The sequence below is a fragment of the Ranitomeya imitator genome, chromosome 6, assembly GCF_032444005.1.
Source record: "Ranitomeya imitator isolate aRanImi1 chromosome 6, aRanImi1.pri, whole genome shotgun sequence".
Taxonomy (NCBI): Eukaryota; Metazoa; Chordata; class Amphibia; order Anura; family Dendrobatidae; genus Ranitomeya; species Ranitomeya imitator.
Genome location: NC_091287.1, coordinates 405,331,070 through 405,403,158, shown reverse-complemented (window position 1 = coordinate 405,403,158; position 72,089 = coordinate 405,331,070).

The window sequence follows — 72,089 nt, the reverse complement described above, 5'->3', positions numbered from 1 at the left end:
AAGCACGAACCAAATCGGTGGCATGGACATCGGAGGCAACAACCCAAGAATTATCCTCCTGGCCATAACCCTTCCACTTGACAAGATACTGAAGCCTCTGCCTCGAAAAACGAGAATCCAAAATCTTCTCAACCTCATATTCCAACTCTCCCTCAACCAACACCGGGGCAGGAGGGTCAACCGAGGGAACAACGGGCACCACATATCTCCGCAACAAAGATCTATGGAAAACATTATGAATGGCAAAAGAGGCTGGAAGAGCCAAACGAAAAGACACCTGATTAATAATTTCAGAAATTTTATAAGGACCAATAAACCGAGGCTTAAACTTAGGGGAAGAAACCTTCATAGGAACATGACGAGAAGACAACCAAACCAAATCCCCCACACGAAGCCGGGGGCCAACACACCGACGGCGGTTAGCAAAATGTTGAGCCCTTTCCTGAGACAACGTCAAATTGTCCACCACATGAGTCCAAATCTGCTGCAGCCTGTCCACCACAGAATCAACACCAGGACAATCAGAAGGCTCAACCTGCCCAGAAGAAAAACAAGGATGAAAACCAAAATTATAAAAAAAAGGTGAAACCAAAGTAGCCGAACTAGCCCGATTATTAAGGGCAAACTAGGCCAACGGCAAGAAAGACACCCAATCATCCTGATCAGCAGACACAAAGCATCTCAAATAGGTCTCCAAAGTCTGATTAGTTCGCTCAGTTTGGCCATTAGTCTGAGGATGAAACGCCGAAGAAAAAGACAAATCAATGCCCATCCTAGCACAAAAGTCCCGCCAAAACCTAGAGACAAACTGAGAACCTCTGTCAGACACAATATTCTCTGGAATGCCATGCAAACGAACCACATGCTGAAAAAACAATGGAACCAGATCTGAGGAGGAAGGCAACTTAGGCAAAGGTACCAGATGGTTCATTTTAGAGAACCGGTCACAAACAACCCAGATAACAGACATCATCTGGGAAACAGGAAGATCCGAAATAAAATCCATGGAAATATGCGTCCAGGGCCTTTCAGGGGCCGGCAAAGGCAAAAGCAACCCACTAGCGCGGGAACAGCAAGGCTTGGCTCGGGCGCAAGTCCCACAGGACTGCACAAAAGCACGGACATCGCACGACAAGGAAGGCCACCAAAAGGACCTAGCAACCAAATCTCGGGTACCAAAATCTCAGGATGACCAGCCAACACTGAACAATGAACCTCAGAAATCACCTTACTTGTCCATCCATCAGGAACAAACAGCTTCCCCACAGGACAGCGGTCAGGCCTATCAGCCTGAAATTCCTGAAGCACCCGCCGCAAATCAGGGGAGATGGCAGAAAGAATCACCCCTTCCTTAAGCATGCCAACCGGCTCAAGGACTCCAGGAGAATCAGGCGAAAAACTCCTAGAGAGGGCATCAGCCTTAACATTCTTAGATCCTGGAAGATACGAGACCACAAAATCAAAACGGGAGAAAAACAGGGACCATCGAGCCTGTCTGGGATTCAGACGCTTGGCCGACTCGAGGTAAATCAGATTCTTATGATCAGTCAGGACCACAACACGGTGCTTAGCTCCCTCAAGCCAATGTCGCCACTCCTCAAACGCCCACTTAATAGCCAACAACTCCCGATTGCCGACATCATAATTGCGTTCCGCAGGCGAAAACTTTCTGGAAAAAAATGCACACGGTTTCATCAAAGAACCATCAGATTCCCTCTGAGACAAAACGGCCACTGCCCCAATCTCAGAAGCGTCGACCTCCACCTGAAAAGGAAGAGAAACATCCGGCTGACGCAACACAGGGGCAGAAGTAAATCGGCGTTTAAGCTCCTGAAAGGCCTTAACAGCCGCAGAGGACCAATTCGTCATATCAGCGCCTTTCTTCGTCAAATCAGTAAGGGGCTTAACCACACTGGAAAAGTTGGCAATGAAACGGCGATAGAAATTAGCAAAGCCCAAAAATTTTTGAAGGCCCTTCACAGATCTGGGTTGAATCCAGTCATGAATAGCTTGGACCTTAACAGGATCCATTTCTATAGACGAGGGACAAAAAATAAAACCCAAAAAAGAGACCTTCTAAACTCCGAATAGGCACTTAGACCCCTTCACAAACAAAGCATTATCACGAATGATCTGGAACACCATCCTGACCTGCTTCACATGAGACTCCCAATCATCGGAAAAAATCAAAATATCATCCAAATATACAACCATGAATTTATCAAGATAATTGCGGAAAACATCATGCATGAAGGACTGGAACACAGATGGAGCATTAGAGAGCCCAAATGGCATCACAAGGTATTCAAAATGGCCTTTGGGCGTATTAAATGCAGTTTTCCATTCGTCACCCTGTTTAATACGAACAAGATTATATGCCCCTCGGAGGTCAATCTTAGTAAACCAACTAGCCCCCTTAATCTGAGCAAACAAATCAGTAAGCAAAGGCAAGGGGTATTGGAATTTGACCGTGATCTTATTAAGAAGACGATAACCTATACAGGGTCTCAAGGAGCCATCCTTCTTAGCAACAAAAAAGAAACCCGCTCCCAATGGTGACGAAGACGGCCGAATATGCCCTTTTTCCAAAGATTCCTTAACATAGCTCCACATGGCGGCATGCTCTGGCACAGACAGATTGAAAAGTCGGCCTTTAGGGAACTTACAACCTGGAATCAAGTTAATAGCACAATCACAGTCCCTATGTGGAGGAAGGGAACTGGACTTTTGCTCATCAAATACATCCTGGAAATCCGACAAAAACTCAGGAACCTCAGAAGAGGGGGAAGAGGAAATTGACATCAAAGGAACGTCACTATGTACCCCTTGACAACCCCAACTAGTCACAGACATAGTCTTCCAATCCAGCACCGGATTATGTTCCTGCAACCATGGAAAACCCAGTACAACATCATGCAGGTTATGCAACACCAGAAAATGGCAATTTTCCTGATGTGCAGGAGCCATGTACATGGTCATCTGCGTCCAGTACTGAGGTTTATCCTTGGCCAATGGAGTAGCATCAATGCCCCTCAAAGGAATAGGGCTCTGTAAAGGCTGCAAGGAAAAACCACAGCGCTTGGCGAATTCTAAGTCCATTAGGTTCAGAGCAGCGCCTGAATCCACAAATGCCATGACAGAAAAGGACGACAACGAGCAAATCAGGGTCACAGATAAAAGAAATTTAGGCTGTACAGTACTAATGGTAACAGACCTAGCGACCCTCCTAGTATGTTTAGGGCAATCAGAAATAACATGAGCAGAATCACCACAGTAAAAACACAGCCTATTCTGACGTCTGAATTCCTGCCGTCCTGTTTTAGTCAAAATCCTATCACATTGCATAGATTCAGGACTCTGCTCAGAGGACACTGCCATATGGTGCACAGCCTTGCGCTCGCGCAAACGCCGATCAATCTGAATGGCTAGAGACATAGACTCGCTCAAACCAGTAGGCGTAGGGAAGCCCACCATAACATCTTTAAGGGCTTCAGAAAGACCCTTTCTGAAAATAGCAGCCAGAGCATCCTCATTCCATTTAGTGAGCACTAGTGTTGAGCATTCCGATACCGCAAGTATCGGGTATCGGCCGATACTTGCGGTATCGGAATTCCGATACCGAGATCCGATATTTTTGTGATATCGGGTATCGGTATCGGAAGTGTAAAATAAAGAATTAAAATAAAAAATATTGTTATATTCACCTCTCCGGCGGCCCCTGGACATCAGCGGGAGGATCCGGCGTCCGGCACGGCTTCTTTCTTCAAAATGCGCGCCTTTAGGACCTGTGGTATGACGTCCCGGCTTCTGATTGGTCGCGTGCCGCCCATGTGACCGCCACGCGACCAATCAGAAGCCGCGACGTCATTCCTCAGCTAAAGTCCTAGAATGAGCGCCTTCTAGGACCTGAGGAATGACGTCGCGGCTTCTGATTGGTCGCGTGGCGGTCACATGGGCGGCACGCGACCAATCAGAAGCCGGGACGTCATTCCACAGGTCCTGAAGGCGCGCATTTTGAAGAAAGAAGCCGTGCCGGACGCCGGATCCTCCCGCTGATGTCCAGGGGCCGCCGGAGAGGTGAATATAACAATATTTTTTATTTTAATTCTTTATTTTACACTTTAATATGGATCCCAGGGCCTGAAGGAGAGTTTCCTCTCCTTCAGACCCTGGGATCCATGAGGATACATTCCGATACTTGATGTCCCATTGACTTGTATTGGTATCGGATATCGGTATCGGCGATATCCGATATTTTTCGGGTATCGGCCGATACTATCCGATACCGATACTTTCAAGTATCGGACGGTATCGCTCAACACTAGTGAGCACAGACTATTTCCTAAATTTCTGGCAGTATAATTCTGCCGCTTCCTGACCTTGACACAAGGCCAACAGGGTTTTTTCTGCATGATCCACAGAGTTAGGTTCATCATACAATAATCCGAGCGCTTGAAAAAATGCGTCTACATTCAGCAATGCCGGATCCCCTGATTCAAGGGAGAATGCCCAGTCCTGAGGGTCACCACGCAGCAAGGATATGATGATTTTTACTTGCTGAATGGGATCGCCAGAAGAACGGGGTTTCAAAGCAAAAAACAATTTGCAGTTATTTTTAAAGTTAAAAAACTTGGATCTGTCTCCAAAAAACAAATCAGGAGTAGGAATTTTAGGCTCCAAAGCCGGAGTCTGGACAACATAATCTTGGATACTCTGTACTCTTGCAGCAAGTTGATCCACACGAGAAAACAAACCCTGAACATCCATGCCAGAGCACAAATCCTGCACCACCCAAAGGTCAAGAGGAAAAAAAAAAGACAAAAAGAGATCACAGAAAAAAAATGGCTCAGAATTGTTTCCTTCTTTTTGAGATGCATTTAATTCATTTAAGGCCACTTGTACTGTTATGATCTGGTGGTTTAGGAGCAACATGGAACGAGCTCTGAAGGAAGTGGTATCTGTACTGACCGCAGTCCCTAAGCTCAACACAACACTAGAAGTAGCCGTGGGATGCTCCTATCTCTCCCTAGGCATCTCGTCACAGCCTAAGAGCTAACTACCCCTAAAGATAGAAGCAGGAAAACTATCTTGCCTCAGAGAAAATCCCCAAAGGATAGATTAGCCCCCCACAAATAATGACTGTGAGTGGAGAGGGAAAAGACATACACAGAATGAAACCAGGATGAGCACAGGAGGCCAGTCTAGCTAGATAGATAGGACAGGATGGAATACTGTGCGGTCAGTATAAAACACTACAAAAATCCACGCAGAGATCACAAAAATCTCCACACCTGACTAAAGGTACCTTCACACTAAACGATATCGCTAGCGATTCGTGACGTTGCAGCATCCTCGCTAGCGATATCGTTTAGTTTGACACGCAGCAGCGATCAGAATCCTGCTGTGATGTCGTTGGTCGGGGCTAGAGGGCCAGACCTTTCTTTGGTCGCTGGCTCTCCTGCTGACATCACTGAATCGGCGTGTGTGACTCCGATTCAGCGATGTCTTCGCTGGTAACCAGGGTAAACATCGGGTTACTAAGCGCAGGGCCGCGCTTAGTAACCCGACGTTTACCCTGGTTACCATCCTAAAAGTAAAAAAAACAAACGCTACATACTTACCTACCACTGTCTGTCCCCAGCGCTCAGCTTCTCTGCACTCCTCCTGTACTGGCTGTGAGCACAGCGGCCGGAAAGCAGAGCGGTGACGTCACCGCTCTGCTTTACGGCTGCCTGGCGCTCACAGCCAGAGCAGAGAAGCAGAGCGCCGGGGACAGAGAGCGGTAGGTAAGTATGTAGAGTTTGTTTTTTTACTTTTAGGATGGTAACCAGGGTAAAACATCGGGTTACTAAGCGCGGCCCTGCGCTTAGTAACCCGATGTTTACCCTGGTTACCGGCATCGTTGGTCGCTGGAGAGCGGTCTGTGTGACAGCTATCCAGCGACCAAACAGCGACGCTGCAGCGATCCGGATCGTTGTCTGGATCGCTGCAGCGTCGTTTAGTGTGAAGGTACCTTAAAGGTGTGGAGGGTAAATCTGCTTCCCAGAGCTTCCAGCAACACAGAGATAATTCACACTGATAAGCTGGACAAACATAGAAAGCACAGAACGGATAAGTCCACAATCTGTGGACAGAAAAGAGCAAGCAAGAACTTAGCTTTGCTGAACTGGTCAGGATAACAGGGAAATCCAAAGAGATGTGAATCCAACCAGGAACCATTTACAAGTAGCACTGGCTGAAGGAAAGAGCCAGGCATAAATAGCCGAGCAGAAAAGACAATCAGTAGAAGCAGCTGCTGACAGCTAAATCCAAGGAGCAGCCATACCACTTGAAACCACAAGAGGGAGCCCAAGAGCAGAACTCACAAAAGTGCCACTTACAACCACCGGAGGGAGCCCAAGAGCGGAATTCACAACACCCTCCCCTGCCGACCTCCCGGTATATGACTCGAATATAAGCCGAGAGGGGGACTTTCAGCCCAAAAAAATGGGCTGAAAATCTCGGCTTATACTCAAGTATATACGGTAAATATGCAAATAGCTTCTTTGGAGAACAACTGGACTTGAACTCCAGTGTCACCTATTAGCAATCCTAAATGTCAATATTGATCATTTAAAGAGTTTTCCTACATTGCTTAGGATAAAAAGCCAAAACAATTTCCATTTGCAGACATGTGCTTGATTCATGACATTTGCTCTTGATCCCTGCAAAGCAGGAAGCCTGATTTGGCTGGGTGAGTAGGCTCTGACAGTGGGTCTAAGGGATAAAGCATCTCCTTTTCTAGAGTGACAAGGCAGCTTTAGGAGACTCATAGGCCATGTAATGCTCTTCTGAGAATTTAAATATGTAAATAGCCTCAGGACAAATACACCAATACATGTGTCTGCAAATGGAGTGTCTGTCTCTGATTCTGATCCTAAGTCATGTGGAAATGTTCATTAAAATTAATATATTGACTTTTAGGGTTCCTGAATGCAATAGATGGCACTAGAATTCAAATCCTCTCCTCGATGAAGATGCAATTTGCAAATATAATAATGAAATCTTGAAACATTCAGTCCCATGCAGCATTTCTCTGCACTGCTAAATTCTGTTACATTTGCTATTTTTAAATCAATTAATGTCACATTTGATTATAGAATCATAGAATTATAGAATGATAGAGTTGAAAGGGACCTCAAGGGTCATTGTGGCCAACCCCTGATCAATGCAGTGCAGGATTCACTAAACCATCTCAGACAGATGTCTGTCCAGCCTCTGTTTGAAGACTTCTCTTGAAATAGAACTCAGTCACCACCTCTCGTGGCAACCTGTTACACTCATTGATCATCCTCACTATCAAAAAGTTTTTTCTAATATCTAATCTGTATATTCCCTCTTTCAGTTTCATTCTATTGCTTCTCGTGTTTCCATGTGCAAATGAGAATAAGGATGATCTGTCTACACTGTGACATCCCTTCAGAATATTTGCAGACAGCTATTAAGTCTACTCTTAACCTTCTTTTTGGCAAGCTAAACTTTCCTAGATCTTTTAATTGCTCCTCATAGGACATACTCTCTGAACTTGCTCCACTTTTTCAATGATTTTTTTAAAATGTGATGCCCAGAAATATACACAGTATTCCAGATGCGGCCTGACCAAGGAGGAATAGATGGAGATAATTACTTCATGTGATCTAGACTTTATGCTTCTTTTAATACATCCTGGAACTGTGTTTTCTTTTTTTTGCTGCTGCATCGCATTGTTGACTCATGTGCAATCTGTGATCTCTTTGTATACCCAAGTCTCTTTCACACGTGCTGTTGCTTAGTTCTATTCCTCCATTTCTGCAGATATAATTTTAGTTTTTCTTGCCCTGATGTAGAATCTTGCATTTCTCTTGGTTGCTCCCCATTGTATTAGTTACTCCCCATTGTTGAATATTATCCTTACCCTTCTGAATCCTTTCTCTGCAATTTAACTTCAGTTCCCTTTTCAAGATCATTTATAAAAATGTTGAACAGCATCGGGCCAGGACAGAGTTCTGTGTTCCCCCATTGAAACATTCTTCCAATTGGATGTGCAACCATTTATTATCACTCTTTGAGTACGATCATTGAGCCAGTTATGAATCCACCTAACAATTGCCTTTTCAATCACACATTTGGTCATGTTTTTAATAAGTATGTGACACCCCAGAATCCTGGTTGCCACAGTGGCATTGCTTTCCTCACGGGGAGAGTGATGTCACACTTGGAAGCAAAGGAAGATCTCTTCTGTCAGGTAAACACAAAGCACACAACATGTTCACACTCCAGGCTAGATAGGGGAGCTCTGAACCTGGTTTTCAGGGAAACTCCTCTATTGTTATATTCTGGCTTGGAGGGAAAAGGAGTTAGTTGGTCCAGGGAGACCAAGAAAGAAGGAAGTCTGTCAAAGGGACAGAGAAGAGAGAAGGCCAGACGGCAGACTGGAGCAGTCTGAGGCTGAAAGGAGAGCTGGAGAAAGCCAGAGAGGAGCTTGTCACGGAATCTTAGCTGAGGCGGAGCTGGTACGATAAGAGAATAGCTAAGCAGATGTGGGGGTCTGCAGCTCCTGGCGGAAAGAGGAAAGAAGAGAGACTTGTGAGGGGCTGTGCAGCCTGAGGTGCTGCAGCTCCTGGACAGGGAAACAGAGAAGGAAGGACAGCGTATAGTGAGCGTGCAGGAGAGCGAAGCACAGGAGAGTGACACCAGGGGAGGACAGCAGCGTATGGGATATTTCCCTGTGGAGCGCAGATTCCCGATAGCCGGAAGACCGAGGTTGTGTCAGACTCTAGGAGACACAGCAGAAACTGGCAGGATAGCTGGATTATTACACGTAACCTGTCCGCCCTAATACCCAGGAGACACAGTGACACATAGAGCCCGGGTCGTGATAGAGCCCCTGTGAAAAGGCTCGAGTCACCTGTCATACGGGTTTGTGTCCCACCTTTATGGAGGACAGAGAGAACCGTAAGGACCTTGACTAAGCCACAGGCAGAAAGGGACTACAACAAAGCGCTGGTAGGAAGGCTTCTAACTCCACCTGGTAAAGGGGCCTCTGAACAAGCTGGCTGGATCCTGCCTGTACCTGTGATCTGGTGCCCTGGACTGCGGTTGCCTGAAGATTACAGTAAACCAGGTAAAGAGACTGCACACCTGTGTCCTCCATTTCTTTAGACACTACCCACCATCACCAGCTACACACCAGGAGCCCTGGGGACCCAACTTCACCTGTGGGAAGATATACCATCTAGCTGCCATAACATCATCCCAGAGGACCCCTTTAAGCAGTGTCGGTCCCCATTGACCAAATAACACAGGTGGCATCACGAACATAAACTTTATTCTAAACCCTTAAAAGACCTTTCCCTTTATTTGTGCGCCCAAGGGCATGGGCCGAGTTGCAGCCACCGTGACATCCCCTTTAAATACCGGACCCAGTACCGAGTACCCCATGGCCCTGGCAAGCGACTCAAGAAATACCATAGCTACTGCATGTCCCTCATCCACCATCAGTGATTCCATCACAGAAGGAAATTAGATTAGTCTGACATGACTTATTTGCTACAAACCCATGCTGGCTCTGGTTAATTACTGTATTCTTATCCAAGAACTTACATACATGCTGTTTAATAATTTGTTCAAATTTCCTGGTATAGAATAGATAATTTCCTGGCTCCATCTTCTTTCCTTTTTTGAAGATAGGCACAACCTTTTCCATTCTCCAATCTTCTAGGACTTCTCCTGATCCCCAGAATTTTTAAAAGATCCTGGCTAATGGGTTTGCAATTTCCTATGCTATCTCCCTCATTACCCTAGGATGTAATTCATCTGGACAAGGAGATTTAAATTCATTTAAATTAGCGAAGTGTTCCCTTACCATCTCTCTGTGCAGATTCTTTTATTTCTTTGTTGACACTGCGAAGATCTGTTGAAGTTACAATTGATTTCTTATAGAACAGAGATGCAAAATAGGAATTTAAAATTTCGGCCTATAGCATCTTTGACTTCTCTTTTGCTTTTGACATATCCTCAAAAATCCTTTTTTACTGCTTTTGGTCTCTCTAATAAACCTCACTTCATTACTGTCTTTAGCTCTTCCTAAAGGAAACCTATCAGCAGGATTGTGTTCAGTAACCTAAATACAGTGTCAGGTTGGCGCCGTTATACTGATTAAAATGATACCTTGGTTGATGAAATCCGTCTTGTGGTTGTTGTATAATCTTTATTTTCAGTTTTGAGTTAATTATATGGTCGTGCTCTGGGGGCAGGCCTATTGGGGGTCCTTCATGTGGTGCTCTGATTAGATATTCCATCGGTATTGTTTTTGACAGTTCACTGATCCATCAGTGACCTGCCCCCTAGTTTACATAATGAATATTATAAATTAAAAAAAAAATATATATATATATAAAAAATCACCTTCTGCCTACAGGCACCAGCGTTGCAGCATGATCGCATCTATAATGTGTATTTAATTATTGTTTTTGATGTAATACATACATTTAAAAAAATAAATAAGTCTGAAAATGGCGCCGGCCGCGGTGCCATCTTGCTAAATAAAAAAAATTGCCTCCTCCAAGATGGCATCGCCGACGCCTGCGTAGTAGCAGCTATCAGATCGCCAATCGCTGCTACTGTGCAGACGCGGCCAGCGCCATTTTCAGATTTTTTTTTTGTTTAAGTATTACATTAAAAAAGAATAATTAAATACACATTATAGATGCGATCATGCTGCAGCAGAGGCGCCACCGCTGCAGAAGGTGATTTTTTTTTAATATATATATTTTTTAAAACATATTGATTTTTTTTAATTTATGTATGCCATCAAAAACAACAATTGAATACATATTATAGGTTTCGATCAGGTGATTTTTTTCTATATATATATATATATATATATAATGTTCATTAGGTAAACTGGGGGGCAGGTCACTGAGGGCTCAGCGACCTGTCAGAAGCCATACAGGTGAATACCTAATCAGAGCAAGCACCACATGAAGACCCCCCCCAGGCTGCCCCAGAGCATGAGCATATCATTAACTCAAAACTGAAAATAAAGATTAAACAACCACAAGACGGATTTCATCATTTTAATCAGCATAACGGCGCCAACCTGGCACTGTCTGTATGTTACTGAGCCCAATCCTGCTGACAAGTTGCCTTTACTGCTTGCCCTGCATTCCCTGCAAACAGCATTATATTCTTCTTCAGATATGCCCACCCTCTTTCCATTTAATATACATTTCTTTTTTCACAAATGATTAAGTTCTGTGTTCATCCATTCTGGTCTCTTTAAAGGGAACCTGTCACCTGAATTAGGCGGGACTGGTTTTGGGTCATATGGGCGGAGTTTTAGGGTGTTTGATTCTCCCTTTCCTTACCCGCTGGCTGCATGCTGGCTGCAATATTGGATTGAAGTTCATTCTCTGTCCTCCATAGTAGATGCCTGCACAAGGCAAGATTGCAGCCAGCGGGTAAGGAAAGGGTGAATCAAACACCCAAAAACTCCGCCCATATGACCCAAAACCAGTCCCGCCAAATTCAGGTGACAGAGTCCCTTTAAATGCTTCCAATTCTGCCTTCTTTTGGGGATTGTTACAGATTTTCATTTAGCAAAATCTCACTTCACATCATTCTTGGACATTTCTGTTATTATGTTACCGCTCAGGATTTTCAACCTTAGAATAATGAAATCTGTGGTATTGTATATACACTACAGTTCATGTGTAGCAGCTTCTTTTGTACTGGCACAATGAAATAATCTGCACAATAATCACATTGCTGCAATATTCAGACATTATGAATATTTTTGCTAAACTGGGTGAAATGTTGCAGTTAGAGCATCTTACTGAGAATTAAATTACTTGTAATGAGTCGTGAAATGGTAATTTTGCAATTCAGCAATAATGGTCCATCTGGATAACTGAATGAATACAGAAAAGTAATGTTTGCAGATTTTTTACGGCTAGGTTGATATACATACTGTATAATATATATATATATATATATACGAGTATATATATATATATATATATATATATACAGTACACACATTATTACAAAATGTATTATATTTTTCTACATTAATACTGCTGCCAACTATAATGCCTGGGATCTGTATTTTGGGCAAATAAATCCCAATGTTTTGGTTGGTACAATTATGTTATGTGTTTTATTAAACTCTTTGGATCACAAGCTGTTAACTGAAAAATGACAGTCAGAATGACTAGTGCATACAGCATCTAAAGAAATAGCACATACATTGTACAGATAAACAATGTCTTTTACACTTGGATATACGAGTATACACCATCCAGATGTACTGTTGTACAGTGTGACAACACAGCATTTCTTCTTAATTATGCCAGACGTAAATTGTGTAGGCCCAGAATCATAAACTGTTGTCTGAATTATTGACTCTTGTAGGATGAATATTCACTTCTAATATACCGTAATCGTCTACTGTTTATTTTCTGTTATCTTTGCGAAACAGTAATGCATGGCCAGTGAACAATGATGTTTGCTTATATGTTGATTACATACATTGCCCATGCTAGACAGTTTGTTTGACATTCCCAAACAGAGGAGGAAAAACTATGCAAATAGATTACATAATTAAACAATGCAGGTTGGCCTCATTCACATCTCTCTATCTGACCTCTAGATGCTGGTTGAAGGCCAGTTGTGAACTATATAAAGAGACTTTTTCTTGTGGTCCATGTGACTATTCAGGATCTCAGCTTAGGGGACTATGGCCCAAGCTGGAAGAACACAGGACTGCATCATTGACCATCACTGAAACCCCAGAGACGTCTTAAAGGATCCAGGTTGGGGCAATTGGGCCACCTGGCCACATACCCCACTGCTCTCGGTTAGATTCCTAAGCTTGACATAACCTCCTCGCTGTGGGGGCTCGCCAAAAGCAGGGAGCCACTGGTGGGGTTATGCAGTACTGGAAGCAGCTCTAATCCCAGAGAGTCAGCGGAAGGGTGAGACTCTGTAATTTGCTCCCTCTTGGGTATTTGCTGAGACTGTTCTGTATTCTAACGAGTGTTGTTGGTGGTTCAATAAATTATTGCCACACTGTTTTACCTTCACCCTATGTTGTCTGAGTAGTGTTCTGCACACGGGGAGAGAGAGCGGGTGTTCAGTGGTATGAGCCCTGGTCCATGCAGTCTTTCTAAAGACAGCTGGGACAGTGGACAAGAGCACCCACTGACCCCCGTGTCTCCAAATACAGATTTAAGACAAAATGCACATAGTATCTAGATAAATTATGCATGCAGTGAATAGAAAAATATTAGATACAGCAGCTACACAACATTAAAATAAATTGCACATCCTGCAAAAAAGAGCATTGTGCTACTTTGTCCATAATGTTTACACTTTATATAAAAATAGCTCATATGACCATGAATATTAGTGTATATACAGAACACAAATGATGAGAAAATACTAATCAGATAAAATCATACAATGCAAAGAACAATAATGCACATAGTACCTAGCTAAAAAAAATATTCAAAGTGCACAGATAAATAGGGCATACAAAAACCAGATAAATTGAGTTAAAGGAGAAGTCTCAAGTTTGAAAGTTATCTCTTATCCATGGTACAGGGGCAGGACCAGACTGGCCAAAAGACCATTCTGGCAAATGTCAGATGGCCCTTAAGTGGGGCGTTTCGCCCTAGAAAAATGATTACTATTATTAGTATCGAAGTCCATGGACTTCTTGCTCCACCAGTTGATCCGCTAGGATTCAGCTCCGCTTGTCAGTTGCAGCAGCTATGACATGATCACAAATATGGGATTTGCACACTTGCAGTCACATGCTGATTAGAATAGAGCATTGAGTGAAATGGCTGAGACTCTCATAGGCACGTGACCAGAAGTATGCAAATTGCATACTTGCTATCACGTAACAACTGCTATAACAAGCAAGTAGACCCAGAGCATAAGCTGCGTACACGAAATTGAGGAGGCACATGATTGGAACGGAGGACTGTACCTTGTGCGCTCTGGACCTTATCATAAGCCATTCACACATAGCATGTGGTTTTGCAATAAATGCAATGAAGAAAGAGTAGGACACCTACAAGCTTAGTAGTCTAAAGTTTTGCTTATCAATTTATGATTTTTGTATCACTCTTGATGAACCTTTTTGAGGAAGGGGAAACACGTAGAGTGTTTTGGAAATAGAGCATGGAATGTTATGATTATAAAGCATTATTATAAGAAAACTCTCAGTATCATTTATTTTTATGAAATATTATTGGTGGATAATGTTGACTGATTATAGTCCTGACTAGGCACATTTTTGCCACATCACCCTATCCTGACTAGACACTGTCTTGTTCGAATTGGGCACATTACTGTCAGCTTACCCTATTCTGACGAAAAGCTGCATTTGGCACTTTATTCGTTGTTGTGATATCTTCATGTCACAATTTGGTTTGACAATTGTAATATCATATTAATTTTCAATTGTGCTATTTGCCACACTACTTAGGGCTGAACAGGGCCAAAAGGGTCAGCCATCGAGGAGCAGGGGCGCCATTTGAGCATTGTAGAGTTTCAATCTCTGCAATAAGGTAGAGACTTTTAAGTGTTTTATGAGGGTGAGACATTGTTCTAACTCTAACTTGAGTGTTATTGTGTCTAAGGGTGGTAACAATGAGCTCGAAGCATCCATTTGCTTCCATAATAACTTGTATTGTCTTTTAAAACAATCTGTATTCGATGATAATTTTCCCTTATACAAGACCAGGCTAACTTTGGCTGGATAATTGTTGGGTGATTCTGGTATATCTTTTTTTTTGTTATAATTGTGGTTCCAGTCACCTTAACAAGGGTTGAACAGGGCCAGGAGGGTCAGCCGTCAGTGAGCAGGGAAGCCATTTGAACAGATATAGGGAGCCAACCTCTGTTGTAAGGCAGGGATAGGATAGCAACCTTGTAGGGTAAAGCACTAGCCCCTACTTGGTGCTCATTTGTTGTCATCCCCCTAGCATTTTTTTGGTGATGGTGGTTCTGTGATTGAGCTCCAGGTCCGTAGTCATGGCTGAGAGTATGTGCTTTAACACGCCCTGATCTCTCGTCACATGAATATAATGTCCCTTCTGCAGCATACCTTCTGCTTTACCTTCTGCATCGTCAGAGTCACATTGGGCTTGCTGAAGTTCAGCTGCCTCATTGCCGCATATACAGGGACAGAGTCCATTTCAAACTTATAAGGTACAACTTTACTTTCCTTTGTTCGCAGTACATCCTCTTCAGTTATAGCATCAGCATATAGTTTCAAACAGTCCAACTTCTCGACTTTCCCTGCACTTCTTTCTACGTCCCTCAGTACGGGTCAGCGTCGTACCGCCTCTTGCGGTAACACAGCGTCCTCCCTGTCCAGACTCACTACGCTTGGGAGTCCCCTTGTCCATACTGGATATGAGGGCATCAGCCCATGGAATGATCTGCCACATGATGAGCGACCTGCGTCCCCATACTGTTTGGGACCTCTTCCCTCGCGTCTGCTTCACACTGCTGTAACACGGCTGCTTCAGCTGAACTTCTGTTTATCCAGACTCTGGATGGCTGGGCACCCTGCTTAACATTGCAGAGCTATCCGCCCTACACGGGCACCCAGGCCCCTACTGACTTACAACTGGAAGACTTCTCTTAACCATGGCTAGCTCCTCCTAAATAACTATTTATCACTATTCTGCCCCATCTAGTGTCTGATTCTGGGTACTACACTTACCCTATCTCTACTTACATACATAATAATAATCTTTATATAGCGCTAACATATTCGGCAGCGCTTTACAGGTTGCACACATTATCATCACTGTCCCCGATGGGGCTCACAATCTAAATTCCCTATCAGTATGTCTTTGGAATGTGGGAGGAAACTGGAGAACCCAGAGGAAACCCACGCAAACATGGAGAGAACATACAAACTCTTTACAGATGTTGTCCTTGCTGGGGTTTGAACCCAGGACTCCAGTGCTGCAAGGCTGCAGTGCTATCCACTAAGCCACCATGCTGCCCGTAATGACCTATACACAGCAGTAAACATAATACCCTACTTTAAGAGGGAAGGGAGTGGAACAGTTTCTGTACCCCTTACAGTTTTACTTTTGCTCACATATGTGGTATTTTTAATTAATTATTACAGGTTATATTTCAATATAATATATCTTATAAGTACAAAGCGGTGAAACAATTGTCTCATATACCGTATGTACTAATTGTTCCCTTTGTACTATGAACTTGTATATTGCAGCTCTGCACAGAAAACTGGAACAGAGCAGTGTGCGTAAGTTATCTACTTCTTCTCCATGAATAATGCCAACCCTTCATAAGCGGACAGCATCCGCTATTACATTCTGTATCCTGTTCAACATGAAAAATGTGGCAGAAGGTCCTGTTTAAAGAGTCATTCTAAAGTGTGAAAGTTATGACATATACAGTATATGGAGATGGAATGATTTCCCAATTGCTGTGGGTACAGCCGCTGGGACCCCTGATGTTCTCAAGAAATGGGCTCCAAGGAGCCCCCGTGTGAAGGGAATGATGGTCAAACATGCCCACTGCTTTTCCAGTCATCCTTAATGGGACCTCCACAGATAGTTGAGCGTTGCGCTCGTCTGGTCTCTCTCATGAAATTGAATGGACCCACAGCCGACCATAGCTCGATTCACACGGGGCTCTAGTTCTAAGGATCGGTGAGGGTTCCAGCAGTAATACCCTCAGGGATAAGGAAGGTGTTCCCTATCTGAAAGATAGGGGATAACTTCCAGATCTGAGAATATACCAATAGGGAGAATTCTCTTGACAGGTTCACTTCAAACACACGGATCGGCAGCTGACCATAGTCAAAGTATGGCAGCATTATAAACTACTCAATATACTACATCCATATTAAAAAAGCAAAATGCTGATCTCATTCAGTTCTAATGAACTACACTTAAATCACCACAAGATCCTATGATCTCAGTCCAGGTGGACAGGGGGTCCAGGAGAGGTCTTTCACTAGTGTATTAGCAGAGGGTGAAATGTCTGCCCCATTTCTTTGTTAGCTCAAAAACAAACAAACATCGCAAGGTTAAACTAAGCAGGCAGACAATGAAGTCGATAAATTTATGCATACAATTCAGATCTTTAAGCAGGAAAATCTGCTCATAATATTAATTAAGTATTGAAAGAGGAAACATCCAACATTTTAATGTGTTTCTTTTTAAAATCCATCAGGTCGAGGCTAATGAAAGTTTTATGAGAGCGGCTGATGAGGTATTTATTAGACGCATTTGCTCAATGGTGTTTATTTGTCACTGTGATGTCTATAAGATTTACCACATAGTGTTGTAGTTCTCATATGGTCTTTTACTTCAGCACTGAAAGGGTAGCAGAGCAAGTCTGAGCTCCCCCTGGGGCCAAAACAGAAGAATGAAAACAGCGAAACATTTGCATCTATTTAAGAATCCCGGTTCTAAGAGATCTATCAGAGAAAGAAAAAATATATGTATCTCCAGGTTAAACAGAGCTGTTCAGAAACTTTGAAGGCAGCAAAACTCTTAAGGCGGATATTTATTGTCAGAAATGACCCAGGAATTCATGCCTTACTGATTAAAAAGACAAAGTCTAGGATGGTTATAATATTTTTGCATTTTTCCTTTTTTTGCCATTTAACATTGAACATCAGCTTAGGTGGCTGAAGAACCAATTTCATGTGTCTACTGTAAGAGGAAATGAACTGAGCCGAGGGCAAAAATAAAATTATACAAATGTTATTATAGACTAGCCTGCTCCTGTCCTAGTTTAATTCACAATTTGTTGCTTTGGGCTGTGCTTCTGGCATTCGCCTTCCTGAATAAATCAACATTTGCTTACATCTAAATTATGGGGGGTACATGTGACTTTGTTTATTGTATAAATTATACTCAAGTTTGATGTATTAACTGTTCACAAGGCTACTGGATACAAAGCAAATGGCATACAACTGCTTACTCAGGAAAAGCAACTATTCTAGTACTAGTAAACCAATCATTTGAAAATGTTATATAAAAAAAAATGTCAGTTTGTTTTCTAGCTAAATCTTTAATTATTATGTGCAAAAAAGTATATTACAAATGCTGCTTAATGGGCTTCTCCAAAAATTATATAAATTGAAGTCGCTGATATACAGTGGGAGAAATAAGTATTTGATCCCTTGGTGATTTTGTAAGTTTGCCCACTGACAAAGACATGAACAGTTTATAATTTTAAGGGTAGGTTATTTTTAACATTGAGAGATAGAAAATAAAAAATAACATCCAGAAAATCACATTGTATAAATTCTATACGTTTATTTGCATTTTGCACTGAGAAATTAGTATTTGATTCTGCTGAAATTTGATTCTGCTGAAAAAGCTGTTTACATATCCAAGTGAGGATGCACCAACTTTGGAAACATGTAGAAGGGACCTAAGAGCAAATTTCAGTCAACACATGTGGATTGCCCCCAGGGGGCCGTTGGGTACTCGGTACCGGGTCCTTCGGTTCACAGGAGGATGTCACGGTGGCTAACACGGTCCGTGGCCCTGGGACATCCGTATAAATACTTCGTATTAATGACATGGATAATAGCCTGCGACACACAAAAAGTCTTTATGTACTTTTCTATCTTGCTGACGCACAGTTGGAGCACTTAGGTAACCAATATTTGTTGTTTTCCTAAAAGTGAATCTAGAATAATTTGGTAACAGGTCCCCTATGGTTTTATCTTCACATAATATGTGCCAGTGTTTAGAGACTATCTTCCCTAATATTCTGGAATTACTGCTGTATTGTATAATTATTGGAATATCTACCTCCCGGGATTTCCCTCCTTGCTGCAAATTTTTTTCTCCCAATAGGTCAGCTGTAGTGAGGTTTTTAATATCTGTCTAGACTTGATATAAATATCCTGGTTCACACCCCTTATCCTTAAATTTTTCTGTAAGTGTATGGGCCTCTTTATTGTAGTCCATAATATTGCGGCAATTCCTAAAAAGTTCCATATACTGGCTCTTTGGTATATTAAGATAGCCTGCTAGGCAGATGGCAACTGAACATGGAGATAAAACAATTGCTATCGGTTGACTTTGTATAGGCACGAGTGTGAAAACGACTGTCCTCAATAAATATAGTTAGATCCAGAATGTGTATCTCCTGTTTTACTATATATATGTGTAAAATTTAGATAAAACTAATTTTGATTTATTTCATAAATATTTAAAAGGGAAAATTCACTTCCTGACCATATAAAGATCACTTAGGCTAGGTTCACATTTGCGGTTGAGTCCGCAGCGTCTTGTCCGCAACCACAACCGCATTGCAAAATGCATGCAAATGCATGATAACGCTGCATTTTTTATCCGCATGACAGATAAAAAATGCAACATTTGCATGTGTTTGCATGCGTTTTTGCATGTGTTAGTGTTTTTTATCGCATTCGTTTGATAGGAAAAAAAATTTTCAATGAAAATTTCCTTGAAACAAGCCACGCCAAATGGGCGTGGCTCATGGGATTTCTGTATATAAACCCTTGTACGGATGACATCCTCACATTTTGCTCCTGTATCCTGTGTCAAGATGGATCTTCGCATGGAGAGTTTCTATCGGAATCTGGATTTGGATGTCAACTTGTTTCGCTCCTTTGCTTTTGCTTGTGAGCAAGAACAGAAAAGAGAAAAACAGAAAAACAGAGAAGACAGCGTCGGAGCTTTTGGCAGTACCCAATTCTTGAACTCCGACAGAGCCGTGGAGCCTACCACTCCTTATTCAGCAAGCTCTGTGAAAACCCAGAGAAATATTTTGAGTACACGAGGATGTGTAAAAACAGCTTTATGGAATTGCTGGACTGTGTACAAGAAGCCATCAGCAGGCAGGACACCCAGCTCCGTATAGCGACTCCTGCTGAGGAACGTCTGCTGGTGACACTAAAGTACGTAATATTTAAACATTAACGCCTGTCATAGTTATTATTGTTCTGCAATGTACTTAATATTTTTGGAAAAACAAAATCCAGCTCACCATACCGACATTCCCAGGAGCTCGGAGCACGGAACCGCTGTGTCAGGGCGTGGACGAACAGGAAAGAGAAGGAGATCCAGCTCAACGAAATAGTGAAAAATCCATAATTTATTTCACTCAAAATACAATGGAAGGACAAAACATCAGCATACAGAAAAAATTATAAAAACAAGGTCAACGCGTTTCCGGTGACTAAGCACCCTTAATCATGAATTGAATGAATTAATGATTAAGGGTGCTTAGTCACCGGAAACGCGTTGACCTTGTTTTTATAATTTTTTTCTGTATGCTGATGTTTTGTCCTTCCATTGTATTTTGAGTGAAATAAATTATGGATTTTTCACTATTTCGTTGAGCTGGATCTCCTTCTCTTTCCACTTAATATTTTTCCCTTTTTTTGTTTTGCTAAAAAACTGTCCTTAATATTATTGTTGTAAAAGCCATTTTCTTTCTTTTTTTTCTTTCTTTCTCTGTTTTGCAAAACCCCAGTCATAACAATTATTGTTCTGATTTATTTTTTTCTTTCTCTTTTCAGCAGATTCCTGGCTACCGGAGAGAGCCTATCATCGCTCCATATCCAATTCCGGATAGGAATTTCCACACTCTCTGGGATTATTGCAGACACCTGCCAAGCTTTGTGGGATGTTCTCCGTGCGGAATTTATCCCCCTACCCACCACAGAAATCTGGCAGCAAACTGCAGACCAATTTTATGAAGTTTGTAATTTCCCCAACTGTTTGGGAGCATTTGATGTAAAACATATCAGGATCCGAATACTTTAATTATAAAAAATATTTTTCCACAGTGCTCATGGTGATTGCAGCTGTGGACTGTAGGTTTGTTGCCGTGGACATTGGATCTTTTAGCCATGGTAATGACTCCCAGACATTTAAAAACTTGGACATGGGCCAACGGTTGTATGGGAATCATTTTAATTTCATCCTGCCCCAACCTCTTCCCGACACTCAAGGCCCGCCAATGCTATTTGTTGTGGTTGGGGATGAGGCCTTTCAGATGTGTGGAAACCTCCTGAAACCATACTCCAGTCGAGACTTGAACCACACAAAAAGGATTTTTAATTACAGACTGACCAGGAAACAAAGAACTGTTGAGTGTGCCTTTGGTATCCTTGTCTCAAAATGGCACATTTTAGGGACAGCCATTAATCTGAAAATTGAGACAGTCGATGAGGTGGTCAAGGTGTGTGTGGTTCTGCACAACTGTATAATGGCTAAAGAGCGACCCAACATTGAACTTGATGATCCTGTTTGTAACCCATTGCCAGATTACCATCATAACCTTCTCAGGACAACAGTCGAAGTTGCCCAAATGAGAGATATATTTGCGTCATACTTTGTTTCTGAGAGTGCACGTCTGTCCTGGCAAGATGACATGGTTTAGTGTTCTTGTAATCTTGTGTATTTTGTAACAACACAAATTTTTTTTTTTTTTAAATTAACTTTTAAGTAGCGATGAAGGGGAAATGTTAGGGGCCTGGGGGGTGTGAATCTGGGAGGATTGGCTATGGGTGGAAAATGAAGGGGTTCGAGGGGAAGGGGTAATTAAACTTGAGGGGTCTGGGAGGTCAAGGATGGAAGTAGACACATTAGGAGTGGAAGCATAGGATGGGAGAGACACATTGGAAAGGAAAGAAAAACTGGACAACGCGGACACATTGGGAGGTGAGGGTGGAGTAGTACAACACTTCTGCTGCCTTTAGTCCTTTTTGTTTCTGTCCAGTTTTACGTGACAGCCTTCATTTTTTGTGTCTTCTTGGGAGGGTGGGAGTGGTGGGGTCAGCAGGGTGTGTATGATCTGGACCCGGACTGGTGGTGGCGGTGGACAGCCGTGCAGGTTCTTCTGGTGGCCTAGTGGTGGTGGTGGACAGCCATGCAGGTTCTTCAGGTGGCCTACTGGTGGTGGCAGTGGTCAGCCGTGCAGGAGCAGGACTCAGCATGGGGGTGGTGGTGGAGTGGATTACAGCAGCACCCGGCATGGTGGTGGCAGTGTAGATGTGTGCGGCAGGACTGGGCATGGTGGTGGCCGTATAGTGGTATGCAGCAGAACTCGGTATTGATGTTAGGTGTGTAATTGGTGGCACAGGTGGAAATACCACCTGTGCCTGGTGGAAGTACTGAGTCTGCTGCATAGCCTGAACGTAAGCAGCATTGCAGGCCTGCATCATGTTGAGCTGGAGTTCAGGCGTAAGGTGTTCCGACATGCTCTATCTTGTTAAAAAAAATGGTGTGCTGGTCTCTGGAGGTCGGCTTCCAGATGGTTAATGCATTGGTTGACATCCCGGAAAAGTGTGTTAATATGGGTCAGACCACTTTCCAGTCTATCTCCCAGCTCCTTTAAGCCATTCTGGAAGACTGAGCTCAAGTGAATAAACTTGGGCATGAGTGACCTGTCTGAGACCTTCTGCCGCTGGTGGGAAGAGCCCCCCAAAAAAGAGGTAGAGGACTGGGACAGGGGAACACCTGAAGGACCAGCTGCCTGTTCTCCAGCCTGTGATGCCGGCCCAATTGCTTCTTCGCTGGTGGATGGCTGGGACTGGCCCGTGGCAGTTCGATGAGGGCCCGCTCCAGAGGACGATCCAGGTTCAAGGATGCTGCTACAGGTTCTGTGAAAAGAAAAGTAAAACATTACTACCAAAAATTAACAATTGTAAAAGCGCCAACTCCTGTGGAACTGAAAAATTCAGATTAGTGAATACAACACAATGGAATACAACACAAAAATACTTACGGTCTCTGAGCAAGGACAGGCCTCAGGAAAAGCCAGCAGTACTTGTATTTCCCTAACCTTACTGCAGCACCACTGCAAACTTGGATCTCCTGTCTCAGGTCCTTGTTGAAGCAATCCTTCATCGAACGCCAACGGGTTTTGACTTTGATCACTGTGAATAGGGAAAAAAATTGTTAAACAATGAACTTTAGGCTGGGATCACACAATCGTGTGTGATGCAAGAAACTTGTACGAGTTTCTCGCATCACCCACAGTTGTGTGATCCCAGCCTTCAGGTTCACTGCCGCATCAGACCACACTGCAATACTTATGAAAAGCCTTTCTGACTCGTGACGTGGCGCTGTCCCAGTCATCCATCAGCACTTGGGCCACCTCATTCCACAGCCGCCGAATCACCACAGCGTACGAGTGCTGCTGCTCCCGGGTTGACCCACAACGGAACTCGTTCCTGCACTAAGGTGATGAGAAGGTTGTTGTCTATAAAATCCTCCTCCTGTTGTGGGACCTAGAAATGAAAAAAAGACATTAATGTTGAAAAGATAAAACACTTAAAACAAAAACAGTCAAAAATAAAAATAAAAGGCATGAGTCCTAAAAACAGTCAAGAATAAATAAAAACAGTCAAGAGTGCCAGCAACAGTCAAGAATAAATAAAAAGAGTCAAGAATACTTAAACGCCGTCTTGCCATCGGAGCTTGGACCTGAGTCTGCTGCTCCTGCTCATCTGCACTGGAAGGGTTCTGTAAAAATAAAAATAAATATTTTGCCACATGTGTAATAGTGACAGTGAATACTTACCAATCAGCAGCAAATGTACTCACTTCAGTCTCCTGTCCACTGTGTGAGCTCTGATCTTCAGTGGAGGACATGATGAGGAATGCTGCAAGAGAGACATACACGGTTACAGACTGCAGGGAGAAAAACAGACAGGCAGACATATAGCTTTTATACTTACATTTTGATAGAGTCTTCCAAACTTAATGCTGCAATGCTTGTATTGCTTCCAGAGTCTTGAGAGTAATGTACTCCCACTACCCCTCTTTTATAAGGTTTGTTTGGGGGTGGCTTAAAACAGGTTCCTAGACATGTTTACTCATAAGAACACATGCGTACGAAAACATAAGCGAATGCAAGTCCTTGCGTACGCATGCGTTCCCATAGACTGAAATGCGTTTATTTGATGCACTCCTTCCGCAAGCGTCCGCATGCGTATGGAGGCAGAAATTTGGCGCCACCAAAATTCTAACATGGTGCATCAGCCGCGCCCAGCAGCACACCGTAAAAATACGCATTCATAAGCAAACGCGGGCTAACGCATGCAAACGCATGCACCTGCGTCTACAATGTAAAAGATAGGACATCAAGACACATGCGGATGTATGCGTCCAAAATGCTGCGGACACAACCACAAATGTGAAACCAGCCTTAGAGAATTGTTAAGGCAGCTGGAAACTGTTCACACTAGTTGGGCTGTGCTGGTCAGTTTTTCTGTTTGTAGCAAACTCCTGTGACATGTGCACTCCTACACCCACTCCCATCAGCCTCAGGTGGTTTTAAATAGCTGGTTCCTTCCTGCCCCACAAATTGTAGGCTTATTAGAACAAGAAAGATGGCTTATCTGGACATGGATCCAACTATAAGGCATGCCTTGACGGTGGTAGTTGGGCTCATATACAGTACAGACCAAAAGTTTGGACACACCTTCTTATTTAAAGATTTTTCTGTATTTTCATGACTATGAAAATTGTACATTCACACTGAAGGCATCAAAACTATGAATTAACACATGTGGAGTTATATACTTAACAAAAACCTGGGGACACGTGTGAAGTGACAACCATTTCCAGTGACTACCTCTTGAAGCTCATCAAGAGAATGCCAAGAGTGTGCAAAGCAGTCATCAAAGCAAAAGGTGGCTACTTTGAAGAACCTAGAATATAAGACATATTTTCAGTTGTTTCACACTTTTTTGTTAAGTTTATAATTCCACATGTGTTAATTCATAGTTTTGATGCCTTCAGTGTGAATTTACAATTTTCATAGTCATGAAAATACAGATAAATCTTTAAATGAGGTGTGTCCAAACTTTTGGTCTGTACTGTAGATTGGCCAATTTATGTGATAAGTACCTTCTTTTAAATGTAAATTTTCCTATAGCAATATTGCCGTTCAATTTTCCAAAATTCCATATGTACATAAAGTAGCACTTGCCTATTTTCTAAGACAGCAATGCAGTTCCAATTTTCTAGAGTTACCATTCTAAAGAGTCCAGACTGCAGCTTTGTATTTTCTTAGAATTATTATGACATCTGTTCACACTAGTTCAGATATGCTGGTTTTTCTGTTCATATAAAAATCATGAACCGTTGCCATAAAATCAGGTTCTTACAGAGCACACCCCCTGAGTAGATGACAGCTTCCTCCCATCTTCCCATGCATAGGCTGGCGTAGCTCAGTGCAAACCTGGTTCCCATGGCGGTACCCTATTGCTGTATGTAATAGTATACCCAATGTTTAAAATAATTGAGACTTAGTATAAAATGCATACATTTTTTTAATTGGGGTACCTTCCAGTTTTAGTTAAAAATATTCTGACATGTCACACCCTTATTCATGATTAATTACAGCATTGAAGACTGTAACATCCAGAGACCGCAATATGTACCCTTCTTTCCACTTGCATTAATTCAGTAGGTGTAGAGTGTGCTTCATATCTTTTAGATACGCTGGTAGAAGCGGAACACACTGTGGTAATTGTAAATCCATATATCTACATGGGTTAGCTGTAAGGCATTCAATTCCCGATAGGGTGGCCAGTAGTGTTGAGCATTCCGATACTGCAAATATCGGGTATTGGCCGATATTCGCTGTATCGGAATTCTGATACTGAGTTCGGATATTTTTGCGATATTGGATACCGGAATCGGAAGTTTCCATAGTGCAATGATGCACTATAATGGAGTGTGGGAGGTGCGTGGGCGGAGACTACATGTGTGTGTGCGGGCGGGGTCTGTGCATGACCGTGGGTGGTCTGTGTGTGCCTGCCGGGGTTATGTGCGGACTGCCGGGGCTCTGTGCAAGATGCTGGGGGTCTGTGCGGGCCTGCCGGGGCTCTGTGCGTGCCTGCCGGGGATCTGTGCGGCCTGCAGGGGCTCTGTGCGGCCTGCCGGGGCCCTGTTCATGCCTGCCACGGATCTGCGCGGCCTGCCGGGGCTCTGTGCGTGCCTGCCGGGGCTCTGTGCGGCCTGCCGGGGCTCTGTGCATGCCTGCCGGGGCTCTGTGTGGCCTGCTGGTGCTCTGTGCGGGCTTGCCTGGGCTCTGTGTGGCCTGCTGGGGCTCTGTGCGGCCTGCCAGGGCTCTGTGCGGGCTTGCCAGGGCTCTGTGCGGCCTGCTGGGGCTCTGTGCGGGCTGCCGGGGGTCTGTGCAGGCATCGTCCGATGGGACTATAAGCCCAACGGACGATGCCTGCAACAGTGACAGTGATTGACACATTAGCCAATGATGGGACAGTAGTATTCATCCGTCGTGCAACGGATCCGTCGTGTTTTAGCAGACCGTCGGCACAAAAAAACATTCAAGTGAACGTTTTTTGTCCGTCGCGTCTGCCATTTCCTACCATGCATGCGCGGCCGAAACTCCACCACCCTCTCCCCAAACTTCAGAATGGGCAGCAGATGCATTGAAAAACTGCATCCGCTGCCCACGTCATGCACAAATTTCACAACGTGCGTCAGTACGTAGGCCCGACGCATAGCGACGGACCCGTACCGACGCAAGTGCGATAGAGGCCTTAATGAGCTTTGAATTTAAAAAAAAGGGGAAAAGCCGATGGCCGGGGGCCAATATTTGTAGCCTGCTATGAATATCAGCCCGCAACTGTCTGCGTAGCCTTTACTAGCTATTAGAATAGGGGGACCCGCCAAAAAAATGACGTGGGGTCCCCCTATATTTTATAGCCAGAAAGGCTACGCAGACAGCTGCGGGCTGATATTCATAGCCTAGAGAGGGGCCATGGATATTGGCCCCCCGGCTACAAATACCAGTCCGCAGACGCCCCAGAAATCTTACAGATGCGCCAATTCCGGCACTTAGCCCCTCTCTTCCCACTCCCGTGTAGCGGTCGGATATGGGGTAATAAGGGGCTAATGTCACCTGGCTATTGTAAGGTGACATTAACCCGGGTTAATAACGGAGAGGCGTCAATAAGTCGTCTATCCATTATTAATCCAATAGTAATAAAGGGTTAATAAAACACACACAGATTAGGAAAAAAGTATTTTAATATTCTTTATTTAACCATACTTACCATACTTCAGCGCCTGCAAAAAACGTAAAATAATAAACCGTATACTAGCTGTCTGCCGTAGTCCAATTAATAAAGAGTGTCCCACGACGATCTCCCCTATAGAACAGTGACATCGGGTGATGTCACTGCTCTATAGGACCCTCAGTGACACACTGACAGGAAACAATGGCTCCTGCAGTGCATCACTGAGAGGTTGCCTTAGGACAAAGTCTCACTTTATGGCACTTGCTGCATGGGAAACTTTCTCACACAGCAATGCCAAAAGTGAGACTAGGGACTATTTTTTACAGCGGCGGAGGAATACAGTGCGGAAGGATACCTTCCTCACGTCATTGTGTTCCTGGAGCCCCTGGAGAGCGGTCGCATCAGCTGATGCTGCCGTTCTCCACGTGAGATTGTCGTGGGACACTCGTGGATTTCTGCGGACAGGGAGGATATTGGTTGTTTGTTATTTTAATATTTTTTACAGGTGACACTGGCTTCGGGGATCATAATGACAAGTAATGTACTCTCTGTTATATGTATGTATGTATGTATTGTATGTAATGTACGAATGTAATGTATGTAGTATGTATGGTTTTTTTTGTTTGTTTTTTTACATTCAACACATTAGCTGGATGATGGGACTACTACTGTCCCATCATTGGCTAATTTGTCAATCACTGTCACAGGCATCGTCCGATGGGACTTGTAGTCCCATCGGACGATGCCTGCACAGACCCCCGGCAGCCTGCACAGAGCCCCGGCAGCCCGCACAGAGCCCCGGCAGGCCGCACAGAGCCCCGGCAAGCCCGCACAGAGCCCCGGCTGCCCACACAGAGCCCCGCCAGGCCGCACAGAGCCCCGGCATTCACGCACAGAGCTCCGGCAGGCCACACAGACCCCTGGCAGGCCTCACAGAGCCCTGGCAGGCCGCACAGAGCCCCGGCATTCACGCACAGAGCTCTGGCAGGCCGCACAGACCCCTTGCAGGCCGCACAGAGCCCCGGCAGGCCGCACAGAGCCCCGGCAGGCCGCATAGAGCCCCGGTAGGCTGCACAGAGCCCCGGCAAGCACGCACAGAGCCCCAGCAGGCCGCACAGAGCCCCGGCAGCCCGCACAGAGCCCCGGCAAGCCGCACAGGGCCCCGGCAGGCCACATAGAGCCCCGGCAGGCACGCACAGAGCCCCAGAAGGCACGCACAGAGCCCCGGCAGGCATGCACAGACCCCCGGCAGCCCACACAGACCCCCGAGACGCCCATGCAGATCCCCGGCAGGCCCGCACAGATCCCGCCCACACAGACACACACAGTGTCCGCCCATGCACCGCCCACACTCTTCCCCCCTCCGGAACAGGATGTAGAAGGACAGAAAGAGCTTATTTACATTCCGATATTTGTGTCCCATTGACTTGCATTGGTATCGGTTATCGGTATCGGCGATATGCGATATTTTTTGGATATCGGTCGATCCAATCCGATACCGATACTTCTGGATATCGGAAGGTATCGCTCAACACTAGTGGCCAGGCAAGTCAACCATTGATTTTTGTACTTTTGGAATATGATAGAACACTTGTATTCCTGGGTAGGCAGTATTGATATAGCGGGCTTCTTTCTTATTTAATATTCCTGCATTCAAACCATCCATTATTAGAGAGTTCAATTCTCTTTTATAGACTTGGGTGGGATTGTTTTTAATTTTAAGATATGTTTTCATGTCACTTAATAGCCTCAAGGACTCAGTGTGGTATTTTTCAAAGTCCATGAGTATGATCCATTTGCCTTGATCAGCTGGTCGAATAGCTATTTGTTCATTATCTTGAACACAAAAAAGGCACAATAAAACCAAAAAATACTCTGTTGTAAAAATAAATCAGTAAACAGCAAGTGCTAATAAAATATACCCAAAAGATAGAACAACGGCCTATCTGCATGACGCTTCCAAAAAGAACCACAAAAATCCAACATATGCAAATACGGAAGCAACGGTCATGAATATAATCCAAAAATTCTTTATTGAAGATAATAAATTTCTTTTACCACAAATAGTATAAAAAAGTATAAAAAATGAAGATGCACATGCAAAACCACAGTAGGTGCAGCTACAGTATCACATCTATAGGTAACTCTCTGACCTTGCATACACGGAGAATATATATAGAGCTATTGCACACACCATATAAGTCATATCATTGAGGACAACTGAGCCTAATTGTTAGAATATACGGGCCACATTAGTAGTTACTAGTAGGAACCAGAACAATATTGCACGTTCTATTTCAAATGCCAGTGCCTATCAGTAAATTCCTAACTACGCCCTATCAGAAAGTCCAAAAAGTGATAGCCGCATACTAATCATTAGAAAGTGCTGCTGCATACAAAATACATGTCTAAGCCCAACTCCATGTTACATACAAATGGTAATAGGTAAAAGGTGATACGTGACCTGTACGAGCCCCACAGCACGTACAGGTCATGTATCACCTTTTACCTATTACCATTTGTATGTAACATGGAGTTGGGCTTAGACATGTTTTTTGTATGCAGCAGCACTTTCTAATGATTAGTATGCGGCTATCACTTTTTGGAATTTCTGATAGGACGTAGTTAGGACTAGGGTTGAGCGACCTTGACCTTTTTAGAGTCGAGCCGTGTTTCGCGAAACCCGACTATCTTAGAAGTCGAGTCGAGTGGAATCGGCCGATTATCGCGAAAAGTCGGGTATCGCCCGAAACACGAAACCCAATGCAAGTCAATGGGGGAGCATAGTCGGCAGTGAGTGGAGGCCAGGAAAACACCTACACTGCCCATTTTAATGGCAAAAACATCCATTCTTGTTAAAGAAGCTTGTCAATCGTAATTTACCTTATAATAATTGGAAGGCATTTGAAATTGGGGGTCATTTGGCTAAAGTTGTGGGGGGTAGGGCTGGTTCAAGTAATTAGTGGGCCCAGTAAATCTGGACCACGTCACGGCAGTGGAGCAGGGAGAGGTAAGTATTTAAACTTTGCAAGTGCTGTGATCCTGAGCAAGCAGGGGGGGCCCACTCGTTGGCATTGGCACTGGCACAGGGCCCCTCAAAGTACAGCGGTGTGTTTGCACGGCGGGGGCGCCTCCCACCGGCAGCAACACTTTTGCGTACTATGAGAGGCCCTGTGCCAGTGACGTCGCCAACTAGTATTCCTCCCCCCACCTGATGAAGGAACCTGCACTTTCATCTGCACCTTCCTCTTTGTCCCCGTGTAAGGTGGTATGGTATGCGGGAAGAGGAACCTGACTTTCAGCAGGGTCACAATCTTGCTGTGTAGCGTGCACAGGGAATTTTGCGTTATGGGTCAATGTACCAGCAGACTCATCTATCACTGGCTGGGCAATGGGCAGGATGAGGAGGAAACACAGATATAGGCCCAAAGAATAAAGTGGGCTAAATGCAGTTCAAAATTGGTAACACAGGACTAACCAGGGGGCATTGCAGTGGAGGACAACTGGAATGAGAGGCTGACACAGAGAGTAGGCCCAAATCAGTAAGTAGTCGACATGCAGTTCAAAATTGGCAACCGTAGTAAACAGGCGGCCCAGCTTTGTTCAGTTGAGGAGAACAGCAAGGAGTGGCAGACACCGATAGTAGGCCCCAACCCAACTAGTAGGCCAAATGCAGTCTAACATTAACAACTACTTAACAAGAGCCTGAAAATGGAATTTCAGGACAGGAAACCAGGAGAACAGCAAGGAGTGGCAGACACCGATAGTAGGCCCCAAACCAACTAGTACGCCAAATGCAGTTGTTCCATTTAACTACAATTTAATGAGAGCCTGAAGATAGAAGTTCAGGAAAGGCAACCTGGAGAACACCTTGGAGTGGAACACACCATCTCTCTACACCCCATACCCAATTTGTAGGCCTAATGCAGTGTAGTTTTCAACAACTACTAAACGAGAGTCAGAAGATCGAAGCAATGTGGACGAAACCTGGGGAACACCTTGGAGTGTAACACACCATCTCTCTACACCCCATACCCAATTTGTAGGCCTAATGCAGTGTAGTTTTCTACAACTACTAAACGAGAGCATGAAGATCGAAGCAATGGAGAGGAAACCTGGGGAACACCTTGGAGTGGAACACACCATCTCTCTACACCCCATACCCAATTTGTAGGCCTAATGCAGCGTAGTTTCCAACAACTACTAAACGAGAGCATGAAGATTGAAGCTCAGGAAAGGCAACCTGGAGAACACCTTGGAGTGGAACACACCATCTCTCTACACCCCATACCCAATTTGTAGGCCTAATGCAGCGTAGTTTCCAACAACTACTAAACAAGAGCATGAAGATTGAAGCTCAGGAAATGCAACCTGGAGAACACCTTGGAGTGGAACACACCATCTCTCTACACCCCATACCCAATTTGTAGGCCTAATGCAGCGTAGTTTCCAACAACTACTAAACGAGAGCATGAAGATTGAAGCTCAGGAAAGGCAACCTGGAGAACACCTTGGAGTGGAACACACCATCTCTCTACACCCCATACCCAATTTGTAGGCCTAATGCAGCGTAGTTTCCAACAACTACTAAACGAGAGCATGAAGATTGAAGCAATGGAGAGGAAACCTGGGGAACACCTTGGGGAGGCAGACACCGTTAGTAGGCCCTACCAAAGTTGTACACCCAATGCAGTTTTAAAATTCCTAGAGGCTGAAAACAAGACTATTGACGCTCAGCTTTTTTCAAAGGAACACAGCTGAATTGAGTGGCGCAGACAGACACAGGTAGTAGGACTCAAACCAAAAATGTGGCTCACTGCAGCAGAAAAAAGTTACAGGGGTACACAAGCTGCAGTGCTCTGGGCAGTGGAGGACAATTTCAATAGTGAACCGCAGACAGACTTTGTACGCCTACTATTAAAAAAAGGATGCTCTATGCAATTATAAATAGGTTCTAGGGGTACACGGGCAGCAGTGGTGTGGTCAGTGGAGGCCTAGTGGAAGGAGTGACCGCAGACAGGCATCGAAGGCCTAAAATAATAACACATGGCTGTAGGCAATTTTAAATTGGTTCCAGGGGTACACGGGCAGCAGTGGTGTGGTCAGTGGAGGCATATTGTAAGGAGTGACCGCAGACAGGCATCGAAGGCCTAAAATAATAACACATGGCTGTAGGCAATTTTAAATTGGTTCCAGGGGTACACGGGCAGCAGTGGTGTGGTCAGTGGAGGCCTAGTGGAAGGAGTGACCGCAGACAGGCATCGAAGGCCTAAAATAAAAAAATTGGGCTGGCTGTAGGCAATTTTAAATTGGTTCCAGGGGTACACGGGCAGCAGTGGTGTGGTCAGTGGAGGCCTAGTGGAAGGAGTGACCGCAGACAGGCATCGAAGGCCTAAAATAATAACACATGGCTGTAGGCAATTTTAAATTGGTTCCAGGGGTACACGGGCAGCAGTGGCCTGGTCAGTGTAGTAGTAGTAGAAAGAACGGACCGCAGACAGGCATCGAAGGCCTAAAATAAAAAAATTGGGCTGGCTGTAGGCAATTTTAAATTGGTTCCAGGGGTACACGGGCAGCAGTGGTGTGGTCAGTGGAGGCATAGTGGAAGGAGTGGCCGCAGACAGGCTTCGAAGGCCTAACATAACAAAAATGTCAATACAATGGTATTGTCAGTGGCAGGCATTGAAGGATGTCAGCGCATAGACTAAACATTGGTGGAGCTGTGAGATAATTTTGCAAGTGGTAGAGCACTGTTTGAGCTGGGGGGGGGAACTGTCTTGTGGCCGGCGGTACAGGCCCAGGGCCCCTCATATTACAACGGTGTGTCTGACGTTGGGTGCGCACCACCACCGCCAGAGACACTTTATTGTACTAGGAGGGACCCAGTGGCAGTGCCGTCGACCAAAAGTGGGCACACCCACCTCTTCAGACAAACAGCACTCTCACGTGTCGATACCACGGCCCCGTGTGGGGAGTTAGGCCATTTAGTGAGGTGTAAACATGTCGTATGCTGGACAATCAGGTGCAGAAAATTACGAGATTGGAAAAGGCATTCAGAATAGTCCACAGGCAAGACCTTTTCATAGGAAAGCTAGGTGTCAGCCGGGCAAGGTGGGACAAAAGATTTCGAAATCCAGTTGTGGTTCATTTTAATGAAGGTTAGATCATCTACATTTTGGGTAGCCAGACGAGTCCTTTTTTCTGTTAGTATTGAACCTGCAGCACTGAATACTCTTTCTGATAGGACACTAGCTGCCGGGCAAGCAAGCTCCTGCAATGCATATTCTGCCAATTCTGGCCAGGTGTCTAATTTTGATGCCCAGTAATCAAATGGGAATGACGGTTGAGGGAGAACATCGATAAGGGATGAAAAATAGTTTGTAACCATACTGGACAAATGTTGTCTCCTGTCACTTTGAATTGATGCTGCAGTACCTGTCCTGTCTGCGGTCATAGCAAAATCACTCCACAACCTGGTCAGAAAACCCCTCTGGCCAACGCCACTTCTGATTTCTGCCCCTCTAACTCCTCTGGTCTGCTGGCCCCTGCAGCTCGTGTGAGAACGATCACGGGCGCTGTGTGCAGGGAATGCCAGAAGCAAACGGTCAACAAGAGTTGATTGTTTGGTTGCTAATATTAGTTCCAAGTTCTCATGTGGCATTATATTTTGCAATTTGCCTTTATAGCGAGGATCAAGGAGGCAGGCCAACCAGTAATCGTCATCGTTCATCATTTTAGTTATGCGTGTGTCCCTTTTGAGGATACGTAAGGCATAATCCGCCATGTGGGCCAAAGTTCCAGTTCTCAAATCTGCGGTTGTGCTTGGTTGAGGGGCAGTTTCAGGCAAATCCACGTCACTTGTGTCCCTCCAAAAACCAGAACCCGGCCTTGCCGCGCCACCAATTTCCAGTGGCCCCGGAAAAGCTTCCTCATTAAAAATATAATCATCCCCATCATCCTCCTCGTCCTCCTCCTCCTCTTCGCCCGCTAACTCGTCCTGTACACTGCCCTGGCCAGACAATGGCTGACTGTCATCAAGGCTTTCCTCTTCCTCAGCTGCAGACGCCTGATCCTTTATGTGCGTCAAACTTTGCATCAGCAGACGCATTAGGGGGATGCTCATGCTTATTATGGCGTTGTCTGCACTAACCAGCCGTGTGCATTCCTCAAAACACTGAAGGACTTGACACATGTCTTGAATCTTCGACCACTGCACACCTGACAACTCCATGTCTGCCATCCTACTGCCTGCCCGTGTATGTGTATCCTCCCACAAAAACATAACAGCCCACCTCTGTTCGCACAGTCTCTGAAGCATGTGCAGTGTTGAGTTCCACCTTGTTGCAACGTCTATGATTAGGCGATGCTGGGGAAGGTTCAAAGAACGCTGATAGGTCTGCATACGGCTGGAGTGTACGGGCGAACGGCGGATATGTGAGCAAAGTCCACGCACTTTGAGGAGCAGGTCGGATAACCCCGGATAACTTTTCAGGAAGCACTGCACCACCAGGTTTAAGGTGTGAGCCAGGCAAGGAATGTGTTTCAGTTGGGAAAGGGAGATGGCAGCCATGAAATTCCTTCCGTTATCACTCACTACCTTGCCTGCCTCAAGATCTACAGTGCCCAGCCACGACTGCGTTTCTTTCTGCAAGAACTCGGACAGAACTTCCGCGGTGTGTCTGTTGTCGCCCAAACACTTCATAGCCAATACAGCCTGCTGACGTTTGCCAGTAGCTGCCCCATAATGGGAGACCTGGTGTGCAACAGTGGCAGCTGCGGATGGAGTGGTTGTGCGACTGCGGTCTGTGGACGAGCTCTCGCTTCTGCAGGAGGACGAAGAGGAGGAGGAGGGGGTGCGAACGGCTACAGCCAACTGTTTCCTAGACCGTGGGCTAGGCAGAACTGTCCCAAACTTGCTGTCCCCTGTGGACTCTGCATCCACAACATTCACCCAGTGTGCCGTGATGGACACGTAACGTCCCTGGCCATGCCTACTGGTCCATGCATCTGTTGTCAGGTGCACCTTTGTGCTCACAGATTGCCTGAGTGCATGGACGATGCACTCTTTAACATGCTGGTGGAGGGCTGGGATGGCTTTTCTGGAAAAAAAGTGTCGACTGGGTAGCTCGTAGCGTGGTACAGCGTAGTCCATCAGGGCTTTGAAAGCTTCGCTTTCAACTAACCGGTAGGGCATCATCTCTAACGAGATTAGTCTAGCTATGTGGGCGTTCAAACCCTGTGTATGCGGATGCGAGGCTAAGTACTTCCTTTTTCTAACCATAGTCTCATGTAGGGTGAGCTGGACTGGAGAGCTGGAGATCGTGGAACTAGCGGGGGTGCCGGTGGACATGGCAGACTGAGAGACGGTGGGAGATGGTATTGTTGCCGCCGGTGCCCTAGATGCAGTGTTTCCTACTACGAAACTGGTGATTCCCTGACCCTGACTGCTTTGGCCTGGCAAAGAAACCTGCACAGATACTGCAGGTGGTGTGGAAAATGGTGGCCCTACACTGCCGGAAGGGATGTTGCGTTGCTGACTAGCTTCATTGGCCGAGGGTGCTACAACCTTAAGGGACGTTTGGTAGTTAGTCCAGGCTTGCAAATGCATGGTGGTTAAATGTCTATGCATGCAACTTGTATTGAGACTTTTTAGATTCTGTCCTCTGCTTAAGGTAGTTGAACATTTTTGACAGATGACTTTGCGCTGATCAATTGGATGTTGTTTAAAAAAATGCCAGACTGCACTCTTTCTAGCATCGGATACCTTTTCAGGCATTGCAGACTGAGCTTTAACCGGATGGCCACGCTGTCCTCCAACAGGTTTTGGCTTTGCCACGCGTTTTGGGCAAGATACGGGCCCGGCAGATGGAACCTGTTGCGATGTTGATGCCTGCTGCGGCCCCTCCTCCTCCGCTTCAGAACTGCTGCCGCCTGCACCCTGTTCCCCCAATGGCTGCCAATCGGGGTCAAGAACTGGGTCATCTATTACCTCTTCTTGTAGCTCGTGTGCAACTTTGTCTGTGTCACCGTGTCGGTCGGTGGTATAGCGTTCGTGATGGGGCAACATAGTCTCATCAGGGTCTGATTCTTGATCATTACCCTGCGAGGGCAATGTTGTGGTCTGAGTCAAAGGACCAGCATAGTAGTCTGGCTGTGGCTGTGCATCAGTGCACTCCAAGTCAGATTCAACTTGTAATGGGCATGGACTGTTAACTGCTTCACTTTCTAAGCCAGGGACGGTATGTGTAAAGAGCTCCATGGAGTAACCCGTTGTGTCGCCTGCTGCATTCTTCTCTGTTGTTGTTTTTGCTGAAGAGGACAAGGAAGCGACTTGTCCCTGACCGTGAACATCCACTAACGACGCGCTGCTTTGACATTTACCAGTTTCACGAGAGGAGGCAAAAGAGCTAGACGCTGAGTCAGCAAGATAAGCCAAAACTTGCTCTTGCTGCTCCGGCTTTAAAAGCGGTTTTCCTACTCCCAGAAAAGGGAGCGTTCGAGGCCTTGTGTAGCCAGACGACGAACCTGGCTCCACAGCTCCAGACTTAGGTGCAATATTTTTTTTCCCACGACCAGCTGATGCTCCACCACTACCACTACCCTCATTACCAGCTGACAATGAACGCCCCCGGCCACGACCTCTTCCACCAGACTTCCTCATTGTTTTAAAAACGTAACCAAAGTAACGGTATTTGTTGCTGTCACACAACTTACACGGTGAGCTATAACTTCAGTATGATTTAGCTACCCCTTTACAGGTGAGTGAGACCACAACGAAAATCAGGCACAATGTTACACACTCTGTTGTTGGTGGCAACAAATGAGAGAGATGCCACACACGCAGGACTGTCACTGAAGCACAAATGTAAATATTAATCTCCCACTGATTTGATTTTTTTTTTTTTTTCAGGGAGACTTTAGGAAAAAAAAATAATAGAATAAAATGATTTTTTCAGGAAGAATTTAGAAACCAAATAAAATAAAATGATTTTTTCAGGGAGAATTTAGAAAACAAATAAAACAAAAAAAGGCTTTCTATGGCCCACTGAGTGAGAGATGACGCACACAGGAGTCAGGAGTGGCACACAAGCCCAGAGGCCAATATTTATCTCCCACTGATTGATGTAGTGATTATTTCAGCTAGATTTTGGAACCCAAATCAAGCTAAAAAAAATAATAGGCTTTCTATGGCCCACAATTGGAGAGAGAGAGAGAGATGGCACACCCAGGAGTCAAGACTGGCACACAAGCAGAAAGGGCAATATTAATCTCCCACTGATTTGATTTATTTATTTTTTTCAGGGAGACTTTAGGAAAAAAAAATAATAGAATAAAATGATTTTTTCAGGAAGAATTTAGAAACCAAATAAAATAAAATGATTTTTTCAGGGAGAATTTAGAAAACAAATAAAACAAAAAAAGGCTTTCTATGGCCCACTGAGTGAGAGATGACGCACACAGGAGTCAGGAGTGGCACACAAGCCCAGAGGCCAATATTTATCTCCCACTGATTGATGTAGTGATTATTTCAGCTAGATTTTGGAACCCAAATCAAGCTAAAAAAATAATAGGCTTTCTATGGCCCACAATTGGAGAGAGAGAGAGAGATGGCACACCCAGGAGTCAAGACTGGCACACAAGCAGAAAGGGCAATATTAATCTCCCACTGATTTGATTTTTTTTTTTTTCAGGGAGACTTTAGGAAAAAAAAATAATAGAATAAAATGATTTTTTCAGGAAGAATTTAGAAACCAAATAAAATAAAATGATTTTTTCAGGGAGAATTTAGAAAACAAATAAAACAAAAAAAGGCTTTCTATGGCCCACTGAGTGAGAGATGACACACACAGGAGTCAGGAGTGGCACACAAGCCCAGAGGCCAATATTTATCTCCCACTGATTGATGTAGTGATTTTTTCAGGTAGATTTTGGAACCCAAATCAAGCTTAAAAAAAAATAGGCTTTCTATGGCCCACAATTGGAGAGAGAGAGAGAGATGGCACACCCAGGAGTCAAGACTGGCACACAAGCAGAAAGGGCAATATTAATCTCCCACTGATTTGTTTTTTTTTGTTTTTCAGGGAGACTTTAGGAAAAAAAAAATAATAGAATAAAATGATTTTTTCAGGAAGAATTTAGAAACCAAATAAAATAAAATGATTTTTTTCAGGGAGAATTTAGAAAACAAATAAAACAAAAAAAGGCTTTCTATGGCCCACTGAGTGAGAGATGACGCACACAGGAGTCAGGAGTGGCACACAAGCCCAGAGGCCAATATTTATCTCCCACTGATTGATGTAGTGATTATTTCAGCTAGATTTTGGAACCCAAATCAAGCTAAAAAAAATAATAGGCTTTCTATGGCCCACAATTGGAGAGAGAGAGAGAGATGGCACACCCAGGAGTCAAGACTGGCACACAAGCAGAAAGGGCAATATTAATCTCCCACTGATTTGATTTATTTATTTTTTTCAGGGAGACTTTAGGAAAAAAAAATAATAGAATAAAATGATTTTTTCAGGAAGAATTTAGAAACCAAATAAAATAAAATGATTTTTTCAGGGAGAATTTAGAAAACAAATAAAACAAAAAAAGGCTTTCTATGGCCCACTGAGTGAGAGATGACGCACACAGGAGTCAGGAGTGGCACACAAGCCCAGAGGCCAATATTTATCTCCCACTGATTGATGTAGTGATTTTTTCAGGTAGATTTTGGAACCCAAATCAAGCTTAAAAAATAATAGGCTTTCTATGGCCCACAATTGGAGAGAGAGAGAGAGATGGCACACCCAGGAGTCAAGACTGGCACACAAGCAGAAAGGGCAATATTAATCTCCCACTGATTTGATTTTTTTTTTTTTTCCAGGGAAACTTTAGAAAAAAAAAATAATAAAAAAAAAATGATTTTTTCAGGAAGAATTTAGAAACCAAATAAAATAAAAATGATTTTTTCAGGGAGAATTTATAAAACAAATAAAACAAAAAATAGGCTTTCTATGGCCCACTGAGTGAGAGATGACGCACACAGGAGTCAGGAGTGGCACACAAGCCCAGAGGCCAATATTTATCTCCCACTGATTGATTTATTGATTTTTTCAGGTAGAATTTAGAACCCAAATCAACCAAAAACATAAATAGGCTTTCTATGGCCCACTATTTGTGAGAATGTTGGCACGCTCAGGACTGGCACACAAGCCCAGAGGCCAATATTAATCTCCCACTTTTTATTTTTTTTCAGGGAAAATTTATAAACCCAATAAAAAAAATAATAAATAGGCTTTCTATGGCCCACTATCTGAGAGAGAGAGAGATGGCACGCTTAGGACTGGCACACAAGCCCAAAGGCCAATATTAATCTCCCACTGATTTGATTTTTTTTTTTTTTTTTCAGGGAGACTTTAGGAAAAAAAAAATAGAATAAAATGATTTTTTTCAGGAAGAATTTAGAAACCAAATAAAATAAAATGATTTTTTCAGGGAGAATTTAGAAAACAAATAAAACAAAAAAAGGCTTTCTATGGCCCACTGAGTGAGAGATGACTCACACAGGAGTCAGGAGTGGCACACAAGCCCAGAGGCCAATATTTATCTCCCACTGATTGATGTAGTGATTTTTTCAGGTAGATTTTGTAACCCAAATCAAGCTAAAAAAATAATAGGCTTTCTATGGCCCACAATTGGAGAGAGAGAGAGAGATGGCACACCCAGGAGTCAAGACTGGCACACAAGCAGAAAGGGCAATATTAATCTCCCACTGATTTGATTTTTTTTTTTTTTCCAGGGAGACTTTAGAAAAAAAAAATAATAAAAAAAAAATGATTTTTTCAGGAAGAATTTAGAAACCAAATAAAATAAAAATGATTTTTTCAGGGAGAATTTATAAAACAAATAAAACAAAAAATAGGCTTTCTATGGCCCACTGAGTGAGAGATGACGCACACAGGAGTCAGGAGTGGCACACAAGCCCAGAGGCCAATATTTATCTCCCACTGATTGATTTATTGATTTTTTCAGGTAGAATTTAGAACCCAAATCAACCAAAAACATAAATAGGCTTTCTATGGCCCACTATTTGTGAGAGAGATGGCACGCTCAGGACTGGCACACAAGCCCAGAGGCCAATATTAATCTCCCACTTTTTATTTTTTTTCAGGGAAAATTTATAAACCCAATAAAAAAAATAATAAATAGGCTTTCTATGGCCCACTATCTGAGAGAGAGAGATGGCACGCTTAGGACTGGCACACAAGCCCAAAGGCCAATATTAATCTCCCTTTTTTTTTTCAGGGAGAATTTATAAAACCAAAAAAAAATAAATAAATAGGCTTTCTATGGCCCACTATTTGTGAGAGAGATGGCACGCTCAGGACTGGCACACAAGCCCAGAGGCCAATATTAATCTCCCACTTTTTTTTTTTGTTCCAGAGAAAATTTATAAACCCAATAAAAAAAATAATAAATAGGCTTTCTATGGCCCACTATCTGAGAGAGAGAGATGGCACGCTTAGGACTGGCACACAAGCCCAAAGGCCAATATTAATCTCCCACTGATTTGATTTTTTTTTTTTTTTTCAGGGAGACTTTAGGAAAAAAAAAATAGAATAAAATGATTTTTTTCAGGAAGAATTTAGAAACCAAATAAAATAAAATGATTTTTTCAGGGAGAATTTAGAAAACAAATAAAACAAAAAAAGGCTTTCTATGGCCCACTGAGTGAGAGATGACTCACACAGGAGTCAGGAGTGGCACACAAGCCCAGAGGCCAATATTTATCTCCCACTGATTGATGTAGTGATTTTTTCAGGTAGATTTTGTAACCCAAATCAAGCTAAAAAAATAATAGGCTTTCTATGGCCCACAATTGGAGAGAGAGAGAGAGATGGCACACCCAGGAGTCAAGACTGGCACACAAGCAGAAAGGGCAATATTAATCTCCCACTGATTTGATTTTTTTTTTTTTTCCAGGGAGACTTTAGAAAAAAAAAATAATAAAAAAAAAATGATTTTTTCAGGAAGAATTTAGAAACCAAATAAAATAAAAATGATTTTTTCAGGGAGAATTTATAAAACAAATAAAACAAAAAATAGGCTTTCTATGGCCCACTGAGTGAGAGATGACGCACACAGGAGTCAGGAGTGGCACACAAGCCCAGAGGCCAATATTTATCTCCCAATGATTGATTTATTGATTTTTTCAGGTAGAATTTAGAACCCAAATCAACCAAAAACATAAATAGGCTTTCTATGGCCCACTATTTGTGAGAGAGATGGCACGCTCAGGACTGGCACACAAGCCCAGAGGCCAATATTAATCTCCCACTTTTTATTTTTTTTCAGGGAAAATTTATAAACCCAATAAAAAAAATAATAAATAGGCTTTCTATGGCCCACTATCTGAGAGAGAGAGATGGCACGCTTAGGACTGGCACACAAGCCCAAAGGCCAATATTAATCTCCCTTTTTTTTTTCAGGGAGAATTTATAAAACCAAAAAAAAATAAATAAATAGGCTTTCTATGGCCCACTATTTGTGAGAGAGATGGCACGCTCAGGACTGGCACACAAGCCCAGAGGCCAATATTAATCTCCCACTTTTTTTTTTTGTTCCAGAGAAAATTTATAAACCCAATAAAAAAAATAATAAATAGGCTTTCTATGGCCCACTATCTGAGAGAGAGAGATGGCACGCTTAGGACTGGCACACAAGCCCAAAGGCCAATATTAATCTCCCTTTTTTTTTTCAGGGAGAATTTATAAAACCAAAAAAAAATAAATAAATAGGCTTTCTATGGCCCACTATTTGTGAGAGAGATGGCACGCTCAGGACTGGCACACAAGCCCAGAGGCCAATATTAATCTCCCACTTTTTTTTTTTGTTCCAGAGAAAATTTATAAACCCAATAAAAAAAATAATAAATAGGCTTTCTATGGCCCACTATCTGAGAGAGAGAGATGGCACGCTTAGGACTGGCACACAAGCCCAAAGGCCAATATTAATCTCCCTTTTTTTTTCAGGGAGAATTTATAAAACCAAAAAAAAATAAATAAATAGGCTTTCTATGGCCCACTATTTGTGAGAGAGATGGCACGCTTAGGACTGGCATACAAGCCCAAAGGCCAATATTAATCTCCCACTGATTGATTTATTGATTTTTTCAGGTAGAATTTAGAACCCAAATAAAGCAAAAAAAAAAAAATAGGCTTTCTATGGCCCACTGAGTGAGTGATGATGCACAAAGGAGTCAGGAGTGGCACACAAGCCCTGAGGCCAATATTTTTCTCCCACTGATTGATGTAGTGATTTTTTCAGGTAGATTTTAGAACCCAAATCAAGCAAAAAAATAAATAGGCTTTCTATGGCCCACTGACTGAGAGATGGCACACAAAGGAGTCAAGAGTGGCACACAAGCCCTGAGGCCAATATTTTTCTCCCACTGATTGATGTAGTGATTTTTTCAGGTAGATTTTATAACCCAAATCAAGCAAAAAAATAAATAGGCTTTCTATGGCCCACTGAGTGAGAGATGGCACACACAGGGATGGCACTCTAGCAGAAATGTCAATCTTAATCTCCCACAAAAAAAAAAAAAAAAACAGGGAGTGTCCAACAATTACTATCTCCCTGCAGTAATCTCAGCCAGGTATGGCAGGCAGCAATAAGGAGTGGACTGATGCACAAATTAAATAAAAAGTGTGGACAAACAAAAAAGATAGCTGTGCAGAAAGGAAGGAACAAGAGGATTTGTGCTTTGAAAAAAGCAGTTGGTTTGCACAGCGGCGTACACACAGCAATGCAGCTATCAGGGAGCCTTCTAGGGCAGCCCAATGAGCTACAGCGCTGAGGGGAAAAAAAAAAAATGTAGCTTCCACTGTCCCTGCACACCGAAGGTGGTGTTGGGCAGTGGAAATCGCTACAGCACAAGCGGTTTGGTGGTTAATGGACCCTGCCTAACGCTATCCCTGCTTCTGACGAAGCGGCAGCAACCTCTCCCTAAGCTCAGATCAGCAGCAGTAACATGGCGGTCGGCGGGAACGCCCCTTTATAGCCCCTGTGACGCCGCAGACAGCAAGCCAATCACTGCAATGCCCTTCTCTAAGATGGTGGGGACCAGGACCTATGTCATCACGCTGCCCACACTCTGCGTTTACCTTCATTGGCTGAGAAATGGCGCTTTTCGCGTCATTGAAACGCGACTTTGGCGCGAAAGTCGCGTACCGCATGGCCGACCCCGCACAGGGGTCGGATCGGGTTTCATGAAACCCGACTTTGCCAAAAGTCGGCGACTTTTGAAAATGAACGTACCGTTTCGCTCAACCCTAGTTAGGACTTTACTGATAGGCACTGGCATTTGAAATAGAACGTGCAATATTGTTCTGGTTCCTACTAGTAACTACTAATGTGGCCCATATATTCTAACAATTAGTCTCTAATTTGGCTCAGTTGTCCTCAATGATATGACTTATATGGTGTGTGCAATAGCTTTATCTTCAATAAAGAATTTTTTGATTATATTCATGACCGTTGCTTCCGTATTTGCATATGTTGGATTTAAGTGCTAATAAAAGGATGTTAAAATACAGGGTATTTGGTTAATACGCCTTTTGCAAAAATGTATATTAAGCCGCTCTACCAAACATCAAGGTATACCTGTATTAGAGCAGTCCTAACTAATGTATATAATTCCTATCTGATGTATTTAAAAACCTGGTCATATGTATAGTACCTGTATGAGCAGGATTCAGAAAGGTAATTTCCAATGTGGACACGTAGCATAGAATGGCTTTTATGTGCACGGCTCCCAAGGAGGGGTGGAAACCTCCCTAGTCTTGTAAAAAGAAAAAAACAATTATTAAAACAGAAACACATGAGCCGTGCACATGGCGAACAAGCCTGTAGGGACACTGTTCACACCACCAAGAAACTGGAACACAAAAAAAGGCACAGTAAAACCAAAAAAATACTCTGTTGCAAAAAATATCAGTAAACAACAAGTGCTAATAAAAGGATGGAAAAACACAGGGTATTTGATTAATACGTTTTTTGCAAAAAATGTATATTAAGCCGCTCAACCAAACTTCAAGTTATACCCGTATTAGAGAAGTCCTAACTAATGTATGTTAACCCTATTTGATGTATTTAAAAACCTGGTCATATGTATAGTACCTATATGAGCAGGATTCAGAAAGGTAATGTCCAATGTGGACACATAGCATAGAACAGCTTTTATGTGAACGGCTCACAAGGAGGGGTGGAAACCTCCCTAGTCTTGTAGAAACAAGAAAACAATGACTAAAACTGAAACGCATGAGCCATGCACATGGTGAACAAGCTGTAGGGACACTGTTCACACCACCAAGAAACTGGAACACATAAAAAAGGCACAGTAAAACCAAAAAAATACTCTGTTGCAAAAAATATCAGTAAACAGCAAGTGCTAATAAAAGGATGGAAAAACACAGGGTATTTGGTTAATACGTTTTTTGCAAAGAATGTACTGTATATTAAGCCGCTCTACCAAACGTCAAGGTATACCCGTATTAGAGCAGTCCTAACTAATGTATGTAATCCATATCTGATGTATTTAAAAACCTGGTCATTTGTATAGTACCTGTATGAGCAGGATTCAGAAAGGTAATGTCCAATGTGGACACGTAGCATAGAACGGCTTTTATGTGCACAGCTTCTTCATTATCTTGTAGCTGTTTCATGAGCGATAAAAGCCAAATCAGTATCTCAATTCCCAGACACGGTGTTTTGGGCTGTTGGCCCTCGTCAGTGCGAAGCATGAGAACTAATTTGGCTAGGTGAGAGATTCTGGACTGGGGTCTAAAGGTACCGTCACACTTAGCGACGCTGCAGCGATACCGACAACGATCCGGATCGCTGCAGCGTCGCTGTTTGGTCGCTGGAGAGCTGTCACACAGACCGCTCTCCAGCGACCAACGATCCCGAGGTCCCCGGTAACCAGGGTAAACATCGGGTAACTAAGCGCAGGGCCGCGCTTAGTAACCCGATGTTTACCCTGGTTACCATCGTAAAAAACAAACAGTACATACTTACATTCAGCTGTCTGTCCCTTGCCATCTGGTTCCTGCACTGACTGCTGGCCGCAAAGTGAAAGCAGAGCACAGCCACAGCGGTGAGTCACCGCTGTGTGACTCACCGCTGTGCTGTGCTTTCACTTTCACTTTGCGGCCAGCAGTCAGTGCAGGAAATAGACGGCAAGGGACAGACAGCTGAATGTAAGTAAGTACTGTTTGTTTTTTTACAATGGTAACCAGGGTAAACATCGGGTTACTAAGCGCGGCCTTGCGCTTAGTTACCCGATGTTTACCCTGGTTACCAGTGAAGACATCGCTGAATCGGTGTCACACACGCCGATTCAGCGATGTCAGCGGGAGATCCAGCGACGAAATAAAGTTCTGGACTTTCTTCCCCGACCAGCGATCTCCCAGCAGGGGCCTGATCGCTGCTGCCTGTCACACTGGACGATATCGCTAGCGAGGACGCTGCAACGTCACGGATCGCTAGCGATATCGTCTAGTGTGACAGTACCTTTAGGGGTATCATTTCTCCTTATGGAGAGTGACATACCATCTCTGGCTTGTCAAGGTAAGGAGGCTTATTTGCCGTGCAATGCTCCTCTGGGAAATATAATATGCAAATTGCCTCTTCTGAGAAAAAGAGGACTTAAACTCTATAGCGCCACCTGTTGAAAGTAGTGATCCTACAAGTCACAATCAACTCTTTAACGAGTCGTGCAATATGACTTACGCTGCCGTCACACTAGCAGTATTTGGTCAGTATTTTACATCAGTATTCCTGAGCCAAAACCAGGAGTGGAACAAATAGAGGAAAAGTATAATAGAAACATATGCACCACTTCTGCATTTATCACCCACTCCTGGTTTTGGGTGAGGAATACTGATGTAAAATACTAACCAAATACTGCTAGTGTGACGGCAGCCTTAGGATAAAAGCCAAATCAGTATCTCAATTCGCAAACACGGTGTTTCGGGCTGTTGGCCCTCGTCAGTGCGAAGCATGAGAACTAATTTGGCTAGGTGAGAGGCTCTGGACTGGGGTCTAAGGCTACACTATCAGTATGTGGTCAGTATTTTATATCAGTATTTGTAAGCCAAAACCAGGAGTGGAACAAACAGAGGGGAAAGCTATTATAGAAAAGCATCACCAAGTCTGTATTTTTGACCCACTCCTGATTTTGGCTTACAAATACTGATGTGAAATACTGACCAAATACTGATAGTGTGACCGTAGCCTTACACTGTTGTTCTTCAATTTTGATTGTAATTTTGTGTAAACATAACATTTTGTAATATTTTTTTAGCACAATTGACTTTGGTTGTCCTGATAAATTATTGATAAAATTCTGATCCATCCCTTTGATGAAAATCAGTTTGTTTTTTTTATTATTTTTATATAACAGAAAACTACAGATTCTGAATGAAGTCTTGAGATCTTTTCAAATGTAGCAGATTTTTTTGTGGAGAACTTCCATGGATAAGCAAATTATCAAGACTCTGCAAGAAAATCCACAACAGCAAATTTGCATTCCATTATTTTGGTGCACATCAATGTGGTAATTCACTGTGGAAAACAACAGTGTGTAAAATAAAAATAAATAAACTTGCTGGGAGTTGTAGTCATCTCACGGCATACTGCAGTGCTACTATGACGCAGTGATGGTTCGGTTACAGGACCTGTGCCTGCACTGTCACTTGCTGGCCCTTTCCCCTCAGATACCACAGTCATTCTTGGCTGTGGCATCTTGATAAAATTAAGAAATCATGAATACACGCGTGGTTAAAAATGGTTATGGATTCACTATTTTTTCCTATTCTCCCTAAAAAAATGTAACAAGTAAATCTTTACATTTCATTTTATATTTTACAGAATCAACAACAGGAAGAAGATGGTTGTAATAAGCAGCTGCCCTCCTGCTGCAACTGTCAAGATTGGAGAAAATTCTGATCGAATCAAAATTGGCAATTAAATTCTATGAGTCTAGGAAATAATCGGACTATATTTGGATGTCATCTGTGCCCTGTCCATTTTTCACTGACTGATAGCTAGAAGGAGGAGAAGCACTCTTTTTTCTCATCAGTGAAAAACTGATGAAACTCTGACCCAACTCTGATGACACTGATGAAAACAAAAAAGAAAACCGACACAAAAAAAAATGTAAAAATGAAAATATTTGTTTAAATAGCTAAAACATCATGAACAAACATTAACAAAAAAATAAACAAAATAATAGGAGGAAGGAAAAAATGGGGGTACAAAAACATTACGCATTTCAGACAGAATGCCAAGAGTGTGCAAAGCAGTCATCAAAGCAAAAGGTGGCTACTTTGAAGAACCTAGAATATAAGACATATTTTCAGTTGTTTCACACTCTTTTGTTAAGTATATAATTCCACATGTGTTACTTCATAGTTTTGATGCCTTCAGTGTGAATTTACAATTTTCATAGTCATGAAAATGCAGAAAAATCTTTAAATGAGAAGGTGTGTCCAAACTTTTGGTCTGTACTGTATGTTCAATAAAAAAACATGAGGTCAGGATGATAATTTATGACCCTAGGTATATGTGCATTTCACATGTAATAAATGGCGCTTTTATTATAAATAATAATAATTTAATGAAAGTATCCAATAATATTTGTGATGACTCAACATTTAATCTTAATTATCTAGATGTCTATTTTCAGTAGACCAGGAGAAATAGGCTATAGTCTGAATGTTGACTATAGAACTGATGTGTTTTTCTTTCAGTAGGTCAAGAATCATAGACTATTATTTGAACATTTGCCTATTGAATTGTTGTTTCTAAATGTATGAATGGCTGCTGCTTTCCTCTTCAGCTCCTATGGATTATTGTCTGCTAACTTTGCAAGATAAGGACATAAGGTAATTGAACAAAAGATGTTTGTTAAATAATAGATCGACCATTGTATGTGTACCTGTGGCTTGATGACCTGCAGAAGAATGGAGAACCAACTATGCTGATTGATTAAATGTTCAAACAATGAGAGTTAAACTCATCCCACCTCACACCTGACCTGTGGATGGTGACCTGAACACCATATATGGGTATAAAAAGTGATTTTCCATTCTTCTGCAAAAAGGAAAACTCTTTTACAAAACTACAGCCAAGATCTCTCTACAGGATAACTGCCAAGACACCATGGCTCCATCAAGAGGGACATAGATTTTTCGATTCTACGGGATGCCAGTTTAGGGACCAATGCCTTGGCTGGAACAATACAGATCTGCTCTATTAACTATCCTTGAACCAATGGATACTGTTGCATGCGAATCACTCAGTATATGAAGGGATTCAAAGGAAACATGAGTTCCTGTGGGTATCCTGGGGAAATCTTACTCAGGGCGACCATTAATTAAAATTCTTCACAGTAGAGAGGAGGTAGCAGTTTACAGGCACACAGCTGTGACACAGTTCTGAGCTGAAGTTCATCACAGAGGTTTTATTCAAGCTTCTTTCATCACACAGAATCACTTCTCTTCATGCTTAATCAACATATATGAACGTCTCTTCACAGATAATTTCTCTTTACAGATAACTTCTCTTCACACACAGTGTCTTAACGTAAGCAGAACTGTACCTTGTTCGTGCAGTGGGGTGGGATGAGTCCAGTGCTGTAGCTCTATCACTTCTATCTTGAGGTAATAAAGATGCTCCTGGCTGTCCTGACTGCTTCTTTGATTACAGCAATCACTTCTCTGGAAGAACTGGTTTATACAGTTTGTCTGATTTCAGTCTGGCAGGAGAATCTCTAATGTACCTTAATCTTGGTTCTCCCAGACACAAGACAACTTTCTCAGTATCCCCTGGGGCTGAGCGAACCACTCCCTGTCTGCTATGATCATTATAACCTCTATAGTTGCAGGATGATTCTAAATCTGTCACAATATGTTTGGGGAAGCCAGGATTTGGACCCACCGGTCACCTGGCTCCATGGAGACATTTAGAGAAACCAGGTTGGGACCCACCGGTCACCTGACTCCATGGAGACGTTTGGAGAAACCAGGTTGGGACCCACCGGTCACCTGCCTCCATAGAAATGTTCGGAGAAGCCAAGTTGGTTATTTTTTGGTGCAGGTTTTCTTTTTTGCTCATCTTGTGGTTTCTACAACGGGGATGCTGGCCCTGTGTTTTCTGGGCATCAACACACGGATTTCGTATATCCATTACCTACAGTGTCCCCTTTTTGTGACACTGACGAAACTCTGATAAAAAGCAATGATAAAACTGAGATCAATTTTACAAGACAAATCATTGACGTCTGAATGAGCCTAGATTCACTGGGTGTCAAGGCACCCATTAGCTGTGTTATTAGTGCATCCATAGGTGCTTCTCATAAAATTTGAATAACATCAAAAAGTTAATTTAATTCAGTTCTTCAATACAAAAATGAATCTCATATATTATATAGCATCATTGCAAACGGAGTGATCTATTTCAATTGTTTTTTTCTCTTTATGTTGATGATTATGGCTTACAGTCAATGAAAACCCAAAAGTCATTATCTCACTAAATTAGAATAATTAACAAAAAATACCTGCAAAGGTATCCTAAGCATTTAAAAAGGTCCCTTAGTTTGTATCAGTAGGCTCCACACTCATGGGGAAGACTGCCAACTTGACAGATATCAAGAAGGTAGTCATTGACACACTCCACAAGGAGGATAAGCCACAAAAGGTCATTGCTAAAGAAGCTGGCTGTTCACAGAGTGCTGTATCCAAGCATATTAATGGAAAGTTGAGTGGAAGGAAAAAGTGTGGTAGAAAAAGGTGCACAAGCAACCAGGATAATCGCAGCCTTGAAAGGATTGTTACGAAAAGGCCATTCAAAAATTTGGGGGAGATTCACAAGAAGTGGAATGCTGCTGGAATCATTGTATCAAGAGTCACCGCACACAGACATATCCAGGACATGGGCTACAAGCATCGTATTTCTTGTGTCAAGCCACTCATGACCAATAGACAACGCCAGAAGCATCTTACCTGGGTCAAGGAGAAAAAGAACTGGACTGTTGCTCAGTGGTCCAAGGTGTTGTTTTCAGATTAAAGTAAATTTTGCATTTCATTTGGAAATCAAGGTCTCAGAGTCTGGAGGAAGAGTGGAGAGGCACACAATCCAAGCTGCTTGAGGTCTAGTGTAAATTTTCCACAATAAGTAATGGTTTTTGGAGCCATGTCATCTGCTGGTGTAGATCCACTCTGATTTATCAAGACCAAAGTCAGCGCTGCCATCTACCAGGAAATTTTAGAGCACTGCCGACAAGCTTTTTGGAGATGGAAATTTCATTTTCCAGCAGCACTTGTCACCTGTCCACACTGCCGAAAGTATCAATACCTGGATTAAAAACCACAGTATCACTGTGCGTGATTGGCCAGCAAGCTCACCTGACCTTAACCCCATAAAGAATCTATGGGGTATGGTCAAGAGGAAGATGAGAGACACCAGACCCAACAATGCAGACTAGCTCAAGGTTGCTATCAAAGCAACCTGGGCTTCCATAACACCTCAGCAGTGCCACAGGCTGATCGCCTCCATGACACGCCGCATTGATGCAGTAATTTATGCAAAAGGAGCCCCGACCAAGTATTAAGTGCATTTACTGAACACGCATTTCAGTAGGCCAACATTTCATATTTTAAAATCATTTTTCAAGCTGGTCTTATATAGTACCATATGTCCTCGAGTATAAGCCGAGTTTTTCAGCACATTTCTTTGAGCTGAAAATGCCCCCCTCGGCATATACTCAAGTGAGGTGTCCAGAACATGGAGGGGGAGAGGCAGCGGCAGACCAGCGGGTCACAAGTGGCCGGAGCTGGCTGCTGCTACTAACTCCTGTATCCAATGCTAAAGAGAAATGAATATTCACTTCACTGACAATGAATATTCATTTCTTTTTAATAGTGCGCACAGCGTCAACCACATTAGCCAGCTCCTGCAGCTGTCGGGCGGTCACATGTGCCTGCCACTTAAGAGAAATGAATATTCACCTCTCTTAAGTAGTGGCACATGTGATCGTCCGGCGGCTAAAACTGTGCGTGCTACTTACTACTCACTATACTTCCGGCGTGGAGAGCGGTGAGTATTCCAGCAGCTGTGCTCTGCTTGTGAGCAGCGCATGATGTCCCTGCCATGTGCTGCTTGAAGCATAGAGCAGCTACTAGCACTGGAAAAAATGCTGCGAGGGAGAGCAGGAAGGTAAGTTTAAAGGTTTATTTTTTAATGTTTTTTGATGGAGGCCAATCATGCCAGCATAAGGATAGGGCCATGTATGCAAGGATAGGGATGAGGAGCCATGCATACCAGGATAGGGATGGGGCCATGCATTCAAGGATAGGGATGGAGCCATGCATACATGGATAGGGATGGAGCCATGCATACAAAGATAGAGATAGAGTCATGCATACAAGGATAGGGATGGAGCAATGCATTCAAGGATAGGGATTGGGTCATGCATACAAGGATAGGGATGGGGCCATGCATTCAAGGACAGGGATTGGGCCATGCATACAAGGATAGGGATGGGGCCATGCATACAAGGATAAGATAGGAATGGGGTAATGCATACAAGGATAGGGGTGGAGCCATGCATACAAGAATAGGGATGGAGTCAGGCATACAAGGATAGGGATGGAGCCATGCATACAAGGATAGGGATGGAGCCAGGAATTCAAGAATAGGGATGAGCCATGCATACAAGAATAGGGATGGAACCAGGCATACAAGGATAGGGATGGAGCCTTGCATACAAGGATAGCGATGGAGTTAGGCATACAAGGATAGGGATGGAGCCATGCATACAAGGATAGCGATGGAGTTAGGCATACAAGGATAGGGATGGAGCCATGCATACAAGGATAGGGATGGAGCCAGGAATTCAAGAATAGGGATGAGCCATGCATACAAGAATAGGGATGGAACCAGGCATACAAGGATAGGGATGGAGCCATGCATACAAGGATAGCGATGGAGTTAGGCATACAAGGATAGGGATGGAGCCATGTATACAAGGATAGGGATGGAGCCAGGAGTTCAAGAATAGGGATGAGCCATGCATACAAGAATAGGGATGGAACCAGGCATACAAGGATAGGGATGGAGCCATGCATACAAGAATAGGGATGGAGTCAGGCATACAAGGATAGGGATGGAGCCATGCATACAAGGATAGGGATGGAGCCAGGAATACAAGAATAGGGATGGAGCCATGCATACAAGGATAGGGATGGGACCATGCATACAAGAATAGGGATGAGGAGGCCATGCATACCAGGATGGGGATGAGGGGACAATGCATACCAGGCTTATACTCGAGTCAATATGTATTTCCAGTTTTTTAAGATAAAATTAGGTGCCTCAGCTTATACTCGGGTCGACTTATACTCGAGTGTATACAGTATTATGATTTACTGAAATTATGGCTTTTGGGTTTTCATTGGCTGTAAGCAATAATCATCAACATTAACAGAAATAAACACTTGAAATAGATCACTCTGTTTGTAATTACTCTATATAATAAATGAGTTTCACTTTTTGCATTGAAGAACTGAAATAAATTAACTTTTTGAAGATATTCTAATTTTGTGAGAAGCACCTGTATCAAATACATTAATCTAGAGACTTTCTGTGACATATTCTATTTGCTTCTTCATCTCTGAAATGTAGATTGTTTTGCAACATTTTCAGTATCATGTAGTGAAAGTGAGATTTATTTTGTTGGTAAGGAAAATTAGACATAGTGCACAGTTATAAAAAAAAAAACAAATAGCAGAGGATTATCCAGCTACAAAGCATTTGAGAATCAGAAGATTTCTCTTGCCTATGGGGGGAAAAGACAATATAAAATAATAAAACAGAAACATAACGCAAAACTAATCTTTCAGTATTACTTTGGCTTAAAATGTATGTATTCCTTTGTGTGCTGCAAGCTCTAGAGAGATGCATCTTACTTTCACAGACACTCACATTTACCATGCAGTTATGCTAGTTTTATGTATAAATGGCAAAACAAAAAGGTGCGAGTTTATTTAAAAATTGCGACTTTTCTAGACATCACGACAAATTTACAAAATGACAAAAAAATTGATCAATGGTTTTCGTGAATTAAGAGTGGCCTTAACATTTAAGACAGATTTATTAACAGGAAAGCCATATAATGGCACTCAAGAATATGAATGAGATTATGAGAGACAGTAGGAGACTGTAAAAGATCTGGTCAAAACTGCTGGACCCGTGACGGAAATCCAAGATACCCCCCGTTAAAGGCAATGAGGTCCAGTGAGCGCAGCAGTTATTTGATATGTAATGGCCCCAGTATTGCCAATAATCAATTTGTTCAGCTCATTTAACAGAGTAGAATAACAGATTAAAAAGCATTGGTCCAAACAGACACTGGCGAATAGCAGTCATTTACCACAATGATTAAAAAAGTGAAAACAGATCATGATTAGAGATGAGCGAATCAATTCACCATACCACGGTCCATTAACCACATCAGTAGTCTAGCCGCTGGAAAGGAGCCCTGCAAACATCCTGGCACCTCTTCTGACTGGTAGGACCAGCATGTGGTCGTCATGCTTCAACAATGAAGTTGTGACATGCCTATAGGTCACAAGAGGCATCGAGGATTCCATCAGGTTGCAGGCGGTTGGCAGGGTTGGTGTGCGGAAGCCACAGATTACTCACATGGGTGCTGGATAAGGGTCCTGCGAATCGATTTGCTCATCTATAATCATGAGGAATCAGATAACTGCTGATATGAATTGCAGAACTTTGGCATCACTTTTAGTCCCATATGAGTGGTTAGAATACATTAAATGGTCATTCTACATTTTCACTGTTGGAAAAAAAATTCAAGTTCCCTACAGCGTATGACTCTGAAAGAAAAATTGTGACTCGTTCCACTGGATGTCATATCCGTATTTGAGAACCATGGAGAAGCACACAGAATACCTACAGCATCATGGTACAGAGCTGAAGGAGCACCATGTGCCTCCATACAAACTCAACATACTTTGTTAAAAACCCCTTAATGACCACAAATACGTCTTTTAACTGACCTGATATATAAGAGACTAGCCTCCCCATACAGGTAACAATCCAGTAGCTGTCGGCTGTACACTATAGCTGACAACTTGCTGTATCAGCCACGATCAGTGTTTGCACTGTCCAAATCTGTTTAACCCCTTAGATGCTGCTGTCAATAGTGACTACGTCATATAAATGGTTAACAGAGTGTGGGGGCTTCTTGTTTATCCCAATCGGTGCCCTCAGATCTTGATTTTGTGGTCCTGATATTTGCCATGGCAATTCATGACCAAATAGTGGCCTTAGAGTCTGATGGCTGTAGTAATCTGTTCAGAAGTTAAAGACATTTAGGTGGTAAAAATCCACATTTTCATTTCTGTCATGCCACTTTGCATTAATTCCTGAAAAGCACCTGAAGGGTTAATAAACTACCTGACAGCCATTTTCAATATGTAAGGGGGTGCTGTTTTTAAAATGGTATAACTTTTGGGGGTTTCCCAATGTATGGGACCCCTAAAGGCACTTCAAATATGGATAAGTCCTAAAAAAATAAATTTTGTAAATTTCCTTGAAAAAAATGAAAAATTGCTGCTATGTTTTTTAACCTCCTAAAATGCTAACAAAATAAAATAACATTTTACAACTGGTGCTGATGTAAAGCCGACATGAGGGAAATGTTATTTATTTATATTTTGCTGTGGTATGACCATCTGGATTAAAGGGATAATAATAATATAATAATAATAATAATAATTTTTATTTATATAGCGCCAACATATTCCGCAGCGCTTTACAAATTAGGATAATCATTCAAAGTTTGAAAATTGCTTTTTTTTTTACATTTTTCTAATATTTTTTTATAAATAAACACAAAACATATCGACCTAAATTTACCATTATCATAAAGTATAATGTGTCCCGAAAAAACAATTTCAAAATCACTTGTTGAAGCGTTGCAGAGCTATTACTACATAAAGTGACACTGGTCAGATTTAAAAAATGTGGCTCCGTCACTAAGGGGTTAATTATGAAATGATAACAAACAATAAAATCAACTGATAGTAAACAGTTGTCAACACTAATTGTAAATAAACAAAAGAAGGAGAAATAGAGTCAAAATATGCTAAAAATTTTAAAGATTTTATTATTGTTACAAAAAAATTACAAAAACTTCATTAACAATATTGAATTTGTGTGGGTACAATGTGATTTGATCCATAGGTGAAAAAAGGAGGCCGGAGAACTGGTCAGGACATAGCATCAAAATGCGAACAACTAGATACAGTAGTTCTATCCAATGTTAAGAATTCATAAGAGATGGTGCTGGTATTGCTACTCTTAAATTCAATTTTTACTCTATGTAACTCGTAAGATAGTAATAGGAAAATGATCCAATGAATCAGTGTTTCATTGATGTTTTTATAGTTTTGGAAGAAATAATATCACTGCGTGTAGCGCTCTCGTTCAGATGTGAAATGAGTCTAAATATCAATTAGTTATAATTTGGAAAAAAAACAGTTTTGTTCAATTGCAGAGCAAAAAAAGTAAGTCTCACCTTAACCCTGCTGTTGTCTTCAGTCTGGGGAGACTGATTTTGAACTTTGGTTTTTTGGGGGGTGTTCAAGATGCGGTTCAGAAACTTGTGGTTGATTGACTTAAATAAGGATGGGTCGGTCGGCCGCGGGTTTCAGAGCCGCACCTTGGATATTTTAAAGAATATTGAAGTTCAAAGTCGGTCGTTTTTGACCGAAGACAACAGCAGGGTTAAGTCATGTGCGGCTTGAAAATGTTTGGTTGCACTGTACCACTCAAAATAAACTTCAATCCAAATAAGCATAACTAAGTGTTCAGTGTGTTCATTTGTACAGTTTCTTTCATCAGACATTATTTTCTAGTACCATCTATAAGCAAAAGTCTACAGTAACCAAACATGGTCCACGTCCCACAGATGTGTGATACTTCCTTTAGACACAGACTAGTAAAACAGACGAGGACCGTGTGGCCGTAGCTGCATCTAACGCTATTTTTCCTGTAAAAAAAAAAAAATGAATGAATTTGCATTAGCACACAACAGAGCGTCTGATACAAATGTGAAAAGATTCAACAGAGCGTCTGATACAGATGTGAAAAGATTGTATCATATTACTATATGTGTGATCTAAAACCATAGTGAAAGAATAGTTCCAATTGATATATTTGATATGTCATCTGGTTTTCTGACTCTAGGTGGCAGATGTCATTATATTATTTTGAAGTAAAAGCCAGACTGCGGTAATCAAAAGGTATGAAACAATTAAGGTAACCGGGGATGAAAGACATAATCTCCCTCAGTATTAAATCATCGCAGCTAGCTTACTGACACTGCTCTATGCTTAATCTATATTTTATTAAACAGATTTGTTTAGAAACAGCATACAAAATGGGATTTGTAATACATGAAAGGGTTACATAATCACAAACATCAATTGCAAATATCATAAGCGGAGTTTCTACTTACAGCGTTATATGGGGTCCCTGTATTCACTTATATTGTGTTTCCTGTAGCTGCTAGTAACGCCAAACACACAAATTGTATGCAGTTTATCGTTATTCCCAAAATGACAATGTGTTCTTATACTAATGTACATATAATTATTCATTTCTACCAATATTATTCATTGTCAGATTTGCCCATTTTGCACATGTGACCAATCTTAAGAAGGGGGTCCCCAGGCTCTATTTCCCCTCCAGCTGTCATTGGTTCCGTCCAGCTGTAGTTCCAGTGCTTCTGGTCGAGCATTAGCAGTACAGTCTCAGCTGGTTTCCAGCATGGCAGAATAAGAGAGTGTACTGGACACTACTCTGTCAGCCAAATTTAATCGTCATCCATTTACACTAAATTAGCTGTATGTCTACAGTATATTTACATCATTGATCTGTTAGGCCCTCCACAAATTGTCCCAGCAAAAATAACAGGTCTGCACTCTGCTTTGCCCGAAAAATAACGCCTGTAATATCTGGACATAGCAGAGTTGACACTATTGACAGAGTTGTCCTTTTTTTTTTTTTTTTACACATTTTACACATTCATCTGTCACTCAGCTTCCCACACAGCTCATCAGTCCAGAGTCATCAATTCAGAGTGCAAGGTCTTGTCAGGAGCTCACAGGGGATGGAGGGGTCTGAAGCACCATGGAGAAGCAGGTTGCTGCTTGGAAATGTAGTTTTAGTAAATAAGAATATGACCATTAACCCCTTAGTGACGGAGCCAATTTACAGCTTAATGACCGGGCCAATTTTACAATTCTGACCACTGTCACTTTATGAGGTTATAACTTTGTAACACTTTTAACGGATCCCGCTGATTCTGAGAATTTTTTTTTCGTGACATATTGTCCTTCGTGCTAGTGGTAAAATTTCTATGATATTACTTGTGTCTATTTATGATAAAAACAGAAATATAGCGACGATTTTTAAAATTTAGCAATTTTCAAACTTTGAATTTTTATGCCCTTAAATCAGAGAGATATGTCACAAAAAATAGTTAATAAATAACATTTCCCACATGTCTACTTTACATCAGCACAATTTTGGAAACAACATTTTTTTTTGTTAGGAAGTTATAAGGGTTAACATTTGACAAGCGATTTCTCATTTTTACAACAAAATTTACAAAGCCATTTTTTTTAGGGACCATCTCACATTACGGCTATGTGCCCACATTGCGGATTCATGTGCGGATTTTTCCGCACTGTTTTTGAAAACTCCGCAGGTATTTACCATGGATTCACAGCGGATTTCCTGCATTTTTTGTGCGGATTTCACCTGCGGTTTTACACCTGCGGATTCCTATTGAGGAGCAGGTGTAAAATGCTGCAGAATCTGCACAAAGAATTGACATGCTGTGGAAAATATAGTGCAGCGTTTCCGCGCGGTATTTTCCGCTGCATGGGCACTGCAGATTTGGTTTTCCATAGGTTTACATGGTACTGTAAACCTGATGGAAAGCTGCTGCGAATCCGCAGGCAAATCCGCACCGTGTGCACATAGCCTTAAAGTCACTTTGAGGGGTGTACATGACAGAAAATACCCAAAAGTGACACCATTCTAAAAACTGAACCCCTCAAGTTGCTCAAAACCACATCCAAGAAGTTTATTAATCCTTTATATGCTTCACAGGAACTGAAGCAATGTAGAAAGAAAAATTAACATTTAACTTTTTTTTTACAAACATTTTACTTCAGAACCAATTTTTTTATTTTCACAAGTGTAAAAAGAGAAAATGAGCCACAAAATTTGTTGTGTAATTTCTCCTGAATACGCCGATACCCCATATGTGGGGGTAAACCACTGTTTGGGTGCATGGCAGAGCTCGGAAGGGAAGGAGCGCCCTTTCACCATAAAAATGAACAATTGCATTTTTTCCACAAAAATGATATTTTCGCCCCCAAATTTTTGTTTTCCCAAGGGTAACAGGAGAAATTAGACCCCCAAAGTTGTTGTGCAATTTGCCCTGAGTACGCAGATACCCCATATGAAAATGAAAAATGAAAAGTTGCTGTGCAATTTCTCCTGAATACGCCGATACCCCATATGTGGGGGGTAAACCACTGTTTGGGCGAACGGCAGAGCTCGGAAGGGAAGGAGTGCGGTTTGATTTTTTCAATGCAGAATTGGCTGGAATTGAGATCAGACGACATTTTGCGTTTGGAGAGCCCCTGATGTGCCTAAACAGTGGAAACCCCCCACAAGTGGCACCATATTGGAAACTAGACCCCTTAAGGAACTTATCTAGATGTTTGGTGAGCACTTTGAACCCCTAAGTGCTTCACAGAAGTTTATAACGCAGAGCCGTGAAAATAAAAAATCTTTTTTTTCTCAAAAATGATTTTTTAGCCCGCAATTTTTTTATTTTCACAAGAGAAACAGGGGAAATTGGACCCAAAAAGTTGTTGCCCAGGTTGTCCTAAGTACGCTGATACCCCATATGTGAGGGGACCACTGTTTGGGCAAACATCGGGGCTCAGAAGGGAAGTAGTGACGTTTTAAAATGCAGACTTTGATGGAATGGTCTGCTGGTGTTATGTTGCATTTGCAGAACCCCTGATGTGCCTAAACAGTAGAAACCCCCCACAAGTAACCCCATTTTGGAAACTAGACCCCCCAAGGAGCTTATCTAGATGTGTGTTGAGCACTTTGAACGCCCAAGTGCTTCACAGAAGTTTATAACGCAGAGCCGTGAAAATAAAAAATCATTTTTTAGTCCCCACTGCTATCAACACTGTTGTGAATTCTGTTGTCGAACTCCCTCCTGTGGTCGTGAATGGTACTTCGGCGAGTTCTGTCCATGGACTCCCTCTGGTGGCTGTGAGTGGAGCTGCTGCTTCTGAGGTTCCTTACACAGGTGACGTGGTTTATCCTTTGGTTGGCTGCTCTATTTAACTCCACTCAGATCGTTACTCCATGCCAGCTGTCAATGTTCCTGCATTGGTTCAGTTCGCTCTTGGATCTTTCTGGTGACCTGTCTACTCCAGCAGAAGCTAAGTTCCTGCTTGTTATTATTTGTTCATTGTTTCCTTGTCCAGTTGGCTATCATGATTTTGTCTTGCTAGCTGGAAGCTCTGGGATGCAGAGTGGCATCTCCGCACCGTTAGTCGGTGCGGAGGTCTTTTTGCACACTCTGCGTGGTCTTTTGTAGTTTTTTGTGCTGACCGCAAAGATACCTTTCCTATCCTCTGTCTGTTTAGTAAGTCTGGCCTCCCTTTGCTGAAACCTGTTTCATTTCTGCGTTTGTGACTTTCATCTTACTCACAGTCAATATATGTGGGGGGCTGCCTTTTCCTTTGGGGAATTTCTCTGAGGCAAGGTAGGCTTTATTTTCTATCTCTAGGGCTAGCTAGCTGTTAGGCTGTGAAGAGGCGTCTAGGGAGAGTCAGGAACGCTCCACAGCTATTTCTAGTTGTTGTGATAGGATTAGGGGTTGCGGTCAGCAGAGCTCCCACATCCCAGAGCTTGTCCTGTTGAGTTTAGCTATCAGGTCATGCCGGATGCTCTTAACCACCAGGTCCATAACACAACACCCTGAAATAAAATGTCATCAGTGGGTTTCAGGTACTGGGCTAGTCACTGCTCTGCTAAGCATGCACCAGTTGCCAACTCCAACGTTACGATCAGTAGGAGCACCCTGCTCACTATGTCATATTCCATTGAATACGAAAAGAAAGAAGGGATTCCAGCTTCATAAATTGCAAAAGTTTATTCCAGAAAAATGGATTCCATAATCAAAGTGTATACACTAACGCATTTCGCACACAAAGCCTGTGTTCTTTGTCAGAGCTCTGCTAAAAATGCATACTTTGATTATGGAATCAATTTTACTGGAATAAACTTTTGCCATTTAAGAAGCTTACTTTTCATATTCTACCACAAGTGGTCCCTTGACTTCCATGTTTCAGGATGCCTGAGCCTGGGTGAGCTGGTGAATTCTTTGTTTTTGCATGATATTCCATTGAATACATACAATTACTGTCAGCGAGCATTGAAAAGGAGAGAGTATGGCAAGCAAAGAGAGTAGGGACATGCCCAACCCCTGAAACCAACACAACTGATGTCCTCATGCGACAGGGTGGTAATGTCCATTTCAGGGGCTAGCTAGTCTTTGTTCTCCATCCTTGCCACCTTCACTCCTTTAAAAGTTCTACTGTTTTATAACTTTGCAGCGGAAATTAATTTGCTTCATTTTAATATAAATGTAATTTCTAATTTACTAGGTGATTCTAGGGAAAAGGGTGAGTAGATTTCCATTTTGTAATGTAAGATTTGGCTGCAGAACAAAAATGTTGAGCCGGCTTACTGGCTGAAAAATGTAGCTCATTAAATACATTAGAGAGCAATGGTGAGTCTGCAGCAAGTGTAAATGAAATAGGAAAAAATATCAGAACTTACGCTATGATGCAACTACAATGTTTCATGGTTTTTCTTTAACAGAAGGGTGACACCAATTTTGTTCTCGTGTGTGTGTGCGTGCGTGGGTAAAAAGTAGAAGTAAGATATTACGTTAATGACTTGTACACATATTGTAGTTTTCCTATAAAATGTATGTATAGATGTGCAGACAAAAAGATATTTGCACCACAACAACTAAATCAGAAGTGACTGAACAGCTGCTGGGGTCAACTAAGCAACGTCTTCCATTCCACACCAACACTGCTCTCCTAGGGCACAAAGGAGAGAGAATACAACACTGAGACAAAGACTCTATCTAAGATTAGATGGGTGGAGGTGAAGACTAATATGACATCTTGGTTATTCATTGACAGATGGCCTTCTTGAAGTGTGATAAGATAGACCACAGTATTTTTAAGCTATGGATGCATATAAGACTTGTACCCTGATTCCTCCATTTCTCAATAGTATATCGATATTTCCAACATTTTTCAGAAATGGCAGATTTACCTACCTAAAATAGAAGCCGCAGTGATGTGTCACGATCTCCACACTGTCCTTGTCTGCCATCTTACTATTGTGTGGAGGCTGGCAGTCTGTTTTGGTTTTGCTGTGTCTGGGCTGCAATCACCTGTGTTCACTTCTCTTGATTAGTCCTCTACTTAAGCATGCTTGTGTAAGGAGATAGACCGGACCACGGTTACCTACATGCCGAGTCCGGAACTGAAAGGGCTGCATCTTCTGTTTCCTGGGGGAAGCTGTAAGGGGGCGCACTTTCCGCAGCAGCTGAGGGGAAGCAATGGAGAGAGGGAGATTCCTGTTGACAGGGGGTGGGGAGAGGAAAAAGGAGAAAAGCGCGTGCTGCAGAGGGCTGGTGGTCCTAGTGCAGAGCACCATGAAGGGAGAGGAGCGCTGCACCCTGATCCCCCAGTCAGCCCCGGCGCTGCGACAGGACCCACCGCTTGCAGAGAAGCCGCAGCAGAGACTAGGGCCAGGCGTACTGCAGCAGACAGGAGAAAGAGAGACTGCTGCACAGAGCAGAGCCGTACAGAGCCATGCCTTGCAGAGCCAAGCCGTGCAGAGCCGTGTGCACAGAGCAGACCTGAGCTGGGCGTGATAGCAGCAACTGAGAGGAGTGCTCTGCGTGTGAGCATTAGCGCCACACAGACCAGCGTTGCCCACCACCATCCACTAAGACAAGAGAGGGAGAGGTATGTGCAGTGTGCCTGTGACTATCAGACGGAGAAGTAGCGTGCCAGAGGTTGTCAGCGCTTGAGTCTTGGCACAAACAGGCAGCGTGCAGCAAACAGAGGAAAATTCAACGCACCCATTAATTGACAGAGATATAGGTACTGTGCACCCAGTGACTGAGCAATACCGCGCACGTGCCGTAAGTAGAGAGCTAGTGCTGCATAGAAGTCTGTAATCCTTCACCCATTTGCACCACAGAGCAGAGTTGCGCTCCAGCGATACCTCACAACAACCTGAGCACAGCACTAAGGTAGCATGGGTGCAGGATCCCACTTAACCCAGCAGAGATTACAAGTGCCGCTGTCGGTGCCACCATTGGATTCCCGTCCGTCACAGACTTCATCGAGACGTCAAGTGCCACTATTGTCCGTGCCACCATTGGAACCCTGAGGAGCTAGTACCAAGAAGACTACACTGTGTTCCAAGTTATTATGCAAATTGGATTTAAGTATCATAAAGATTTCATTGTTTTGTTTTTCAAATAAACTTGTGGATGGTATTGTGTCTCAGGACTCAATAGATTATGGAAATCAATCTTAAAAACATGTTATAATTAGTTTTCCAGGTGATTCTAATTAAAGGAAAACTACGTAAAAATGATGTTCCACATTATTAAGCAGGCCAAAGGTTTCAAGCAATATGAGAAATAAAAAGTATCTCTCTGCTGCTGAAAAGCGTTAAATAGTGCAATGCCTTGGACAAGGTATGAAAAAATTAAATACTTCACAAAAGCTTTGTGATCATCATACTGTGAAGAGATTTGTGACTGAAACAGAGCACAGGAAAAAAGTAAGAACACTGCACTCATCAGGTTAAGTTCTGCTTAAGTGAATATTTTTATTTGAAGATGTGGATTCAAGATGAAACAGTAGTAAGGCAACAAGTTACTGTTTCATCTTGAATCCACATCTTCAAATAAAAATATTCACTTAAGCAGAACTTAACCTGATGAGTGCAGTGTTCTTACTTTTTTCCTGACATACGGGGGTCTTCGGATCCCGTGCACTTGCACCATCATAACTCCATCTATTGGTCGAGTGCTAGCTCTTATATTTTTCCTGAAACAGAGCACAGACAGAGTTCATGCAGATAAAGTCATAATGAGGAAGGTTTCTGCCAGACAAATTCATTGGATTAAGAGAGCAGCTGCTAAAATACAATTACAAAGCAGCAAACAGTTATTTGAAGCTGTTGGTGCCTCTGGAGTCCCTCGAACCTCAAGGTGTATGATCTTTCAAAGGCTTGCTGTGGTGCATAAACCTACTATTCTATCCTCTGTAAAGTAAATAGCGTTTTTGACTGACAACTTTCTTCTATGGTCTAAAAGCAGAAACGTGCCTTCAGGAACAAAATCATCTTCATGCTGACAATGCCCCATCTCATGCTGCAAATAATACCTCTGAGTCATTGGCTGCTATGGGCATAAAAGGAGATGAACTCCTGGTGTAGCCACCATCTTCCCCTGACCTCAACCCTATAGAGAACCTTTGTATCATCCAGCACAAGATCTATGAGGGTGGGAGGCCATTCACATCAAAACAGCAGCTCTGGGAGGCTATTCTGACTTCATGCAAAGAAATACAAGCAGAAACTCTCCAAAAACTCAAGAATGCAAGAATTGTGAAGGTGATATCAAAGAAGGGGTCCTATGTTAACATGTAACTTGGCCTGTTAGGAGGTTTTGGAGTTAAATAGCTTTTTTTGTTCAGTGAATGTGACCTCCTAATGCTGCAAATTCCACAAATGAGCATTTTCAGTTCTTTAAAACATATCAAATATTTAGAAATTCTACTGTGCCTAATAATTTGGAACAGTGCATTTTGAGTTTTTATTCATTTTGGAGATTATACTGTTATCATTGGGAGGTTTCTTCAATAAAATTCGATGTATACTCTAACGGGTGATGACTTTTATTAGACTGACTGTCATTTGCACCGACCATTTAGGAAAATCCGAGAAAAATGTCATCTGCATAATAATTTGGAACACAGTGTACAGACTTATAAGTTCTTATCTTTACTTATTGAAGTAAAACCAGGGATTCAAGCTTGAGGAGGCTAATTTGCATATTCCAGGTGCCTTCTGGGAAAGGCAAAGAGTCTCCCTAAGCTAGAAGATCGTTGGGTACAGCCGGGACCAGCTGCTTGGAAAGCATCACCAAACCAGGGATTCAAGCTTGAGGAGGCTAATTTGCATATTCCAGGTGCCTTCTGGGAAAGGCAAAGAGTCTCCCTAAGCTAGAAGATCGTTGGGTACAGCCGGGACCAGCTGCTTGGAAAGCATCACCAAACCAGGGATTTAAGCTTGAGGAGGCTAATTTGCATATTCCAGGTGCCTTCTGGGAAAAGCAAAGAGTCTCCCTAAGCTAGAAGATCGTTGGGTACAGCCGGGACCAGCTGCTTGGAAAGCATCACCAAACCAGGGATTCAAGCTTGAGGAGGCTAATTTGCATATTCCAGGTGCCTTCTGGGAAAAGCAAAGAGTCTCCCTAAGCTAGAAGATCGTTGGGTACAGCCGGGACCAGCTGCTTGGAAACCATCACCAAACGAATTTTTGCCTGTAGGACATTATTGCAAGAGAGCTTGGCTGAGTAGATTACACAAGAAGGAAAGCACACAGCAAGTCAGCAGGATCTAGGAGCGACATGGCAGATGTGACAACCTACATGGTGAGCTGCAGCATGTGCTACATGTTCACAGATCGACCAGAAGAAGAATCAAATTTCACCTGTCAGAAGTGTAGACTAGTGGCCCTTTTAGAAGAAAAGGTGCGGGGTCTGGAAGAAAGAATAGCAACTTTGAAACTCATCAAAGAGAATGAAGACTTTCTAGACAGAACAGAAGCATCTCTACTGGTCACAGAAGGTGAAAAAAGTGTCAGAGAACCTCCAAAAGCAGATGAGTGGAAGCATGTGACCAAAAGAAGCAAGAAGACCATGGAGAAATCACCAACCACACAACTGAAGAACTGATATCAAATCTTTGTAGAGGATGAAGATGGCACACCTAAGGATGAAGCAATACCAGCAAGCAAAAAAGAAAAGGGCACACAGCAACAAGTGACAGCAAAAAGTACAGCCAAGAAGCAACAAAGAGTGGTGGCGGTGGGAGACTCACTACTGAGAGGCACAGAAGCAGCCATCTGCAGACCGGACATAACTGCAAGAGAAGTATGCTGCCTTCCAGGTGCGATGATCAAGGATGTGACCGATAGGATACCAAAGCTCTTCAGCTCCAAGGACGTCCACCCATTTCTTCTGATACATGTTGGCACCAATGACACGGCAAGGAAGGACCTACCGACAATCTGCAAGGACTTTGAAGAGTTGGGGAAGAAAGTAAAGGAACTGGATGCACAGGTAGTTTTTTCTTCTATCCTTCCAGTAGACGGGCATGGCACCAGGAGATGGAACAGGATCCTTGATGCAAACAACTGGCTAAGACGATGGTGCAGACAACAAGGATTCGGATTCCTGGACCACGGTGTGAATTACTTGTACGATGGACTCCTCGCCAGAGATGGACTACACCTCAACAAACCTGGGAAACACACATTCGCCAGAAGACTCGCTACACTCATCAGGAGGGCGTTAAACTAGAAGAAGAGGGGACGGGAAGAAAAACACTAGACTTGAACAAAGAAGACCCAGGAAAACATACTCAGAAGGGAGGTAAGAACATTTCTAAAACAATCCACAGCGAGGAGATTGGAACAAAACAAAATCCTCTAAACTGCATGCTCGCAAAAGCCAGAAGCCTGACAAACAAGATGGAAGAACTAGAAGCAGAAATATCTACAGGTAACTTTGACATAGTGGGAATAACCGAGACATGGTTAGATGAAAGCTATGACTGGGCAGTTAACTTGCAGGGTTACAGTCTGTTTAGAAAGGATCGTAAAAATCAGAGAGGAGGAGGGGTTTGTCTCTATGTAAAGTCTTGTCTAAAGTCCATTTTAAGGGAGGATATTAGCGAAGGAAATGAGGATGTCGAGTCCATATGGGTCGAAATTCATGGAGGGAAAAATGGTAACAAAATTCTCATTGGGGTCTGTTACAAACCCCCAAATGTAACAGAAACCATGGAAAGTCTACTTCTAAAGCAGATAGATGAAGCTGCAACCCATAATGAGGTCCTGGTTATGGGGGACTTTAACTACCCGGATATTAACTGGGAAACAGAAATCTGTGAAACCCATAAAGGCAACAGGTTTCTGCTAATAACCAAGAAAAATTATCTTTCACAATTGGTGCAGAATCCAACCAGAGGAGCAGCACTTTTAGACCTAATACTATCTAATAGACCTGACAGAATAACAAATCTGCAGGTGGTTGGGCATCTAGGAAATAGCGACCACAATATTGTACAGTTTCACCTGTCTTTCACTAGGGGGACTTGTCAGGGAGTCACAAAAACACTGAACTTTAGGAAGGCAAAGTTTGACCAGCTTAGAGATGCCCTTAATCTGGTAGACTGGGACAATATCCTCAGAAATAAGAATACAGATAATAAATGGGAAATGTTTAAGAACATCCTAAATAGGCAGTGTAAGCGGTTTATACCTTGTGGGAATAAAAGGACTAGAAATAGGAAAAAACCCAATGTGGCTAAACAAAGAAGTAAGACAGGCAATTAACAGTAAAAAGAAAGCATTTGCACTACTAAAGCAGGATGGCACCATTGAAGCTCTAAAAAACTATAGGGAGAAAAATACTTTATCTAAAAAACTAATTAAAGCTGCCAAAAAGGAAACAGAGAAGCACATTGCTAAGGAGAGTAAAACTAATCCCAAACTGTTCTTCAACTATATCAATAGTAAAAGAATAAAAACTGAAAATGTAGGCCCCTTAAAAAATAGTGAGGAAAGAATGGTTGTAGATGACGAGGAAAAAGCTAACATATTAAACACCTTCTTCTCCACGGTATTCATGGTGGAAAATGAAATGCTAGGTGAAATCCCAAGAAACAATGAAAACCCTATATTGAGGGTCACCAATCTAACCCAAGAAGAGGTGCGAAACCGGCTAAATAAGATTAAAATAGATAAATCTCCGGGTCCGGATGGCATACACCTACGAGTACTAAGAGAACTAAGTAATGTAATAGATAAACCATTATTTCTTATTTTTAGGGACTCTATAGCGACAGGGTCTGTTCCGCAGGACTGGCGCATAGCAAATGTGGTGCCAATATTCAAAAAGGGCTCTAAAAGTGAACCTGGAAATTATAGGCCAGTAAGTCTAACCTCTATTGTTGGTAAAATATTTGAAGGGTTTCTGAGGGATGTTATTCTGGATTATCTCAATGAGAATAACTGTTTAACTCGATATCAGCATGGGTTTATGAGAAATCGCTCCTGTCAAACCAATCTAATTAGTTTTTATGAAGAGGTAAGCTATAGGCTGGACCACGGTGAGTCATTGGACGTGGTATATCTCGATTTTTCCAAAGTGTTTGATACCGTGCCGCACAAGAGCTTGGTACACAAAATGAGAATGCTTGGTCTGGGGGAAAATGTGTGTAAATGGGTTAGTAACTGGCTTAGTGATAGAAAGCAGAGGGTGGTTATAAATGGTATAGTCTCTAACTGGGTCGCTGTGACCAGTGGGGTATCGCAGGGGTCAGTATTGGGACCTGTTCTCTTCAACATATTCATTAATGATCTGGTAGAAGGTTTACACAGTAAAATATCGATATTTGCAGATGATACAAAACTATGTAAAGCAGTTAATACAAGAGAAGATAATATTCTGCTACAGATGGATCTGGATAAGTTGGAAATTTGGGCTGAAAGGTGGCAGATGAGGTTTAAAAATGATAAATGTAAGGTTATACACATGGGAAGAAGGAATCAATATCACCATTACACACTGAATGGGAAACCACTGGGTAAATCTGACAGGGAGAAGGACTTGGGGATCCTAGTTAATGATAAACTTACCTGGAGCAGCCAGTGCCAGGCAGCAGCTGCCAAGGCAAACAGGATCATGGGGTGCATTAAAAGAGGTCTGGATACACATGATGAGAGCATTATACTTCCTCTGTACAAATCCCTAGTTAGACTGCACATGGAGTACTGTGTCCAGTTTTGGGCACCGGTGCTCAGGAAGGATATAATGGAACTAGAGAAAGTACAAAGGAGGGCAACAAAATTAATAAAGGGGATGGGAGAACTACAATACCCAGATAGATTAGCGAAATTAGGATTATTTAGTCTAGAAAAAAGACGACTGAGGGGCGATCTAATAACCATGTATAAGTATATAAGGGGACAATACAAATATCTCGCTGAGGATCTGTTTATACCAAGGAAGGTGACGGGCATAAGGGGGCATTCTTTGCGTCTGGAGGAGAGAAGGTTTTTCCACCAACATAGAAGAGGATTCTTTACTGTTAGGGCAGTGAGAATCTGGAATTGCTTGCCTGAGGAGGTGGTGATCGCGAACTCAGTCGAGGGGTTAAAGAGATGCCTGGATGTCTTCCTGGAGCAGAACAATATTGTATCATACAATTATTAGGTTCTGTAGAAGGACGTAGATCTGAGGATTTATTATGATGGAATATAGGCTGAACTGGATGGACAAATGTCTTTTTTCGGCCTTACTAACTATGTTACTATGTTACTATGTTTGTCCCTTACTTACCCTGACACTTTCCCAGTTCTGCCTCATTCCCTGCCATCCCCCTGCAACCCACTACTACTTTATTGTTAACAAACCTGTTAACCCTTGCCCTGCCTCCGGTCCGTCTCTGCATCCCGCGTTCCTGCTAGTACCCTTCACTAGCTCCATCAACAGGTGTCAGTCATACACTTGCTGCTTCCTGTGTAAGTCTGATCTCTCTGTGCTCTGCGCCTGACCCAGCCTAACTTTATTCCATGTGAAGGAAAACACCGTGTGCACAGCTACAAACTGGTGCTAAGACTTAGGTTCCCAAACCATCAGTATATATAGCAAGAAAGTCTAGCACTCAACTTCAGTAACCGTAGAAACGATTTATTAGTTGCACTAGAAACGTTTCTGTCCCTTGGGACTTTCATGAGTCACTACAGAGAACCTCCAAAAGCAGATGAGTGGAAGCATGTGACCAAAAGAAGCAAGAAGACCATGGAGAAATCACCAACCACACAACTGAAGAACCGATATCAAATCTTTGTAGAGGATGAAGATGGCACACCTAAGGATGAAGCAATACCAGCAAGCAAAAAAGAAAAGGGCACACAGCAACAAGTGACAGCAAAAAGTACAGCCAAGAAGCAACGAAGAGTGGTGGTGGTGGGAGACTCACTACTGAGAGGCACAGAAGCAGCCATCTGCAGACCGGACATAACTGCAAGAGAAGTATGCTGCCTTCCAGGTGCGATGATCAAGGATGTGACCGATAGGATACCAAAGCTCTTCAGCTCCAAGGACGTCCACCCATTTCTTCTGATACATGTTGGCACCAATGACACGGCAAGGAAAGACCTACCGACAATCTGCAAAGACTTTGAAGAGTTGGGGAAGAAAGTAAAGGAACTGGATGCACAGGTAGTTTTTTCTTCTATCCTTCCAGTAGACGGGCATGGCACCAGGAGATGGAACAGGATCCTTGATGCAAACAACTGGCTAAGACAATGGTGCAGACAACAAGGATTCGGATTCCTGGACCACGGTGTGAATTACTGGTACGATGGACTCCTCGCCAGAGATGGACTACACCTCAACAAACCTGGGAAACACACATTCGCCAGAAGACTCACTACACTCATCAGGAGGGCGTTAAACTAGAAGAAGAGGGGACGGGAAGAAAAACATTAGACTTGAACAAAGAAGACCCAGGAAAACATACTCAGATGGGAGGTAAGAACATTTCTAAAGCAATCCACAGCGAGGAGATTGGAACAAAACAAAATCCTCTAAACTGCATGCTCGCAAACGCCAGAAGCCTGACAAACAAGATGGAAGAACTAGAAGCAGAAATATCTACAGGTAACTTTGACATAGTGGGAATAACCGAGACATGGTTAGATGAAAGCTATGACTGGGCAGTTAACTTACAGGGTTACAGTCTGTTTAGAAAGGATCGTAAAAATCGGAGAGGAGGAGGGGTTTGTCTCTATGTAAAGTCTTGTCTAAAGTCCACTTTAAGGGAGGATATTAGCGAAGGAAATGAGGATGTCGAGTCCATATGGGTCGAAATTCATGGAGGGAAAAATGGTAACAAAATTCTCATTGGGGTCTGTTACAAACCCCCAAATATAACAGAAACCATGGAAAGTCTACTTCTAAAGCAGATAGATGAAGCTGCAACCCATAATGAGGTCCTGGTTATGGGGGACTTTAACTACCCGGATATTAACTGGGAAAGTGAAACCTGTGAAACCCATAAAGGCAACAGGTTTCTGCTAATAACCAAGAAAAATTATCTTTCACAATTGGTGCAGAATCCAACCAGAGGAGCAGCACTTTTAGACCTAATACTATCTATTAGACCTGACAGAATAACAAATCTGCAGGTGGTTGGGCATCTAGGAAATAGCGACCACAATATTGTACAGTTTCACCTGTCTTTCACTAGGGGGACTTGTCAGGGAGTCACAAAAACACTGAACTTTAGGAAGGCAAAGTTTGACCAGCTTAGAGATGCCCTTAATCTGGTAGACTGGGACAATATCCTCAGAAATAAGAATACAGATAATAAATGGGAAATGTTTAAGAACATCCTAAATAGGCAGTGTAAGCGGTTTATACCTTGTGGGAATAAAAGGACTAGAAATAGGAAAAACCCAATGTGGCTAAACAAAGAAGTAAGACAGACAATTAACAGTAAAAAGAAAGCATTTGCACTACTAAAGCAGGATGGCACCATTGAAGCTCTAAAAAACTATAGGGAGAAAAATACTTTATCTAAAAAACTAATTAAAGCTGCCAAAAAGGAAACAGAGAAGCACATTGCTAAGGAGAGTAAAACTAATCCCAAACTGTTCTTCAACTATATCAATAGTAAAAGAATAAAAACTGAAAATGTAGGCCCCTTAAAAAATAGTGAGGAAAGAATGGTTGTAGATGACGAGGAAAAAGCTAACATATTAAACACCTTCTTCTCCACGGTATTCACGGTGGAAAATGAAATGCTAGGTGAAATCCCAAGAAACAATGAAAACCCTATATTAAGGGTCACCAATCTAACCCAAGAAGAGGTGCGAAATCGGCTAAATAAGATTAAAATAGAAAAATCTCCGGGTCCGGATGGCATACACCCACGAGTACTAAGGGAACTAAGTAATGTAATAGATAAACCATTATTTCTTATTTTTAGGGACTCTATAGCGACAGGATCTGTTCCGCAGGACTGGCGCATAGCAAATGTGGTGCCAATATTCAAAAAGGGCTCTAAAAGTGAACCTGGAAATTATAGGCCAGTAAGTCTAACCTCTATTGTTGGTAAAATATTTGAAGGGTTTCTGAGGGATGTTATTCTGGATTATCTCAATGAGAATAACTGTTTAACTCCATATCAGCATGGGTTTATGAGAAATCGCTCCTGTCAAACCAATCTAATCAGTTTTTATGAAGAGGTAAGCTATAGGCTGGACCACGGTGAGTCATTGGACGTGGTATATCTCGATTTTTCCAAAGCGTTTGATACCGTGCCGCACAAGAGGTTGGTACACAAAATGAGAATGCTTGGTCTGGGGGAAAATGTGTGTAAATGGGTTAGTAACTGGCTAAGTGATAGAAAGCAGAGGGTGGTTATAAATGGTATAGTCT